This window comes from Rutidosis leptorrhynchoides, chromosome 2, assembly GCF_046630445.1.
Source record: "Rutidosis leptorrhynchoides isolate AG116_Rl617_1_P2 chromosome 2, CSIRO_AGI_Rlap_v1, whole genome shotgun sequence".
Lineage (NCBI taxonomy): Eukaryota > Viridiplantae > Streptophyta > Magnoliopsida > Asterales > Asteraceae > Rutidosis > Rutidosis leptorrhynchoides.
Genome location: NC_092334.1, coordinates 669,379,330 through 669,451,418, shown reverse-complemented (window position 1 = coordinate 669,451,418; position 72,089 = coordinate 669,379,330). Strand labels below are relative to the sequence as shown.

The window sequence follows — 72,089 nt, the reverse complement described above, 5'->3', positions numbered from 1 at the left end:
AAATATTGTATAAAAGTTTGAACGCGAAATATTATTATAATCAGTTTTTCATATAGAATTGTAGTAGTTGAATTGTATATTAGCTACTAAGTATGAACTTAACGGGTAGGTACTACCCGAATTTAAACTTATAAAACGCTAATATGAAGAAAAAGCTTTTATAAATGAGTTCATATTATGCTACGAAATACTATTAACTACTCTTAATATTCTGTATGATTAACTTGTTCCATTTGACTATTTTGAAGGAAATGGCACCGACTACTCGACACACCGTGAATATGAATGAAGAGGAATTTCGTACTTTTCTAGCTTCAAACATAGCCGCAGTACAGGCTGCGCTACATACCAACAATAACCTTGGATCTAGCAGTACAGGAAATCGTGTAGGATGCACCTACAAAGAATTCACTGCCTGCAAACCTTTGGAATTTGATGGAACCGAAGGACCGATCGGATTGAAACGGTGGACCGAGAAGGTCGAATCGGTGTTTGCCATAAGTAAGTGTACTGAAGAGGACAAAGTGAAGTACGCTACGCATACCTTCACAGGTTCTGCGTTAACATGGTGGAATACCTATCTAGAGCAAGTGGGACAAGACGATGCGTACGCACTACCGTGGTCAGCATTCAAGCACTTGATGAACGAGAAGTACCGTCCCAGAACCGAGGTCAATAAGCTCAAGTCAGAACTTAGAGGGTTACGAACCCAAGGATTTGATATTACCACGTACGAAAGACGATTCACAGAATTGTGCCTATTGTGTCCGGGAGCATTCGAAGATGAGGAAGAGAAGATCGACGCATTTGTGAAAGGATTACCAGAAAGAATCCAAGAAGATATAAGTTCACACGAGCCCGCCTCTATACAACAGGCATGTAGAATGGCTCACAAACTAGTGAACCAGATTGAAGAAAGAATTAAAGAACAGACTGCTGAAGAGGCCAATGTGAAGCAAGTCAAAAGAAAGTGGGAGGAAAACGGTGATAAGAATCACCAATACAACAACAACAGCAATTACAACAATAATCGCAACAATTATCCCAACAATCGCAACATCAATCGCAACTACAACAAACGGCCCAACAATAACAACAACAACAGCAACAGCAACTACAACAATCATCCCAACAACAATAATAACCGCAACAACAACAACAATCAGAAGCAGCTATGACAAAGGTATGAAAAGTATCACTCGGGGTTCTGCACCAAATTTTGCAACAAGTGTAAAAGAAATGGTCATAGCGCGGCGAAGTGTGAGGTCTACGGACCAGGGGTTAATAGAATGAAAGGAACAAATGGTGTTGGAACGAGTAATGGCAGAGCAAGTAGTGTCGGAGCAAGTTATGCCAATGTAGTTTGTTATAAATGTGGAAAACCGGGCCACATTATTGGAAATTGCCCGAACCAGGAGAACACGAATGGACAAGGCCGTGGAAGAGTTTTCAATATTAATGCGGCAGAGGCACAGGAAGACCCGGAGCTTGTTACGGGTACGTTTCTTATTGACAATAAATCTGCTTACATTTTATTTGATTCGGGTGCGGATAGAAGCTATATGAGTAGAGATTTTTGTGCTAAATTAAGTTGTCCATTGACGCCTTTGGATAGTAAATTTTTACTCGAATTAGCAAATGGTAAATTAATTTCAGCAGATAATATATGTCGGAATCGAGAAATTAAACTGGTTAGCGAAACATTTAAGATTGATTTGATACCAGTAGAGTTAGGGACTTTTGATGTGATAATCGGTATGGACTGGTTGAAAGAAGTGAAAGCGGAGATCGTTTGTTACAAAAATGCAATTCGCATTATACGAGAAAAAGGAAAACCCTTAATGGTGTACGGAGAAAAGGGCAACACGAAGCTACATCTTATTAGTAATTTGAAGGCACAAAAACTAATAAGAAAAGGTTGCTATGCTGTTCTAGCACACGTCAAGAAAGTACAAACTGAAGAAAAGAGCATCAATGATGTTCCCATTGCAAAAGAATTTCCCGATGTATTTCCGAAAGAATTACCGGGATTACCCCCACATCGATCCGTTGAATTTCAAATAGATCTTGTACCAGGAGCTGCACCAATAGCTCGTGCTCCTTACAGACTCGCACCCAGCGAGATGAAAGAACTGCAAAGCCAATTACAAGAACTTTTAGAGCGTGGTTTCATTCGACCAAGCACATCACCATGGGGAGCTCCTGTTTTGTTTGTCAAGAAGAAAGATGGTACATTCAGGTTGTGTATCGACTACCGAGAGTTGAACAAACTTACCATCAAGAACCGCTACCCACTACCGAGAATCGATGACTTATTTGATCAACTACAAGGCTCGTCTGTTTATTCAAAGATTGACTTACGTTCCGGGTATCATCAAATGCGGGTGAAAGAAGATGATATTCCAAAGACTGCTTTCAGAACACGTTACGGTCATTACGAGTTTATGGTCATGCCGTTTGGTTTAACTAATGCACCAGCTGTGTTCATGGACCTTATGAACCGAGTGTGTGGACCATACCTTGACAAGTTTGTCATTGTTTTCATTGATGACATACTTATTTACTCAAAGAATGACCAAGAACACGGTGAACATTTGAGAAAGGTGTTAGAAGTATTGAGGAAGGAAGAATTATACGCTAAGTTTTCAAAGTGTGCATTTTGGTTGGAAGAAGTTCAATTCCTCGGTCACGTAGTGAACAAAGAAGGTATTAAGGTGGATCCGGTAAAGATAGAAACTGTTGAAAAGTGGGAAACCCCGAAAACTCCGAAACACATACGCCAGTTTTTAGGACTAGCTGGTTACTACAGAAGGTTCATCCAAGACTTTTCCAGAATAGCAAAACCCTTGACTGCATTAACGCATAAAGGGAAGAAATTTGAATGGAATGATGAACAAGAGAAAGCGTTTCAGTTATTGAAGAAAAAGCTAACTACGGCACCTATATTGTCATTGCCTGAAGAGAATGATGATTTTGTGATTTATTGTGATGCATCAAAGCAAGGTCTCGGTTGTGTATTAATGCAACGAACGAAGGTGATTGCTTATGCGTCTAGACAATTGAAGATTCACGAACAAAATTATACGACGCATGATTTGGAATTAGGCGCGGTTGTTTTTGCATTAAAGACTTGGAGGCACTACTTATATGGGGTCAAAAGTATTATATATACCGACCACAAAAGTCTTCAACACATATTTAACCAGAAACAACTGAATATGAGGCAGCGTAGGTGGATTGAATTATTGAATGATTACGACTTTGAGATTCGTTACCACCCGGGGAAGGCAAATGTGGTAGCCGATGCCTTGAGCAGGAAGGACAGAGAACCCATTCGAGTAAAATCTATGAATATAATGATTCATAATAACCTTACTACTCAAATAAAGGAGGCGCAACAAGGAGTTTTAAAAGAGGGAAATTTAAAGGATGAAATACCCAAAGGATCGGAGAAGCATCTTAATATTCGGGAAGACGGAACCCGGTATAGGGCTGAAAGGATTTGGGTACCAAAATTTGGAGATATGAGAGAAATGGTACTTAGAGAAGCTCATAAAACCAGATACTCAATACATCCTGGAACGGGGAAGATGTACAAGGATCTCAAGAAACATTTTTGGTGGCCGGGTATGAAAGTCGATGTTGCTAAATATGTGGGAGAATGTTTGACGTGTTCTAAGGTCAAAGCTGAGCATCAGAAACCATCAGGTCTACTTCAACAACCCGAAATCCCGGAATGGAAATGGGAAAACATTACCATGGATTTCATCACTAAATTGCCAAGGACTGCAAGTGGTTTTGATACTTTTTGGGTAATAGTTGATCGTCTCACCAAATCAGCACACTTCCTGCCAATAAGAGAAGATGACAAGATGGAGAAGTTAGCACGACTGTATTTGAAGGAAGTCGTCTCCAGACATGGAATACCAATCTCTATTATCTCTGATAGGGATGGCAGATTTATTTCAAGATTCTGGCAGACATTACAGCAAGCATTAGGAACTCATCTAGACATGAGTACTGCCTATCATCCACAAACTGATGGGCAGAGCGAAAGGACGATACAAACGCTTGAAGACATGCTACGAGCATGTGTTATTGATTTCGGAAACAGTTGGGATCGACATCTACCGTTAGCAGAATTTTCCTACAACAACAGCTACCATTCAAGCATTGAGATGGCGCCGTTTGAAGCACTTTATGGTAGAAAGTGCAGGTCTCCGATTTGTTGGAGTGAAGTGGGGGATAGACAGATTACGGGTCCGGAGATTATACAAGAAACTACTGAGAAGATCATCCAAATTCAACAACGGTTGAAAACCGCCCAAAGTCGACAAAAGAGCTACGCTGACATTAAAAGAAAAGATATAGAATTTGAAATTGGAGATATGGTCATGCTTAAAGTTGCACCTTGGAAAGGCGTTGTTCGATTTGGTAAACGAGGGAAATTAAATCCAAGGTATATTGGACCATTCAAGATTATTGATCGTGTCGGACCAGTAGCTTACCGACTTGAGTTACCTCAACAACTCGCGGCTGTACATAACACTTTCCACGTCTCGAATTTGAAGAAATGTTTTGCTAAAGAAGATCTCACTATTCCGTTAGATGAAATCCAAATCAACGAAAAACTTCAATTCATCGAAGAACCCGTCGAAATAATGGATCGTGAGGTTAAAAGACTTAAGCAAAACAAGATACCAATTGTTAAGGTTCGATGGAATGCTCGTAGAGGACCCGAGTTCACCTGGGAGCGTGAAGATCAGATGAAGAAGAAATACCCGCATCTATTTCCAGAAGATTCGTCAACACCTTCAACAGCTTAAAATTTCGGGACGAAATTTATTTAACGGGTAGGTACTGTAGTGACCCGAACTTTTCCATGTTTATATATATTAATTGAGATTGATATTTACATGATTAAATGTTTCCAACATGTTAAGCAATCAAACTTGTTAAGACTTGATTAATTGAAATATGTTTCATATAGACAATTGACCACCCAAGTTGACCGGTGATTCACGAACGTTAAAACTTGTAAAAACTATATGATGACATATATATGGATATATATATAGTTAACATGATACTATGATAAGTAAACATATCATTAAGTATATTAACAATGAAATGCATATGTAAAAACAAGACTACTAACTTAATGATTTTTGAACGAGACATATATGTAACGATTATCGTTGTAAAGACATTTAATGTATATATATCATATTAAGAGATATTCATACATGATAATATCATGATAATATAATAATTTAAAATCTCATTTGATATTATAAACATTGGGTTAACAACATTTAACAAGATCGTTAACCTAAAGGTTTCAAAACAACACTTACATGTAACGACTAACGATGACTTAACGACTAAGTTAAAATGTATATACATGTAGTGTTTTAATATGTATTTATACACTTTTGAAAGACTTCAATACACTTATCAAAATACTTCTACTTAACAAAAATGCTTACAATTACATCCTCGTTCAGTTTCATCAACAATTCTACTCGTATGCACCCGTATTCGTACTCGTACAATACACAGCTTTTAGATGTATGTACTATTGGTATATACACTCCAATGATCAGCTCTTAGCAGCCCATGTGAGTCACCTAAAACATGTGGGAACCATCATTTGGCAACTAGCATGAAATATCTCATAAAATTACAAAAATATGAGTAATCATTCATGACTTATTTACATGAAAACAAAATTACATATCCTTTATATCTAATCCATACACCAACGACCAAAAAACACCTACAAACACTTTCATTCTTCAATTTTCTTCATCTAATTGATCTCTCTCAAGTTCTATCTTCAAGTTCTAAGTGTTCTTCATAAATTCCAAAAGTTCTAGTTTCATAAAATCAAGAATACTTTCAAGTTTGCTAGCTCACTTCCAATCTTGTAAGGTGATCATCCAACCTCAAGAAATCTTTGTTTCTTACAGTAGGTTATCATTCTAATACAAGGTAATAATCATATTCAAACTTTGGTTCAATTTCTATAACTATAACAATCTTATTTCAAGTGATGATCTTACTTGAACTTGTTTTCGTGTCATGATTCTGCTTCAAGAACTTCGAGCCATCCAAGGATCCATTGAAGCTAGATCCATTTTTCTCTTTTCCAGTAGGTTTATCCAAGGAACTTAAGGTAGTAATGATGTTCATAACATCATTCGATTCATACATATAAAGCTATCTTATTCGAAGGTTTAAACTTGTAATCACTAGAACATAGTTTAGTTAATTCTAAACTTGTTCGCAAACAAAAGTTAATCCTTCTAACTTGACTTTTAAAATCAACTAAACACATGTTATATATCTATATGATATGCTAACTTAATGATTTAAAACCTGGAAACACGAAAAACACCGTAAAACCGGATTTACGCCGTCGTAGTAACACCGCGGGCTGTTTTGGGTTAGTTAATTAAAAACTATGATAAACTTTGATTTAAAAGTTGTTATTCAGAGAAAATGATTTTTATTATGAACATGAAACTATATCCAAAAATTATGGTTAAACTCAAAGTGGAAGTATGTTTTCTAAAATGGTCATCTAGACGTCGTTCTTTCGACTGAAATGACTACCTTTACAAAAACGACTTGTAACTTATTTTTCCGACTATAAACCTATACTTTTCTGTTTAGATTCATAAAATAGAGTTCAATATGAAACCATAGCAATTTGATTCACTCAAAACGGATTTAAAATGAAGAAGTTATGGGTAAAACAAGATTGGATAATTTTTCTCATTTTAGCTACGTGAAAATTGGTAACAAATCTATTCCAACCATAACTTAATCAACTTGTATTGTATATTATGTAATCTTGAGATACCATAGACACGTATACAATGTTTCGACCTATCATGTCGACACATCTATATATATTTCGGAACAACCATAGACACTCTATATGTGAATGTTGGAGTTAACTATACAGGGTTGAGGTTGATTCCAAAATATATATAGTTTGAGTTGTGATCAATACTGAGATACGTATACACTGGGTCGTGGATTGATTCAAGATAATATTTATCGATTTATTTCTGTACATCTAACTGTGGACAACTAGTTGTAGGTTACTAACGAGGACAGCTGACTTAATAAACTTAAAACATCAAAATATATTAAAAGTGTTGTAAATATATTTTGAACATACTTTGATATATATGTATATATTGTTATAGGTTCGTGAATCAACCAGTGGCCAAGTCTTACTTCCCGACGAAGTAAAAATCTGTGAAAGTGAGTTATAGTCCCACTTTTAAAATCTAATATTTTTGGGATGAGAATACATGCAGGTTTTATAAATGATTTACAAAATAGACACAAGTACATGAAACTACATTCTATGGTTGAATTATCGAAATCAAATATGCCCCTTTTTATTAAGTCTGGTAATCTAAGAATTAGGGAACAGACACCCTAATTGACGCGAATCCTAAAGATAGATCTATCGGGCCCAACAAGCCCCATCCAAAGTACCGGATGCTTTAGTACTTCGAAATTTATATCATATCCGAAGGGTGCCCCGGAATGATGGGGATATTCTTATATATGCATCTTGTTAATGTCGGTTACCAGGTGTTCACCATATGAATGATTTTTATCTCTATGTATGGGATGTGTATTGAAATATGAAATCTTGTGGTCTATTATTATGATTTGATATATATAGGTTAAACCTATAACTCACCAACATTTTTGTTGACGTTTTAAGCATGTTTATTCTCAGGTGATTATTAAGAGCTTCCGCTGTCGCATAGTTAAATAAGGACGAGATTTGGAGTCCATGCTTGTATGATATTGTGTAAAAACTGCATTCAAGAAACTTATTTTGTTGTAACATATTTGTATTGTAAACCATTATGTAATGGTCGTGTGTAAACAGGATATTTTAGATTATCATTATTTGATAATCTACGTAAAGCTTTTTAAAACCTTTATCTATGAAATAAAGGTTATGGTTTGTTTTAAAAATGAATGCAGTCTTTGAAAAACGTCTCATATAGAGGTCAAAACCTCGCAACGAAATCAATTAATATGGAACGTTTTTAATCAATAAGAACGGGACATTTCAGGGCCTGGCCAATTGCATCCGAATGCGGTAGCTAAACTTATAGTGTTCGAGATGTACTGCAATGCCATAAACAGGCCACCTTCTGTAGATGTATTTCGCAAATTCTCCTCCATCCTAACACATGATGCTAGCTGGTTTAGATTCAAATGCCGCAATGGTGTCATGGATACACCAAAGGAAAATGTTGGCAAATGGCAACAATCTTACTTTTTCATAAAAAGAACCGCCCTCCGCGATTATAAAAAGATTAACACCTGGGTTAGCTCCTGCTCTGAAAATAGCAAGGATCGCGTTACACTTGACGAGTATGAAACCGAGACTTTCCAACAGCTCGTCAATGCGCGTTTGCAGATTCGCCCATATGGGATCGTGCCTCTTTATGTAGGCAGAATTTCCACATATTGGCCCTGGGCAAACCAGCTTGGCATCTTCAAGGATGCAGATGACAATGGTATACACTTGTTTTTTATTTCAATTTGCATTTTGTTACTGCGTATTTTAATATATACGACTATGCAATAATTATTATAACTTTCGCAGAGATCACCCTCGATCAAATTATGCGCCAGAAGAACATTCAAGGCTGCACCTCATACCGTCGTTCATTGGAGAACGACGAAGTTATTGATGTTGAGGAACCGTTGATTAAAGAGAACCAGATTGCGGAAATCCACGATAAGGGTAAACGCAAAAGTTCTACCATTAACCCTATCGCGTCAGGGAAGAAACGCGGAAAACAAGTCATTCAAGAAGATTCTGAAGAAGAAGAAGGTATGCAAAATATTTGTCGCAATTACTTTATACAAAATTCTTCATTCTCAATGCGATTGTAACGCATTCACACTGCGTTTTATGCGTAACATTCATTATTGTAATTTTTTCGCAGAAACCATCGACCTTACTAAAGGTTCACAAGAAGGTGTGCAGTTTAATATCTCTCAGGATATTCCACACAATGTTTTCAGCAAAGAGTTCACTCCAGCAAGCCCTATTATGTCAATAAAATTTGACAATTTTCATGAGCACGTAAACATCGACCGCACAACAGCCGCAAATCAATTAGTGCAGCTTGCATCTGCACTTCCTGCAGATGTTCGTGCAGAATTTCAGAAATATGATGATGAGACCGTAGAAAGTGCACGGGTGCAAAATTTATATACTGCGTTATGCCTTCTTGCGGATGATGTCCCCTCGCAGGGACAAGTTGGTGAAGGAGCTTATGGCTCAAGAAAAAGCTTTAAAGCAAGCTGATAAGAAGATTGCGCGTCTAGAGAAGGAAAACGCAACACTAAAGAAAGATCTTGGATCTTCTCAAACCGCACTTCAATCCGCGGAAGCTCAAGTGACCACACTCACTACCGCACTTGAGTCCCAGCCGCAAGCTGAAGCTACAGATGAGCAATTTAAACAACTCGTCGCATATCTTCCCACCCTTAGCCATAAGATAATGGATTCCAAACCTGTATCACAGAAATTCCAAGAGTACCTTAATGAGGCTAAACTCTTTGAACGTTGCGAATTTCTGTCGATAATTGAAAAAGCTTATGGGATTGGTCCACCGTATCCAGAGGTCATCGACAATGAAGTATGCGATATAGAGGTTGCGAAGCAGATTTATGATGAAACCAGTAAAGGCATCGAGTGTATTGACATTCCGGCGCTTTCTGCGCTTTGCCAAGAGGAAAATGTTACCATGCAAGATATTATGGAACTTAATTTATAATGATGTAGTTAATCCGCAATAATGATTGCGTGTATTTTTGTTTGTAACACTTGACCGCAGTCATATTCGGCTTTTTAATAGAAAATGTTCATATTAGTTGCAACTTTTAATTTTTATAGCGCTTTAAGTACTTTTTAATATTCATAACCACTAGCATTGTCCTTTGCATGTTCACTGTTTATTATTGTGCACATAATAAACAATTACTTTTTGCGAAACAACCTGTATGCGCGTGCTAATCTGCACATTATGAATCTTCTAAGTCCGTCGAAACGATCCTTAGGCATATAAATTTGTGTTTTTTGCGAAGCATCCAAGTACGGCTAAATCTAATACTTTGGGCAAAATTTCCAATATTTACCTTTTCGCATACACATTCCATATGTTTATTACCAAACACTAAGTGGGTTTTTCCATCACTTATTCAATTTTGAACTTTGTATCCTCATGTTGCTACGGATTTATAATTTTCGCACAAATGTTCATTTATGTGCATTATTTAATTTCGCATAACAGAATTAATGCGGCTTCGCAATGGCTAACATTATTTTGATACAATCAACTGTATTCTTAGTTTCAACAGAATACTGCATAAAGTGGGCTTTTCCATCACTTTTATGCCATACCTTAATAACTTTCTTGTTTTATGCATCATGATTAACTTTACGCACAACAACATCATAAGAAAAATCAACACACATTATTTATTTACATTTGATTGTTTTCAAACAATAATCAATAGGTGAAAACACTTGGCATTGTTACTTTTAAACAAGAATATGCAAATCACAATTCAGATGATCTATCATTCGCATTAAACCTTCTATGCGGAACTTCAGATATTCACATTTTTATATCACTCAATCACCATGACATTTGCGTTTGTTACCACCATATGGCCTTCTGTTCCCGCATTATCATTCAACATTACAAATGCACATAATGACTGCTGAACCGCAGATGTAACTGTCGCAATTTCATTGGTTGTTGCAAACTTTACCATCCCGTGAATTGGGGAGGAAACAATGCCCAGTCTGCAAACAGCTGTGCGCCCCAAAAGAATGTTATAGCGCGAAACAGTATTCATCACATACAACTCAATTGAGCTTTACGCGAAAGCCGTGCGTTTTGCTCATCAACAACCTCAATTTCCAACTCCAACTGCCCTATAGGCCACGCAGACTCACCAGAAAAGCCTGACAAAGACATTGCGGTTGGCCTCAACTTGGATTGAACATCTTTTGGCAATTTGCAAAAACACTGGTTATACATAACATCAACACTACCACCAATGTCTATGTGGACTTTCATCACTAGAATACCCAACTCCGCAATCATGCATGATATAACAATTGGTTCCTCCAAAAATGCGCAACCATTTTCTGCCGCAAAAGTTATAGGCACAAGCTGCCAATTTTCATAGCTTTCCAACGGCTTTTGCTGTTGTGTATCACCATTAACAGTCACCATGTTTATAACTTGAATTTGCTGCAAAGCATCCTTTTTCCCAACCACCTTCGCACCCAAGTTTTTAACCGCGGGTGCTTTGCGTTCTTGTTGCACCACTGTGTTAACATTTGGCATTTTTGGGGTAGCTGCCAATGTGGGCACAACTATCGCATCAGTGGAACTTGCTTCCTTGGTAATCAAAAGATGATTGAATTTTCCCTGTCCAACTGCATCTGCGATTAACTCAACAAGGTCGCGACAACGATTTGTATCATGCCCATAGTCGTCATGAAAAATACAAAACTTTGATTTATCAAGCCTATTATTATCACTCAACTGCGGTGGATCTGGAAATGCTTTAGCAACACGCTCCTGCAAAAGGATCTCTTTTGGTGATTTTGTCAAAGTTTGAATTACCGCAAAGGAATCATTATTCCATTTACGCGTATAATTCCTGTCGCGATTATCATAACCTTGATTACCACCATCTCCCCCATTACGCTGTCGGTCATTGCGCCAATTTCCACCATTATTGTTCCTTCTTTGCTGACCAGATCCGCGGTTATAATCGCGATAACCATCCCCGTTACCATCACGGTATGTGTCATTATCATCACACCAACTCCTGTCCTTGCCCCAGCTGCAGTTTTGCATTATGTTACTGTCTTGGGTGTTTCTGCGGATTTATTGCATGTACAAAACCAGAGATTTTTTTATCCTCATGGAGATTTGGAATTTTTTGACACTCATAAATGTATCTTGTCAGCAAACTTCCTAATGTCTCTTTAAAGCCCTGTTTGATGTCGTGGCACTTTATGTGGGTCTTTTTCTGCGGTAACAAGTTTTAAAATTGCAAGAGAAAATTTTCTCTTAAATCAACAAAACCCTCAATGCTTCTTGCGTTTAGACTATGAAACCACTCACGCGCTAATTCCTGCACCACCATTGGGAAAATGCGGCACGCAATTGCTTCATCCCAGTTATACGTGCTAACCACACCTTCAAATCTTTGCAAAAAATCAAGTGGATCTGTTAACCCTGAATATACACCCAAAGTTGCTGGCACAATGGGTGGTGTAGTGATTGGGTAATCAGATATGTGCTCCACAAACTTATCTATCGCGAATGTTATTTCAGTTGCCTTTTTCGGCCGCACTTCCTTATTTTTCACGCAATACTTCTCAATCATTTGCTGTATAACATCTGGATGCTCAAATTTGTGTTGCATATCCCTTGGTGCTAATTTTTTGAACATATCCGCCAAAAATGTTTGCGCATTCTCCATTTTTACAGCCTGAGATGTTTCTCCTTCTTCATAATAACGCGGAACAGGCGTGGAAGGCCTTTTACGTTTCAATTTCGCAATTTCTACCACTTCAGGATCACTTTCAGAATTTTCAGAATTATCTGAATTTGGCATTATAACTTTTGCGGTTTTTGCTTTCTTTAAAAGCAACACTGGCGAACCAAAAGCTCTTTGATCTTGCTCTTCATCACGCACTCTTTCATCATGTTGGATGATTAACCTTTGCGTATTCGATGATGATTCATTAAGTGGCCATTCAAAATTGTTTGGAATATGGAGGTCAAAACCTCTTTCTTTTAATAATTGCTTTGCCTCTAAGGGCGTGAGCACTTTTTTCGCAGTCTTTTTTAACGCTCCTTTTTCTGCGGTTTCAGTGCCACTATGCGCATTACCTTCATTGATCAAGGTTTTATCTAATTTTGTCTGCGCACTTGCAGAAGTTACTTTTGACCTCATTTCATCTGTTTTCTACTCTTCCCGATTCTGCGGCACATTTTGCCTTGCCGCATTCACCTTTTCAGTTGCAACATTCATTTGTGTTTCTTCCATTGCTTTAGCATTTACAGATGCTTTCACAAGCAACTCTTTAGTTTGCTGGCTAACGTCAGGACTTGATTGAAAATCAAAATTCGAAGCATTTTTTGGATCCAATGCACCTATAGTGCTTGCATTCTTCTTTTTATTGCACGTAGACATGTTTATCCAAGAATATCTTGAAATTTTCACTTCTTGTGAATTAAAAATACTTTCCTGCAATACAAAACAGAGAACAACAGGATTAGAATTAGGAAATGATTTTAATAGCTCGATTAAAACGAACGCGAATTTCTCATTTCAATTCTATTCGTGTCCCACGGATGACACCAATTGATCAATCCTAGATTATCCAATTATGGTTAATCAAGGATTGAGTGCAATGAGGGGGTATAATGGATGTCGATTATGGTTTTGGGACCTTATTGTCATATTTCGTTAAGTGCTAAACGATCAACAACCATGTCCCGGTCTTCGTAAATTACCTTAACCAAATAATGATTTAGTCTCGGGCAAAGTCACGAGAGAAATCAATATGGCTAGGGCAATCCTTCCAGAATTAACAACCTTAAATGAGAGGCCAAGCTCCCTATTTATAGGTCCAGGAGTTACGCGGAAGTAAGAATATGCGGGCACTTAGGCATTCCGCACAAATACTGCGAGAAGCCTTCGCACTCTTTAATGTTCTGCGCAATCCTACCGCACTCACACCGCGGTTTATCTGTCTTGCGCATGCACCTCTAAAAGGCCTTCCGCACTAAAAATATACATATACATAAGTATGTATATGATCACCTAGGTTTAACCTTTAAGTAAACCTACAATGCATTAATCATGCTTGCTGCATTATATCACTTATCAGATGTTTGTCTTGTTTTCTTTTGATTTTGCAACACAATTCAGATTATTATAACTTACTAGTTAAAGACCCGCGAATTCGCGGGATTCTTTAATGAATTTTTATTATAGTAAAGTAGAAACGGGACTTTTATAAATTAATTTTTCGATAACGGCAGTATTGATGAACTGTATAATACAATTACAATGAAAAATGGTAATAGCCTGACCTGATTTTCACCTATGGCGCGCGTCGTGTGGGGTTTTGCACGTCGCGCTGGGGGACCTTTTTGTAATTAAAATAAAATTAGATGGGGGACTAAAGGGCAATTTTGCATGAACGTCCATTGGGTCTATTGAGCAGATTTTAACTCACTCTTACCACTTCCATCATCAAATTAAACACACACATTAGTGAGAGAAAGATTTAGAGTGAGAAAGCTCAAGTTTTTGCAAGAAAAAGCTTGTTTAATCCCCAAATTCGAGCCCATCTCTTGTTGTTGCAGCTCCTAACTCGTTTTTGCTTCAAAGGTAAAGCTTTAATCTGAATTTTACCCTTTAAATTCGAGTTGGGGTTAAGGTTTGGGTTGGTGTTGAGACTAAGACCTAATTTCTTGTGAAATTAGAGTTCTTGGTGTGTAAACTCAAAATTTGTAAATTGGGGTTTAGGTGACGAATTTGTAAGTTTAAGACTTATAGATGAGAGTGTAATCACTAGAAACTTGTAAAATTAGTGATTATAGTGTTGAACCAAGTAGTTGTAAACTTGATATTGAATCTTGACCTTGAAAATGGGTCAAAGTGGGTTTTGTGTAAATTGGTACCTTAAGTACTTGGATTTGTATTAAATGGTGAGGTTGACGCTTAATCCCTAACAATTAGTGATTAAGTGTGTATGGATCATGGGTTTGACCTAGTATTGATGTTCAAGTGCAATTTGGGTCAAAATTGCACTTGTGTGTTTTGAAGTACAAGCTGGTATTGATTCTAGCTTGATATGTGAATTGTGATAGGTGAATTGCATTTTGACAAAGATTGAAGCTTGTGTATTTTGAGGACCTAAAGTGAGTACAAATGTTATATGTACATGGCCATCAGTCGGGTGGGTGTGGACTATGCGTTGGACCACACCGTATGTAAACTATGAGTTGGACCACACCGTATGTAAACTATGCGTTGGACCACATCGCATGTGTGGTGGACTATGCGTTGGACCACCGTTGTGTGAACTATGAGTTGGATCACACGTTTCGTGGACTATGAGTTGGACACGAGTGTAGTCGAAAATGAGTTGGACCACTTGAGTAGACTATGCGTTGGACCAATCGTTAGTAGCTACTAATTGTCGTAGGGGTATCCGTTGATGATGTTGACATTCATAATTGTTATGAATGTGTGTGTGTGTGTGTGTGTGATATTATGCGAGATGTTTGCCATGCGGTGCTAACTAAATACTTGCTATATTGGTTGTAAAGATTCATGTTTGTGTATATGTAGCCTTTGTATTCACTAAGATTTGCTTACCCTCGTGGTTTATTAGTATCTTTTTATAGATTCAAGTGTGGACAATGGGAAGGGTAAGATTTGAGGCATGCTTAGTCAGAGGATTTATGCTTGTAGCACTTTTGGATATGATGAATTGGTTGGGTAGTGAAATCCTAACACCATGCTCGGTTCTCTATTTTGTACTAAACTTTATTGGGTCGAAATTACAACTTTGACATTGTAACGGGTCATCATGTTCTGAAGGTTGATTTGGTACAATTGGTCATTAAACATTTTGTAAACATGTTTAGATTGTTTATGGCAGGTTCTATGAGTTGGATAATGCAAAATTTGGTTTGGGTAAAAGGTGTGTTGGTGTGAAAATTTGTTGCAGGGCCTGATCTGGGGACTAGCAATAAAATGCGACACGCAAGGTTTTTGGGTGCCGCGCAATTGCGCGTGAGCTGGTATCCAAGTCTGGCAAACCTACCGTTTTGGAAACCCGTTATAAATCGTGACGCGCAGGATATTTGCGCATCGCGCAAATTGATATGTAAAAAAATGTGTCAATTTGTAAACATAAACAGGTTTGAGTCGTTTTAAGTGGTATCGGAGCATGGTCTAAGGGATCTAGGTGACTTTGGAATAGGTTCCTAGACTTAGACTAAATTGTGTGAATTTGTATGCGGGACTTGTAGGAATACGGGTCGGACCGGGGCTGGTTAGTGCCTTGTGAATGGGTAGACTAACTAGGACGTTGTGTACATGTAACATCGAGCAAGATAGTTGTTGTATCAACGAGTTTGATACGGTGTGCAAGGGTAATGGTGATTGGCCACCACTATTACGGTTGTACACCGCGTCAAACAAGTGAAGTACAACGAGTATTGAGCAAGATGAGGCTATGGGGTGCGTACCATTTAATTAAGTGTTGTGTAGCTAACCTAGTTAAAATTCTCAGAATGAAGGTTGGTAGCGGTGCAAGTCAAGGAAATCCTAGCGATGATGACAACTTGACTAAGTTGATTGAAAACGCATTCGAGGATTACTCGGGAGTTTTATCCAACAAGGTGAAAGATGCATTTAATGAAGCGATTCAGGATCAGATTGCAGATATAATCAAAGACCAAATATCTAAAGTTGTCCAGGACGAGTTTGAGAAGAGGTTTCCCAAACCTCAAGGTGAAGACGGTACGAGGCATCAAAAGGATAATGTCGGTCCTGAAGCCCAAGTTAATGCTAAGAAGAGAGAGTTTAGTTACAAGAACTTCATGATAACTAAACCTCCCTCTTATGAAGGAAACTTGGATTCGTTAAAGAGCACAAGATGGGTGTCGGAAATTGAGGGGTACGTCCGAACAAGTGAGTGCCCACTTGATAAAAGGACCCATTTTGGTACAAGCATGTTGAAAGGAGCCGCTAAAACTTTGTGGGATGATAGAATTGATATGCTAGGCGAAGAGTAAATAATTGGGTTATCTTGGGAGGATTTAAAGAAGGAACTTTTCAAGGAATTCCGAACTCAAGCCGATCTTACAAGGTTGCGAAATGAATTGCGTAATTTGCAACAAGGGTCTATGGACCTAAATACTCTCAAAACAACTTTATTGGCAAAGGCACGGTTTTGCCCCGAATATGCCGGGATGACCGATTATTGATGGAAAGCTTTCATGGAGCTTTAAATGACAACTTATGAGAGAAAATTAGTCTTGGCCATGTGGACTCTTTTGCCTAACTATTTCAAGTGGCTAAGGGTTATGAATCTCATGCTCCTAAGATGGTTGATTATGTCGCGGGTGAAATGTCCCGTTCTTATTGATTAAAAACGTTCCATATTAATTGATTTCGTTGCGAGGTTTTGACCTCTATATGAGACGTTTTTCAAAGACTGCATTCATTTTTAAAACAAACCATAACCTTTATTTCATAAATAAAGGTTTAAAAAGCTTTACGTAGATTATCAAATAATGATAATCTAAAATATCCTGTTTACACACGACCATTACATAATGGTTTACAATACAAATATGTTACATCGAAATCAGTTTCTTGAATGCAGTTTTTACACAATATCATACAAACATGGACTCCAAATCTTGTCCTTATTTTAGTATGCAACAGCGGAAGCTCTTAGTATTCACCTGAGCATAAACATGCTTTAAACGTCAACAAAAATGTTGGTGAGTTATAGGTTTAACCTATATATATCAAATAGTAACAATAGACCACAAGATTTCATATTTCAATACACATCCCATACATAGAGATAAAAATCATTCATATGGTGAACACCTGGTAACTGACATTAACAAGATGCATATATAAGAATATCCCCATCATTTCGGGACACCCTTCGGATATGATATAAATTTCGAAGTACTAAAGCATCCGGTACTTTGGATGGGGTTTGTTAGGCCCAATAGATCTATCTTTAGGATTCGCGTCAATTAGGGTGTCTGTTCCCTAATTCTTAGATTACCAGACTTACTAAAAAGGGGCATATTCGATTTCGATAATTCAACCATAGAATGTAGTTTCACGTACTTGTGTCTATTTTGTAAATCATTTATAAACCCTGCATGTATTCTCATCCCAAAAATATTAGATTTTAAAAGTGGGACTATAACTCACTTTCACAGATTTTTACTTCGTCGGGAAGTAAGACTTGGCCACTGGTTGATTCACGAACCTATAACAGTATATACATATATATCAAAGTATCTTCAAAATATATTTACAACACTTTTAATATATTTTGATGTTTTAAGTTTATTAAGTCAGCTGTCCTCGTTAGTAACCTACAACTAGTTGTCCACAGTTAGATGTAAAGAAATAAATCGATAAATATTATCTTGAATCAATCCATGACCCAGTGTATACGTATCTCAGTATTGATCACAACTCAAACTATATATATTTTGGAATCAACCTCAACCCTGTATAGCTAACTCCAACATTCACATATAGAGTGTCTATGGTTGTTCCGAAATATATATAGATGTGTCGACATGATAGGTCAAAACATTGTATACGTGTCTATGGTATCTCAAGATTACATAATATATAATACAAGTTGATTAAGTTATGGTTGGAATAGATTTGTTACCAATTTTCACGTAGCTAAAATGAGAAAAATTATCCAATCTTGTTTTACCCATAACTTCTTCATTTTAAATCCGTTTTGAGTGAATCAAATTGCTATGGTTTCATATTGAACTCTATTTTATGAATCTAAACAGAAAAAGTATAGGTTTATAGTCAGAAAAATAAGTTACAAGTCATTTTTGTAAAGGTAGTCATTTCAGTCGAAAGAACGACGTCTAGATGACCATTTTAGAAAACATACTTTCACTTTGAGTTTAACCATAATTTTTGGATATAGTTTCATGTTCATAATAAAAATCATTTTCTCAGAATAACAACTTTTAAATCAAATTTTATCATAGTTTTTAATTAACTAACCCAAAACAGCCCGCGGTGTTACTACGACGGCGTAAATCCGGTTTTACGGTGTTTTTCGTGTTTCCAGGTTTTAAATCATTAAGTTAGCATATCATATAGATATAGAACATGTGTTTAGTTGATTTTAAAAGTCAAATTAGAAGGATTAACTTTTATTTGCGAACAAGTTTAGAATTAACTAAACTATGTTCTAGTGATTACAAGTTTAAACCTTCGAATAAGATAGCTTTATATGTATGAATCGAATGATGTTATGAACATCATTACTACCTCAAATTCCTTGGATAAACCTACTGGAAATGAGAAAAATAGATCTAGCTTTAAAGGATCCTTGGATGGCTTGAAAGTTCTTGAAGCAGAATCATGACACGAAAACAGTTCAAGTAAGATTTTTATTCGAAATAAGATTGTTATAGTTATAGAAATTGAATCAAAGTTTGAATATTAGTATTACCTTGTATTAGAAGGATATCTTACTGTAAATAAGAAAGATTTATTGAGGTTGGATGATCACTCTACAAGATTGGAAGTAAGCTAGCAAACTTGGAAGTATTCTTGATTTTATGAAACTAGAACTTTTGGAATTTATGAAGAACACTTAGAACTTGAAGATAGAACTTGAGAGAGATCAATTAGATGAAGAAAATTAAAGAATGGGAGTGTTTGTAGGTGTTTTTGGTCGTTGGTGTATGGATTAGATATAAAGGATATGTAATTTTGTTTTCATGTAAATAAGTCATGAATGATTACTCATATTTTTGTAATTTTATGAGATATTTCATGCTAGTTGCCAAATGATGGTTCCCACATGTGTTAGGTGACTCACATGGGCAGCTAAGAGCTGATCATTGGAGTGTATATACCAATAGTACATACATCTAAAAGCTATGTATTGTACGAGTACAAATACGGGTGCATACGAGTAGAATTGTTGATGAAACTGAAAGAGGATGTAATTGTAAGCATTTTTGTTAAGTAGAAGTATTTTGATAAGTGTCTTGAAGTCTTTCAAAAGTGTATGAATACATATTAAAACACTACATGTATATACATTTTAACTGAGTCGTTAAGTCATCGTTAGTCGTTACATGTAAATGTTGTTTTAAAACCTTTAGGTTAACGATCTTGTTGAATGTTGTTAACCCATTGTTTATTATAACAAATGAGATGTTAAATTGTTATATTATCATGATATTATGATATATAATATATCTTAGTATGATATATATACAGTTAAATGTCGTTACAACGATAATCGTTACATATATGTCTCGTTTCGAAATCATTAAGTTAGTAGTCTTATTTTTACATATGTATTTCATTGTTAATACACTTAATAATATATTTACTTATCATTTAACATAATTAACCAAGTGTATCAATAACTTAATATGATTCATATGTACCTAGTAAGACGTTGTTATAACGATAATCGTTATATATATCGTTTTCGAGTTTCATAAATTAATAGTCTCATTTTTATGTATATAACTCATTGTTAAAATACCTAATGAGATACATACTTATAATAAAATCATGTTAACTATATATATAACCATATATATGTCATCATATAGTTTTTACAAGTTTTAACGTTCGTGAATCACCGGTCAACTTGGGTGGTCAATTATCTATATGAAACCTATTTCAATTAATCAAGTCTTAACAAGTTTGATTGCTTAACATGTTGGGAACACTTAATCATGTAAATAACAATTTCATTTAATATATATATAAACATGGAAAAGTTCGGGTCACTACAGTACCTACCCGTTAAATAAATTTCGTCCCGAAATTTTAAGCAGTTGGAGGTGTTGACGTATCTTCTGGAAATAAATGCGGGTATTTCTTCTTCATCTAATCTTCACGCTCCCAGGTGAACTCGGGTCCTCTACGAGCATTCCATTGAACCTTAACAATCGGTATCTTGTTTTGTTTAAGTCTCTTAACCTCACGATCCATTATTTCGACGGGTTCTTCAATGAATTGAAGTTTTTCATTGATTTGGATTTCGTCCAACGGAATAGTGAGATCTTCTTTAGCAAAACATTTCTTCAAATTTGAGACGTGGAAAGTGTTATGTACAGCCGCGAGTTGTTGAGGTAACTCAAGTCGGTAAGCTACTGGTCCGACACGATCAATAATCTTGATTGGTCCAATATACCTTGGATTTAATTTCCCTCGTTTACCAAATCGAACAACGCCTTTCCAAGGTGCAACTTTAAGCATGACCATCTCTCCAATTTCAAATTCTATATCTTTTCTTTTAATGTCAGCGTAGCTCTTTTGTCGACTTTGGGCAGTTTTCAACCGTTGTTGAATTTGGATGATCTTCTCGGTAGTTTCTTGTATTATCTCCGGACCCGTAATCTGTCTATCCCCCACTTCACTCCAACAAATCGGAGACCTGCACTTTCTACCATAAAGTGCTTCAAACGGCGCCATCTCAATGCTTGAATGGTAGCTGTTGTTGTAGAAAAATTATGCTAACGGTAGATGTCGATCCCAACTGTTTCCGAAATCAATAACACAAGCTCGTAGCATGTCTTTAAGCGTTTGTATTGTCCTTTTGCTCTGCCCATCAGTTTGTGGATGATAGGCAGTACTCATGTCTAGATGAGTTCCCAATGCTTGCTGTAATGTCTGCCAGAATCTTGAAATAAATCTGCCATCCCTATCAGAGATAATAGAGATTGGTATTCCATGTCTGGAGACGACTTCCTTCAAATACAGTCGTGCTAACTTCTCCATCTTGTCATCTTCTTTTATTGGCAGGAAGTGTGCTGACTTGGTGAGACGATCAACTATTACCCAAATAGTATCATAACCACTTGCAGTCCTTGGCAATTTAGTAATGAAATCCATGGTAATGTTTTCCCATTTCCATTCCGGGATTTCAGGTTGTTGTAGTAGACCTGATGGTTTCTGATGTTCAGCTTTGACCTTAGAACACGTCAAACATTCTCCTACGTATTTAGCAACATCGGCTTTCATACCCGGCCACCAAAAATGTTTCTTGAGATCCTTGTACATCTTCCCCGTTCCAGGATGTATTGAGTATCTGATTTTATGAGCTTATCTAAGTACCATTTCTCTCATATCTCCAAATTTTGGTACCCAAATCCTTTCAGCCCTATACCGGGTTCCGTCTTCCCGAATATTAAGATGCTTCTCCGATCCTTTGGGTATTTCATCCTTTAAATTTCCCTCTTTTAAAACTCCTTGTTGTGCCTCCTTTATTTGAGTAGTAAGGTTATTGTGAATCATTATATTCATAGATTTTACTCGAATGGGTTCTCTGTCTTTCCTGCTCAAGGCGTCGGCTACCACATTTGCCTTCCCCGGGTGGTAACGAATCTCAAAGTCGTAATCATTCAACAATTCAATCCACCTACGCTGCCTCATATTCAGTTGTTTCTGATTAAATATGTGTTGAAGACTTTTGTGGTCGGTATATATAATACTTTTGACCCCATATAAGTAGTGCCTCCAAGTCTTTAATGCAAAAACAACCGCGCCTAATTCCAAATCATACGTCGTATAATTTTGCTCGTGAATCTTCAATTGTCTAGACGCATAAGCAATTACCTTCGTTCGTTGCATTAATACACAACCGAGACCTTGCTTTGATGCGTCACAATAAATCACAAAATCATCATTCCCTTCAGGCAATGACAATATAGGTGCCGTAGTTAGCTTTTTCTTCAATAACTGAAACGCCTTCTCTTGTTCATCCTTCCATTCAAATTTCTTCCCTTTATGCGTTAATGCAGTCAAGGGTTTTGCTATTTTGGAGAAATCTTGGATGAATCTTCTGTAGTAACCAGCCAATCCTAAAAATTGATGTATATGCTTCGGAGTTTTTGGGGTTTCCCACTTTTCAACGGTTTCGATCTTTGCCGGGTCCACCTGGATACCTTCTTTGTTCACTATGTGACCGAGGAATTGAACTTCTTCCAACCAAAATGCACACTTTGAAAACTTAGCGTACAGTTTTTCTTTCCTCAATACTTCTAGCACTTTTCTCAAATGTTCTTCGTGCTCTTGATCATTATTTGAGTAAATAAGTATGTCATCGATGAAAACAATAATAAACTTGTCAAGATATGGTCCACACACTCGGTTCATAAGGTCCATGAACACAGCTGGTGCGTTAGTCAATCCAAACGGCATAACCATAAACTCGTAATGACCATAACGTGTCCTAAAAGCAGTTTTTGGAATGTCATCCTCCTTTACTCGCATTTGATGATATTCAGAACGTAAATCGATCTTCGAATAAACTGACGAGCCTTGTAGTTGATCAAATAAGTCGTCAATTCTCGGCAGTGGATAACGGTTTTTGATGGTAAGTTTGTTCAACTCTCTGTAGTCAATACACAACCTAAATGTACCATCCTTCTTCTTGAAAAACAAAACAGGAGCTCCCCACGGTGATGTGCTTGGTCGAATGAAACCACGCTCTAAAAGTTCTTGTAATTGGCTTTGCAGTTCTTTCATCTCGCTGGGTGAGAGTCTATAAGGAGCACGAGCTATTGGTGCAGCTCCTGGTACAAGATCTATTTGAAATTCAACAGATCGATGTGGAGGTAGTCCCGGTAATTCTTTCAGAAATACATCGAGAAATTCTTTTGCGACGGAAACATCATTGATGCTCTTTTCTTCAGTTTGTACTTTCTCGACGTGTACTAGAACAGCATAGCAACCTTTTCTTATTAGTTTTTGTGCCTTCAAATTACTAATAAGATGTAGCTTCATGTTGCCCTTTTCTCCGTACACCATTAAGGGTTCTCCTTCTTCTCGTACAATGCGAATTGCATTTTTATAACATACGATCTCTGCTTTCACCTTCTTCAGCCAGTCCATGCCAACTATTACATCAAAACTCCCTAACTCTACTGGTATCAAATCAATCTTAAATATTTCGCTACCCAGTTTAATTTCTCGATTCCGGCATATATTATCTGCTGAAATTAATTTACCGTTTGCTAATTCGAGTAAAAATTTACTATCCAACGGCGTCAATGGACAACTTAATTTAGCACAAAAATCTCTACTCATAAAGCTTCTATCCGCACCCAAATCAAATAAAACGTAAGCAGATTTATTGTCAATAAGAAACGTACCCGTAACAAGCTCCGAGTCTTCCTGTGCCTCTGCCGCATTAATATTGAAAACTCTTCCGCGGCCTTGTCCATTCGTGTTCTCCTGGTTCGGGCAATTTCTAATAATGTGGCCCGGTTTTCCACATTTATAACAAACTACATTGGCATAACTTGCTCCGACACTACTTGCTCCGCCATTACTCGTTTCGACACCATTTGTTCCTTTCGTTCTGTTAACCCCTGGTCCGTAGACCTCACAGTTCGCCGCGTTATGACCATTTCTTTTACACTTGTTGCAAAATTTGGTGCAGAACCCCGAGTGATACTTTTCACACCTTTGGCATAGCTGCTTCTGATTGTTGTTGTTGTTGTTGCGGCTGTTATTGTTGTTGGGATGATTGTTGTAGTTGCTGTTGTTGTTGTTGTTGTTGTTGTTGTTGTTGTTGTTGTTGTTGGGCCATTTGTTGTAATTGCGATTGATGTTGCGATTGTTGGGATAATTGTTGCAATTATTATTGTAATTGCTGTTGTTGTTATATTGGTGATTCTTATCACCGTTTTCCTCCCACTTTCTTTTGACTTGCTTCACATTGGCCTCTTCAGCCGTCTGTTCTTTAATTCTTTCCTCAATATGGTTCACTAGTTTGTGAGCCATTCTACATGCCTGTTGTATGGAGGCGGGCTCGTGTAAACTTATATCTTCTTGGATTCTTTCCGGTAATCCTTTCACAAACGCGTCGATCTTCTCTTCCTCATCTTCGAACGCTCCCGGACACAATAGACACAATTTTGTGAATCGTCTTTCGTACGTGGTAATATCAAATCCTTGGGTTCGTAACCCTCTAAGTTCTGTCTTGAGCTTATTGACCTCGGTTCTGGGACGGTACTTCTCGTTCATCAAGTGCTTGAATGCAGACCACGGTAGTGCGTAAGCATCATCTTGTCCCACTTGCTCTAGATAGGTATTCCACCATGTTAACGCAGAACCTGTGAAGGTATGCGTAGCCTACTTCACTTTGTCCTCTTCAGTACACTTACTTATGGCAAACACCGATTCGACCTTCTCGGTCCACCGTTTCAATCCGATCAGTCCTTCGGTTCCATCAAATTCCAAAGGTTTGCAGGCAGTGAATTCTTTGTAGGTGCATCCTACATGATTTCCTGTACTGCTAGATCCAAGGTTATTGTTGGTATGTAGCGCAGCCTGTACTGCGGCTATGTTTGAAGCTAGAAAAGTACGGAATTCCTCTTCATTCATATTCACGGTGTGTCGAGTAGTCGGTGCCATTTCCTTCAAAATAGTCAAATGGAACAAGTTAATCATACAGAATATTAAGAGTAGTTAATAGTATTTCGTAGCATAATATGAACTCATTTATAAAAGCTTTTTCTTCATATTAGCATTTTATAAGTTTAAATTCAGGTAGTACCTACCCATTAAGTTCATACTTAGTAGCTAATATACAATTCAACTACTACAATTCTATATGAAAAACTGATTATAATAATATTTCGCGTTCAAACTTTTATACAATATTTTACAAACTTACAATTCCGCTTATTTTACATAAAGCATGAAATATAGCACATAATCACTTTGATACAAGATAGTTGTGAAGATAATTCTAGCTAGTACACAAGTCGTTCAGCAAAGGCAATAAAGACACGTAATTCATACGTCCAGAAACAAGTCATGCATTCTGGTTTTACTAGGACTACTTCTCATCCTTGGTCTTGTGGAACATAACCGTTATGGCCGTTGATAAGACAGCGTGTTGTAACGTCGTCAAAGGGACGAGGGTTACGTAATGACCAACAGTCTCGTAATAACATAAAAACCTCATTTCTTACCCCAATTACCGACTCCGTCACTTGTGGGAACGTTTTGTTTAATAGTTGTAGCCCGATGTTCTTTTTCTCACTTTGGTGAGAAGCGAACATTACTAACCCGTAAGCATAGCATGCTTCTTTATGTGTCATGTTAGCCGCTTTTTCTAAATCATGAAGTCCTATATTCGGATACATTGAGTCAAAATAATTTCTTAACCCGTTGCGTAAAATAGCATTTGGGTTCCCCGCAATATATGCGTCAAAGTAAACACATCGTAACTTATGGGTTTCCCAATGTGATATCCCCCATCTTTCAAACGAAAGTCTCTTATAAACCAAGACATTCTTGGAACGTTCTTCGAATGTCTTACAAACTGATCTCGCCTTAAATAGTTGTGCCGAGGAATTCTGACCGACTCTAGACAAGATTTCATCAATCATGTCTTCGGGTAGGACTCTTAAAATATTGGGTTGTCTATCCATTTTGTGTTTTTAAACTGTAAAATAGACAAGAGTTAGATTCATAAAAAAATACTTATTAATACAAGCAATTTTTACATATATCATAAAGCATAAGCACACTATATTACATATATTACACCACACGAATACAACTATCTTATTCCGACTCGCTCGTTTCTTCTTCTTCGGTTTTGGTTCGTTTTGCCAAATTTCTAGGGATATATGATGTTCCCCTAATACGAGCTGTCGTTTTCCACAACGGTTTAGAAAAACCTGGTGGTTTAGAGGTTCCTGGGTCATTGTTACAACTTAAGGGCTTCGGGGGTTGACGATACATATAAAGTTCATCGGGGTTGGAATTAGATTTCTCTATTTTTATGCCCTTTCCCTTATTATTTTCTTTTGCCTTTTTAAATTCAGTTGGGGTAATTTCTATAACATCATCGAAATTCTCGTCGGAATCCGATTCATCGGAGAATTGGTAATCCTCCCAATATTTTGCTTCCTTGGCTGAAACATCATTGACCATAATTAACCTTGGTCGGTTGGTTGAGGATTTTCTTTTACTTAACCGTTTTATTATTTCCCCCACCGGTTCTATTTCCTCCTCCGGTTCCTCCTCTTCCGGTTCTGATTCTTCTTCCGGTTCTGATTCTTCTTCCGGTTCTTCTTCGGGAACTTGTGAATCAGTCCAATATATATTCGACTCTTCGTTATTATTAGGTGAGTCAATGGGATTTGTGCTAGAGGTAGACATCTATCACACAATATCAAACATGTTAAGAGATTAATATATCACATAATATATACATGTTAATAATATATAGTTTCCAACAAAAAATGTTAAGCAATCATTTTTAAAGAAAACATGGTCGAAGTCCAGACTCACTAATGCATCCTAACAAACTCGATAAGACACACTAATGCAAATTTTCTGGTTCTCTAAGACCAACGCTCGGATACCAACTGAAATGTCCCGTTCTTATTGATTAAAAACGTTCCATATTAATTGATTTCGTTGCGAGGTTTTGACCTCTATATGAGACGTTTTTCAAAGACTGCATTCATTTTTAAAACAAACCATAACCTTTATTTCATAAATAAAGGTTTAAAAAGCTTTACGTAGATTATCAAATAATGATAATCTAAAATATCCTGTTTACACACGACCATTACATAATGGTTTACAATACAAATATGTTACATCGAAATCAGTTTCTTGAATGCAATTTTTACACAATATCATACAAACATGGACTCCAAATCTTGTCCTTATTTTAGTATGCAACAGCGGAAGTTCTTAGTATTCACCTGAGAATAAACATGCTTTAAACGTCAACAAAAATGTTGGTGAGTTATAGGTTTAACCTATATATATATATCAAATCGTAACAATAGACCACAAGATTTCATATTTCAATACACATCCCATACATAGAGATAAAAATCATTCATATGGTGAACACCTGGTAACCGACATTAACAAGATGCATATATAAGAATATCCCCATCATTCCGGGACACCCTTCGGATATGATATAAATTTCGAAGTACTAAAGCATCCGGTACTTTGGATGGGGTTTGTTAGGCCCAATAGATCTATCTTTAGGATTCGCGTCAATTAGGGTGTCTGTTCCCTAATTCTTATATTACCAGACTTACTAAAAAGGGGCATATTCGATTTCGATAATTCAACCATAGAATGTAGTTTCACGTACTTGTGTCTATTTTGTAAATCATTTATAAAACCTGCATGTATTCTCATCCCAAAAATATTAGATTTTAAAAGTGGGACTATAACTCACTTTCACAGATTTTTACTTCGTCGGGAAGTAAGACTTGGCCACTGGTTGATTCACGAACCTATAACAATATATACATATATATCAAAGTATCTTCAAAATATATTTACAACACTTTTAATATATTTTGATGTTTTAAGTTTATTAAGTCAGCTGTCCTCGTTAGTAACCTACAACTAGTTGTCCACAGTTAGATGTACAGAAATAAATCGATAAATATTATCTTGAATCAATCCACGACCTAGTGTATACGTATCTCAGTATTGATCACAACTCAAACTATATATATTTTGGAATCAACCTCAACCCTGTATAGCTAACTCCAACATTCACATATAGAGTGTCTATGGTTGTTCCGAAATATATATAGATGTGTCGACATGATAGGTCGAAACATTGTATACGTTTCTATGGTATCTCAAGATTACATAATATACAATACAAGTTGATTAAGTTATGGTTGGAATAGATTTGTTACCAATTTTTACGTAGCTAAAATGAGAAAAATTATCCAATCTTGTTTTACCCATAACTTCTTCATTTTAAATCCGTTTTGAGTGAATCAAATTGCTATGGTTTCATATTGAACTCTATTTTATGAATCTAAACAGAAAAAGTATAGGTTTATAGTCGGAAAAATAAGTTACAAGTCATTTTTGTAAAGGTAGTCATTTCAGTCGAAAGAACGACGTCTAGATGACCATTTTAGAAAACATACTTTCACTTTGAGTTTAACCATAATTTTTGGATATAGTTTCATGTTCATAATAAAAATCATTTTCTCAGAATAACAACTTTTAAATCAAAGTTTATCATAGTTTTTAATTAACTAACCCAAAACAGCCCGCGGTGTTACTACGACGGCGTAAATCCGGTTTTACGGTGTTTTTCGTGTTTCCAGGTTTTAAATCATTAAGTTAGCATATCATATAGATATAGAACATGTGTTTAGTTGATTTTAAAAGTCAAGTTAGAAGGATTAACTTTTATTTGCGAACAAGTTTAAAATTAACTAAACTATGTTCTAGTGATTACAAGTTTAAACCTTCGAATAAGATAGCTTTATATGTATGAATCGAATGATGTTATGAACATCATTACTACCTCAAGTTCCTTGGATAAACCTACTGGAAATGAGAAAAATAGATCTAGCTTCAAAGGATCCTTGGATGGCTTGAAAGTTCTTGAAGCAGAATCATGACACGAAAACAGTTCAAGTAAGATTTTCATTCGAAATAAGATTGTTATAGTTATAGAAATTGAATCAAAGTTTGAATATTAGTATTACCTTGTATTAGAAGGATATCTTACTGTAAATAAGAAAGATTTCTTGAGGTTGGATGATCACTCTACAAGATTGGAAGTAAGCTAGCAAACTTGGAAGTATTCTTGATTTTATGAAACTAGAACTTTTGGAATTTATGAAGAACACTTAGAACTTGAAGATAGAACTTGAGAGAGATCAATTAGATGAAGAAAATTAAAGAATGAAAGTGTTTGTAGGTGTTTTTGGTCGTTGGTGTATGGATTAGATATAAAGGATATGTAATTTTGTTTTCATGTAAATAAGTCATGAATGATTACTCATATTTTTGTAATTTTATGAGATATTTCATGCTAGTTGCCAAATGATAGTTCCCACATGTGTTAGGTGACTCACATGGGCTGCTAAGAGCTGATCATTGGAGTGTATATACTAATAGTACATACATCTAAAAGCTGTGTATTGTACGAGTACAAATACGGGTGCATACGAGTAGAATTGTTGATGAAACTGAACGAGGATGTAATTGTAAGCATTTTTGTTAAGTAGAAGTATTTTGATAAGTGTCTTGAAGTCTTTCAAAAGTGTATGAATACATATTAAAACACTACATGTATATACATTTTAACTGAGTCGTTAAGTCATCGTTAGTCGTTACATGTAAATGTTGTTTTGAAACCTTTAGGTTAACGATCTTGTTGAATGTTGTTAACCCATTGTTTATTATAACAAATGAGATGTTAAATTGTTATATTATCATGATATTATGATATATAATATATCTTAGTATGATATATATACAGTTAAATGTCGTTACAACGATAATCGTTACATATATGTCTCGTTTCGAAATCATTAAGTTAGTAGTCTTATTTTTACATATGTATTTCATTGTTAATACACTTAATAATATATTTACTTATCATTTAACATAATTAACCAAGTGTATCAATATCTTAATATGATTCATATGTACCTAGTAAGACGTTGTTATAACGATAATCGTTATATATATCGTTTTCGAGTTTCTTAAATTAATAGTATCATTTTTATGTATATAACTCATTGTTAAAATACCTAATGAGATACATACTTATAATAAAATCATGTTAACTATATATATAACCATATATATGTCATCATATAGTTTTTACAAGTTTTAATGTTCGTGAATCACCGGTCAACTTGGGTGGTCAATTGTCTATATGAAACCTATTTCAATTAATCAAGTCTTAACAAGTTTGATTGCTTAACATGTTGGAAACACTTAATCATGTAAATAACAATTTCATTTAATATATATATAAACATGGAAATGTTCGGGTCACTACAGCGGGTAAAAGAACATTTGATGATACGAGCTCCCAAAGCAAGAAGTCCAAGAGCGGAGCCGAAAGTGTGGGTAGTGTGAAAAGGGGTGGTCAAGGTAGTACGGGACCGCATGTTGTGAAATGTTACAATTGCGGTCAGAAGGGGCACATATCTAGAGATTGTACGAATCCACCTTCTAGCAAAATAACTTATTTCAATTGTCAAAAAGATGGGCACCGGAAGTCCGAGTGTCCCGAGTTATCGGGTGAAGAAAGAAGGAAAGAACAAGCCAAGAAGTTGGAAAGAGTGGCGGGTGTTGCGAGGGGTCGAAACTACATGATGACTAGCGAGGAAGCAAAGAAGTTTAATGAAGTTGTGTCAGGTACTTTTATGGTTAATATACGAAGGTACTTTTTGATTGTGGTGCAAGTGTGCCTTTTGTTTCTTTAAAATATGCGGCTAAGTTGAATAGACCATTAGCTAATTTAGACTCTCCGTTGGAGGTAGAAATAGCGGATGGCAGATTTTCGATTGCGGTTGGTGTGTATGAAAATTGTGATATTGTGTTTGGAAATTTAATTTTCAAAAATTAATTTAACACCCATTACCTTGGGTGAATTTGATGTTGTAATTGGCATGGATTGGCTTGATCGTTATAAATCTGATATTGCATGTCATGAGAAGTCAGTACGAGTAAAAACTCCAAGTGGGGGTGAATTAATTATCCACGGTGAGAAACAAAGATGACTTGGACCTACATGTACTTATTCTCAGGTACGTCAACTTCTTAGTAGTGGATGTATGGCTTTTCTAGCACATGTGGTTGATACATGGGAAGAGCCTTTAACCCTTCAAAGTATGTCGGTGGTAAATGAATTCAAATATGTATTTCCGGATGAATTGTCGGGTGTTCCGTCGGAAAGGAAAGTTGAGTTCCGCATTAAGTTGATTCCGGGGGCTACGCACATCGCTAGGACACCATACCGTCTAGCACCAACCGAAATGCGGGAATTGTTGAATCAAACCCAAGAGTTGTTAGAGAAGGGTTTTATCCGATCGAGTAGCTCGCCTTGGGGTGCTCTGGTCTTATTCGTAAATAAGAAAGATTGTAGTATGCGTATGTGCATTGATTACCGTCAATTGAATAAGTGACGATCAAAAATCGTTATCCTTATCCTCGGATTGATGATTTATTTGATCAATTCCAAGGAGCCTGTTATTTCTCTAAAATTGACTTACGATCCGGCTATCATCAAGTTCGGATCCGTGATGAAGATATTGAGGAAACGGCGTTTCGAACTCATTACGGGCATTTTGGTCTTACGAATGTGCCCGTGACATTCATGGACCTTATGAACCGAGTGTGCCAACCTATGTTGGACACGTCGGTAATTGTGTTCATTGATGACATACTTATTTATTCTAGGAGCATGAAGGAACATTAACACCATTTGTGTGAAGTATTGAAGATGTTGCATAAAGAGAAGTTGTATGCTAAGTTCTCTAAATGCGAATTTTGGCTAAGGAAGTGCAATTCCTTGGTTATATCGTTACTAAATAAGGGATTCAAGTGGATCCGGGGAAGATAGAGGCGATAGAGAATTTAGGACGACCGACTACACCTACAGAAATTCGAAGTTTTCTCGGATTGGACTGTTATTATCATCGGTTTATCCAAGATTTTTCAAAAATCGCTTCTCCGTTGACCAAAATAACAAGGAAGAATGTGAAGTTTAATTGGAAAAATGAGCAAGAAATTGTCTTCCAATTGTTGAAGCAAAAGTTGACTCAAGCTCTAGTGTTGGTGTTACCGGAAGGAGTTGATGATATGACGGTGTATTGTGATGCTTTGATAAATGGGCTCGGTGGTGTTCTAATGCAAAGAGGTAAATTCATTGTTTATTCCTCGAGACAATTAAAATAACATGATAAGACCTACCCGACTCACGATCTTGAGTTAGCGGCGGTGGTTCATGCCTTGAAAATTTGGCGCCACTACTTATATGGTGTCAAGTGTACGATTTATACGGATCATAAGAGCTTGAAATATCTCTTTGATCAACGTGATTTGAACAACCGTCATCGTAGATGGTTGGATCTTTTGAAAGATTATGATTGTGAAATACTTTACCACCCGGTAAGGCTAATATTGTGGCGGATGCGTTGAGCTGAAAGAACCAATATCCGGGAATACGAGTAGAGTCATTACGTGTAACCATTACAAATTTTTTTCTCGTGAAACTAGGTGAAGTTCAAATTGAAGCTTTTGTTCATAATAAACATGAAGAGCGAATCAAGGGACAAACGGAGTCCATTAAATTGGGACCGCACGGGTTTTTGTCCTTTAACGGTAGAGTTTGGGTGCCAAAGATGGGGGAATATCGGAAAGTGCTACTTGATAAGGCACATAAATTAAGGTATTCCATTCATCCGGGTGCAATATCTTGATTTGAAGAAAGAGTATTGGTGGCCCGGTATGAAACGTGACATTGTCAAGTATGTGGAAAAATGTATTACTTGCCTTCAAGTTAAGGCCGAGCACCAAAAGCCTTATGGTAATTTGCAACCGTTAGATATTCCAAAATGGAAATGGGAGCATCTTACAGTGGATTTTTCCACAAAGTTGCCAAAAACGACGAGAACCCAATTTTGCCTATGACGGGTTCGAATTCATGACTCTGAAAAAATTTAATCCTCCCCGTAACCATGTAGATTCACCCACGATGACTCTGGACTGCCTGCTAAATGAGTAGTTGCTATGGGAATAGTCGGCTCGCAAAGCGAGCCAGAAACTCAAGTATACCAAAAAAATGGAGATTCATGATTTTCAGAATTAAAATGATGATTGAAGAATTAAAATTTTGTATTGTTAGTTTATCATTACATTAATACTTCTTCAGAAAGGCTAAATGCTATCATTTTATGATTGAACAATCGAACTTTTTTGAACTCGCACTTATCAATGATAAATATTTTTGTAACAATAATGTGGCCCACCTTTTGTTCATATCCAGTAGGGCGGAGAAGTGGAAGACGTTAAAAAGAAGCGTTGGTGTTATTTTTGTCTTCCAAAGACGTTAGTATGACATGTTTATGTTTAAGTGCCACCAATAAAACTGTACTACATCATTCAGTTTATCCAAAAAAATGTCATCTCATGAGTATTTGTTAGAACAGTGATCCATCTTGATGATTGATATCAAAGAGCTTCTGGCTTAGCGGTATTAAAAGAACTCATCAACTTTGAGGTTGTGAGTTCGAGTTACGTCCTGAACAAAAAAGGTGTGTGTGTTTGTTATTATAAAAAAATATTAATGATTGATAATTCTATCAAAATTGTGCATCGTGTATATTACAATACAATGTTTAAATATATGACTTTATCAAAAAAATATAGTTTATATGTTATGATCAATATATTCAAACATAAGTATTTGTGAATGATTCATATGAACGTTTTGTTGTTGTTGGACATCTTTATCTCGTGGGCCACCTCTTGGAGCATTGTGGTTGTAGCTGGAAACAACAGTTTGGTATCGTCGTGTCTATCAGTGTGGTCGTTTAGACTAAATACTTGGATGTAACCTTTGAAGCAGATAGTACGACAATAACCACCATTCTCACTTCCTATGAACCAAGAAAAATACCACTTACAAATAAAGTCTATGATGCCATTAAAGTCTATTATGCCTCCGAAAACAGAATAAGCTAGCATTATGACCTTATAAATCAAACTGCTATCAAAATCTTCACCACACACACTATGAATCTTCATTGTCTTCACATCTTGCAGCTTATATAAGCTGCCATCAAGCTGCCATTTCTACTTAAATTAAACCTTTGTATCGATATTTAAGCTGGTCATGGACCATCCATAACTTCCATAGCAACATTGGCTTCATTTCGTACCAAATGATTGTGATTTGAATAAACAAACAGCATTAGAACCAGCAGCCGATCATTAAACTTTCAATCATGACTGTCCCATGACTTTCAATTGCCTTTTTATTATCATTTCCACTATGTTTAAAACCCACTATTCCTGGTCATACCACTTTTGAACAATCTAACCAATATGAAAACTGCACCAACCACTTAAATCATTACCCATATTGACCCTTAACAGCTTGAAATCGAACCAATACCAAAATAACATAGTATTTACCATATAAAACATACACAACCAACACCTACGGTTCGAATTGTGTATAAATGAACTAAAACATCAAAACATAAAGTAAAACGTGCTTACAGTTCAGTGGCCCACAGGTTCGACTTGTGGGACGTGCCCAAGGGTTTCTCCATAACTTGGAAGCACGGTTGTTGCTCCATGTGTATAAATTTTAGACTCTTGTCCTTAGCAATCTCAAAAAATAGAGTCCAACATCAGTAATTTTGAAAACACGAGTAACTAAGTAGAGCACTAACCTGGTTAATAAAGTTTTCAACACTACCCTCTTATTAACAGTAAAAATAAAACAAAAGTATTATATTTGCTTCCAGATTCATGAACACCCATATGAAAAATCGAAAACATAATAACATAACAACAAAACCCTATGCTAAAAAAGGTTGTAATAAAGATTCAACTTATAGCAAATGATAAGAACCCTTAATATCTGTCTAAATCAGAATCAAATCGTAACGTTATCTGCAAATTCATAACCCCAAATTTTTAGTATCGACTATTACAACAATTGAAACGAAACCTATACCAAAGATATTATATTATGATTCCCAAAATTGAATCCTTGAGAATTATACACAACACAAACAAATCTAGGGTTTCTTCTTCAACACGATAAATGACGGTAAAGTATTAAACTTGTGATTTGAGGATGGATTTCTTCGTGATTTTCCAACGAACACCATTTTTGTAATTTAATGGTTTCATCGCCAACGTTTCAGGGTTTTTTCATCAAGGATTCAGTGACTAATGATCAATCAATTTTTTAACAAAAAATCGTAGTGAAATAAACAAACAAATCAAACTGAAATAGATTTTTACAAAATACAACTACTTTTGCATACCTGATTTAAGATACTGTGGATATGAGAAGACTTGATTTGTTATGAAGAAATGGAAGAAAATTACATAGGAGAAGGAAACCTCGTATGGTTACGGCAAATTTTTAGCGATCCACCTTTGACTTATTAATCAGTTAAAACCTTTGATTCAAAAACCGACGTGGACACCATTGTAATTAGGAAGTGTAACTATCTATTAGAAAGCTTAATGATGCCATCATTAATTTAAATGGATGTGATTAAAATGTAGAAAACTCATCTAATGGATGAGATTTTGCCAGGTGAATTTTTAACAAAAAAAATGACACCATAAAATTTTTTTTATTATAAAAAGAGAGATTATAGATCAAGATTATAAATATAATGTTTAATATATTTATAATACTTAAGTGAACTTTATATACAAATTTGACCAAGTCTAACCTGGCATGAGTGGTTAAATATAATACTTAAGTTTATATAGAAAGGACGTATTGAAACATAACCAACTTTTAAGTAATTTTCACATTTACGATAACATGACCATTTTAAAACCCAATTGTGATTACTTTATTTCATACGTGGACTAAAGTAGACCGACTAAATTATATGTTGCCCGGAACATATCCAATTTTCTAACAAAAAACATAACTGCATAATCAATTGGATGCACTTAAGTAACTACTACAAAAATAAGTGTACTACATTGAGTTCTGATCTCATTTTAAAAAAAAAAATTATCTTATAAATTGAATCCAACTTGACTATATTGCACATGTCAAAGTCAAACAACTTGACTGGGATATTTGTAAAAGCTCTTTTAAAAAGAGCTTTTATTAGATTTTTAACATTTTAAAAGTAAAATCATCATACACTTTTGACCCAAAGCAAAAGAATAAAGACTCAGAAACATGGACTTTTACAATGCCATTTGTAAGCTTACAACACCTATAAACATATCAATCGGTCTTGTTACTATTATTTACTACACAATCAAATAGCCACGTCGGCCTGTTAACTTATAATTTTGAATGGACTCGATCGTATGCATACAACACCTTTATGAATAAGATGAAATGAAGCTAACTGCTAATGTTATTCATTCCAAATACAACCAAATGGCTTGATAGGTTTGTTCAAACATTGCATATCAAAAAGTAAATAGTGTAAAGGGAAACTTACATTGAGTTCAGGATCACCCAAGCTAGAAATTGACCGAGCCACTTTGTATTAGTTACTGAACCTCCCAATAGGTTACAATCTGCAACTGCAATGCGCGCTTCTAATAGAAATTAATAAATGAAAAAAAGAGACTCATGCTGTAAAGAAGTTCTTCGAGTAAACCTAAACTGACCCGATCCACTTTGACATGTAACAAAAAAAGCACTCATTTTCTATGCAACTCGTTCTAACCCATTGACTGACCCATTTTAAAATAGTCCAATACATATAGATAAAGAATTACACGCGAAGTTGAGATAGATGTGTCATTTGAGAAATATATACATGATATAAATGGAAACATAAAACCTGAGTTCTTTTGGGTCAGTATATGGTGCTCCGAGTCTCCGAAAGCTGTCCTTTTAACCTGTGCAAATCTCCTGGGTAGCACAAACCACAAACTATGAATCAATTGATGAAATTACTTTGACGTTTTCTTTGCAAAATTTCATCATAAATATACCATTAACACCATAAAAGTAAAGAAATAAACATAGGTATATTGTAGTAAACAATAGATTTGTTTACTGCTAAGATTCCAAATAAGAACATTTTTATTGTGTTAGATTTGTTTGTCCTTCTTGAACACCGTTCCTATACACATGAAGCCAAAAAATTCAAAGCTAAATGTTTACATCACATCTATCTTCAACAATACATATGGATATGGAATTAAAGTATACCAGTCACTTTTCCAAACGTACATATCGAGCTCATCCATTTTGCTTAATGAAAAAAATTCTTCTAATGCGAAACCATACCAGATCACCTTCAAGCTTGAGTAAACTGTTTCACAATCAAAACGAATGGATTAAGAAACACATATCCATTTCAATCGATTATGTTGATTCAACAAACTGGATTAATAAAGATGTTAAAGTGTGATATGTATTAGATTCTGTTATTCCCCTTTGGAGGGATGATCCGATCGGTTCTTGTAGTGTTTATGGGTTTAGGAAGACTAGAAAGAATATAGAGAGAGAAGTGGGTTTAGGAAGACTAGAAAGAATATAGAGAGAGAATAAGAGTGTGTGGAATGATACTTGCAATATTATGATAACTCAACCTATACAACAAAGAGTGAGGAGGTGGCTTTATATAGAGCAACCTCCTAAATGTTACATGAGATGGTTATAAGTAAAACTTAGCTTAATACAATAAGACACACGTAAAATACAGTAAAACCTAACGCCACTAAATATGACAATAAAGTTTTTCGTTCTCCATGTTTATCATTGATACTATACTAAAGTTTTTAGGGTTTAGAGATTAGGTTTAGGGTATAGATTTAGGGTTTACGGTTTAGAGTTTAGGGTTAAGGTTTAGATATAGGGTTTAGGGTTTAGATTTAGGGTTTAGGTTTTAGGGTTTAGGGTTTAGATTCTAGGGTTTAGGTTTTAGGGTTAAGGTTAGGTTTTTGGGTTTAGATTCCAGGGTATAGATTTTAGGGATTAGAGTTTAGGTTTAGCTTTAGGGTTTAGGTTTAGGTTTAGCTTTGGAGTTTCGGGTTTAGGATTATTTTTACTGTTTAGGGTTTAGGGTTTAGGGTTAGCATTAGGGTTTAGGATTAGCTTTAAGGTTAGCCTTAGGGTTTAGGTTTAGCTTTAGGGTTAAGGTTTAGCTTTAGGTTTAGCTTTAGGGTTTAGAGTTTGGGGTTTAGCTTTAGCTTTAGGGTTTCACCTTTAGGGTTTAGGGGTTAGACTTTAGAGCTTAAGGTTTAGGGTTGGGTTTAGCATTAAGGAGTATAAAATGCGTAAATATGAGAGTTTTGTTACTTATATTCGGTGTATTTGATATTATGTAATTTAGTTGGGTATATTTGTAATTTTAAATATATGATGCTGCCCCTTTGTGTTATTATGGTTGGAGATTGTCTTAAAATTTCATCATTTCATAAAACTCGCGAAATCGCGGGTCTTTAACTAGTTATTATTATTATTTTATTATCATCTATGATGAATTGTGCCTATATCTACTTTGTCTGTAACATACGTGTTACATCCGTCCCACATCGGTTGGAGAGGGGAACGAAGCATGCCTTATAAGGGTGTGGAGACCTTTCCTAGCATGACGCGTTTTGGGGCCACAAGCGCAGCAGATCTCATGAGAACTCTGCAGTTAAGCGTGCTCAGGCGAGAGCACTACCAGGATGAGTGACCTCCTGGGAAAGTGCTCGTCGTGTGTGGTTGCCAAGAAAAATCCGTGCGCCTACGGGCAAAGCGGACAATATCATGCTACGGGGAACGTTTACCTGGGATGTTACAGATGGTATCAGAGCCACTCATGTGCCGCTGGGGGTGGTGGGGCAAACCTCATCGAGGACGATGAGTCCCTAAGGGGGGGTGAATGTAACACCCTAGGCAAATCCCACATCGCCCACGAACATGAGTGATCATGGGATTATAAGGTAATACTCACGCTTAAATGACACAACGCGTTTTGGGATCACAAGCTGAGTAGAAGTGCGAGTACGTTGTAGTTAAGCGTGCTCGGGCGAGAGCACTACCAGGATGGGTGACCTCCTGGGAAAGTGCTTCTCGTGTGTGGTCGCCAAGAAAAAGCCGTGCGCCTGCGGGCAAAGCGGACAATATTGTGGTCATGTTAAGCTGGGGTGTTACAGATGGTACCATAGCCAGACCCCCGACCAAACGTGCACAGCGAGGACGCTGTGTCCCATTAGGGGGAGGATTGTAACATCCGTGTTACATCCGTCCCACATCGGTTGTAGAGGGGAACGAAGCATGCCTTATAAGGGTGTGGAGACCTTTCCTAGCATGACGCGTTTTATTGTAACATCCGTGTTACATCCGTCCCACATCGGTTGGAGAGGGGAACGAAGCATGCCTTATAAGGGTGTGGAGACCTTTCCTAGCATGACGCGTTTTGGGACCACAAGCGCAGCAGATCTCATGAGAACTCTGCAGTTAAGCGTGCTCAGGCGAGAGCACTACCAGGATGGGTGACCTCCTGGGAAAGTGCTCGTCGTGTGTGGTTGCCAAGAAAAATCCGTGCGCCTACGGGCAAAGCGGACAATATCATGCTACGGGGAACGTTTACCTGGGATGTTACAGATGGTATCAGAGCCAGGTCCCGGATCAAACGTGCACAGCGAGGACGCTGTGTCCCATTAGGGGGGAGGATTGTAACATCCGTGTTACATCCGTCCCACATCGGTTGGAGAGGGGAACGAAGCATGCCTTATAAGGGTGTGGAGACCTTTCCTAGCATGACGCGTTTTGGGACCACAAGCGCAGCAGATCTCATGAGAACTCTGCAGTTAAGCGTGCTTAGGCGAGAGCACTACCAGGATGGGTGACCTCCTGGGAAAGTGCTCGTCGTGTGTGGTTGCCAATAAAAATCCGTGCGCGTACGGGCAAAGCGGACAATATCATGCTACGGGGAACGTTTACCTGTGATGTTACATTGTCCATATTTACGAGTATGATGGATCATATTTTCATTATACACACTTACATTATCCATCATATTCTCATCCAAACTAATGATGCAAACAGATTTTTTTTACCGGGAGTGATTTTTTTTTTAAAAAAAAATATAGCAACTTTTTTGGTTAAAATATGGAGGTTTTGGGTCAAATATTGAGGTTTTGAGCAAAATACAAAAGTTTTCCGGCAAAATTTGAGGCTTTTGGAGCAACATATGAAGATTTTTGAACAAAAAAAATTCATCGGAAGCAAAATGAAAAAACTCAAATTTTTAATACTAAAAAATGAAAATCCACTTGAGACCCACTGTTCCCGCCTGTCTCCGCCACTGATACAAACTAATTCATTAATTTTTTTTATTTTTTTGGAACATTTCAATATTATTAAAAGCAACAACCCCCCTAGCAAGAAGCTAAGGAAAGGCCACACATTACAATGGCTTCATAAGCCACAAGTTTCAATTTACATCACATTTTCCTCTACTACTAAACCAATCAAAAGATAAATAACAAATAGAATCAAAAAGTGAACTTATCTTCAACCGGGGCCGGAAAATCACACTATTACAATATCTCCAAATATACCAAAACAATGTCGCCACTATAGTATATAACTTGTTCTTCACTTTTTCGTTCTCGCCCCAATCTTCGAACCAAGAAATCCATGATGACCAACAGTCGAAAACCAAAATCGGGATATCCACCCATCTTCCAATTTTGCTCCAAAGATCTTCCGCAATATGGCATTCGAACAATACATGCTGTATGGATTCGACAACATACCTGCAAGAAACACAACCAATATGATCGAACTCGATACCCTTCCTAGATAAGTTGAGCCGAGTAGGCAACCTATCCAAAGCCACTCTCTAAACGTTTGATACTTTATATTAGTATTAGAGTATTTAATTGTATTATTTTCTATTAACCATATTTTCAATATGTGCTCATTCTACTTTTTCCCATACATACATTAGAGACTTTACCATATCATATTTTCTTTCTAACTTATTTATATTTATATTTATATTTATATTTATATTCATACTATAAACTCTAGAATTTTTTATTTTATTTTATTTTTTTTTTTTGAAATGATCAAAGGTTTTCGGACAGCAGGTTTTCGTGCAGGAGGTTTTCGAACAACAAGTTTTCGAACAAGAACAGTATGATTTCGTACAATAAGTTTTCGAGCACTGTTGCTGTAAAGTTTTAGAGCAAAGTTTTCGTGCACTTTTTAACGAAGTTTTCGAAACCCAAAATAAGGTAAAGTAATGTTGAAAACACTTTTCGAGCACACTGTCAAAGATTGTATTAAAATATTGAAGCCTTTGTCATATTTCAATAATCATGGACCCTTTTAATTATTAAATAATTAAAATCCTTTTCTTTCTGTTAACCACTCATGTTAGTGCCAACTTTCAATTAAGTGCATATGCCTTTCGGCTAAATTTTATAATTGAAAATTACCCACTACTTACCCACTCCTAATACTTTATTCGAAAGCCAAAAATCAAGGAAGATCCCGTGATTTATTAATCGAATGCATGCGTGACTAGTGGAGTTCTATTTTAAAAAAATAAGGAAATAATCAAGTTGAGCCATGAATCATCATCTCTTTTTTCTTTTTGACTATAATTATTATCAATTGATTATTTGCTTGTAATCTATCGGCCAACAGACAAAAGAAAAGAAAATGTCCCTATCTTCTTTTTAATTATCATTTCCATGATCTATGATCACAAGCATGTTGTAGGCCATAAATTCCAATAAGTTCCACTAGCAACTTGATAAAGTGCAAGTTGATAAAGTCTCCAATCAATTATGTGATACAACTTGTCATATGGGTCAAGAAGCAAAACCATATAATTAAAATATTGGGAACCAAAATAACAGCAATTTCGATGGGATTGTTGGTTTGTGGTTTCACGAAGTAAAACAGAAATGAAACAGGAATGATGCAGCTGTACATGGAAGAAACTGCTCGATCAGTGGAAGAAACTGCATCAGGTTCTCCGTAGTACCATCATCAAATCGTTTATACAAAGATAGAAGTAGTAAATAATTACGGCAGTAACAAGTTGTAGGTTGTCGTGGTGTGGTTGTTTAGTGGTGATGGTTTGGTCCTCGTTTAACAACACTCATATAGCAGCAACAACAATTTAGTGTAGTATTTGAGTGGGTTTGTGGTGTTGTGTTGATTCTCAACGAAACAGGAACAATAACAAGTAGCATGTGGTGGTTCATGTAACAATAGCGATAAGATGAGGTTGATTATCGAAGGTAGTTTGATTGGTGGTGATTTCGTGGAGAAGGAGATGGTGATCGATTAAAGTGGGTTTGAGGTGGTGAATGTGGATGTCGACATGGTGAGGGTGAAGATGGTTAAATTGATCCTTTTAGTGTTCTAAGGTTTGTTTGTTCACAAATTTAACCAATCTAACAAGTTTAAACATATATATATATATATATATATATATATATATATATATATATATATATATATATATGAAGTTTTTAAGTTTCACAGAGAGTTTTAACTTGTATATGTATGAGATGAACACAAGATTGAAATGTTTTAACAAGTTCAAGTTTGAAACCACATGTACATGAGGTTTCAACAGACTGGTTCAAATTGAGCATAATTTCTAGTGTTTTTTTTTTTTTAAGCATATATATGTTATGAAATATGTAACAAAAACACTGAGTATATGTATATGTATTCAGTTCGAGTTCAAGATCAAGTGGTTTTTAAGATAATTATGTTATGATATGCATACAAAAACCAACTAGAACAAGATGAGTTGAGTTATGCAAGTTACCTAAACCGAAGTAGAACACAAACACGTCTATGAACACGATGGAAAGCTTCGAGCCTTGGATCTTTTAAACACGATGTCTAGTCAAGCTCTGATACCAATTGTTATTCCCCTTTGGAGGGATGATCCGATCGGTTCTTGTAGTGTTTATGGGTTTAGGAAGACTAGAAAGAATATAGAGAGAATAAGAGTGTGTGGAATGATACTTGCAATATTATGATAACTCAACCTATACAACAAAGAGTGAGGAGGTGGCTTTATATAGAGCAACCTCCTAAATGTTACATGAGATGGTTATAAGTAAAACTTAGCTTAATACAATAAGACACATGTAAAATACAGTAAAACCTAACGCCACTAAATACGACAATAAAGATGGTCAACAGATTCAATCGATTAAACACATATCAGATTGAATGATAAAATATAAATAAAAAGTTAGAAACTATTTAAAAATTAAAAAATCCCTAATTAAAACATATTGAATTTGAATAACAATCATACCTTTATTGATAAATCAAACTTGTCGGAATTGATTTTAAGTACAAGGACACAAAAGATTGTTAAAGATCGACCACGAAGAACCTTAATTTTGTTTTGATACGGGAATGCGGCTTCGTGGTTTCTTTCTGATTTTAATCACCAGAAACATATGTTTTATTCAATAGGGCTGATCGATTTGCATCTGACATCTTTGAACCCTAGTTTTGTTCATGATTGAATCGATTTGCTTGAATTGTTCAATCCCGAATAAGTTTTGGAACCCTATCTGCTTGAATGCTTCGTTCCGTATAAATTTTTGAGAGCATCAGTTAACCGTATTTTCTTTTGGAGTGTGTTTAGGGCAATTTTGACAATAAACAATTGAAAAGGAGGAGAGAGACAAATGTTGGGTGATCAAGTGAATCAATGGTTGTTATTAAAAGATGAGAGTTCATCCAATGGTTCATTTTTTTCCATTTAAATTTTTTGAATGTTGATTAGCTAAATTTGACTTTGTTATTATATAAAATATAGAATAGAATATAGAATATAGATAGATTCATCTTTTGTGAGTTAATGTGCCTATTATACCCTTATAAAGACGGGGTCATAGAACAAAATTAGGGGTCTTTGCATAATCAACTATGTAGATGCGCCTATCAGCGGCCTTATAGTGCAATAACACAATTTTACTATATTATTTACTCAGTATTTTATTTTATTGTTTTTTATTACCAATATCTATCTACTTATATTTTAAGAGGTTTTTTATTAGATAATAAATATTTTAAAATACCCTTTAATCACCATTAGATCAACTAATTACTTTACCATACCCCTTATCCAAACAAAATATATTAGCTAATAATTCATCTTTTGTGAGTTAATGTGGCTATTATACCCTTATAAAAACGCGGTCATAGAACAAAATTAGGGGTCTTTCCATGCAGCTAGTGATATTTCCAAATCTATTTTTGATAGATCCACATGAATGTACCAATATACTCTTAAATAATAGTTTAGACAATTTTAATGCTAGTATTTATATAAGGGTATTTTGAGAACATTACACCAATTTTAGTTGAATCTGTCAAAATTAATTTTGGAAATATCCCTATGCATAATCACTTCAAATCCCAAATCGTCGTCTCCTTACTACCGCCACCCACCCTCGCAGTAGATTTACGGAATTATTTCTTTGTCAATGAAACCATGTCGATTTCATATATACAAAGCAACAATTCTTGATTCTATCGCGGGTCTTTGAAGTACTACAAAGAGGGGTTCACCAAATCATGTTTATTTCACGCCACCACCCACAGCGACCATCGACACCGGCACCATCATCGCCACCGGTGCCACGATCGCCACCACCACCACCACTGCTCCCACAAACCAGCAACAACGCTTGCACTCAGCCGTTTGCCCCAAAATCCGTGTCGGTACGAACAATCGAAAACACAAGGAGTATTTGAAGAAGAAATCGACTTTTCCGTTTGAAATCGTAATCAGGTTAGTTTAATTTGATATCTTTGTTGTTGTAGTTAAGACGCCACTTTATTTTGTATTGTCCTGGTATGCGATGTCTTTGTTTTAATTTGTTGGATGGATGGGAAAAATACATGATTGGCCAGCTGGGAGAATGGATGCTAACCTTCAGACGATTGTAAAGGTAATGCATTGTGTCTTCTTAAGTCTACTCAAATCTGTTCAATCGGAATTTATATGAAATAATAGAATCTGTTGGAATATTGATTAAGCTGTTAATTTTAGGGTGCTGTTGAAAACTTGTTGGAAAGGAGTTCATACTTGATGGTTCTGTTGTGGAACTCGATAGCCGAGCTAAATCAGCTATTTTAGATAGCCTTAACGAACTGTCCTCGTCAGCATTACGTGTTTTGGGCTTTGCATACAAACAAGATCCTCCAGAGTTTTACAACATACAATGTCGATGAAGACCATCCTGCTCACGATCTGTTATTGAATCCTGCTAATTACTCCAAAATTGAAAGTAACTTCATTTTTTCTGGCTTAGCTGGACTTAGGGTAAACACAATATCTATACACACACGCACACACACAAATACACACCAAACATCATGTGATTTCTAGCTGAGTTTTAGTGTTGATTTTATTTTTAAAGGATCCTCCACGTAAAGAAGTTCCTCAAGCCATTGAAGACTGCAGAATAGCTGGAATTCAAGTTATTGTGATAACAGGAGATAACAAGAACACATCAGAAGCAATTTGTCGCGAGATAGGTGTATTTTGACAACATGAGGATATCAGTTTAAAGAGCTTAACAAGAAGGGAATTTATGGAACATCATGATCAAAAAGGCCACTTGTCATACAAAGGAGGACTTTTGTTTTCTAGGGCTGAACCACGTCACAAACAAGAGATAGTCAGGCTGCTTAAAGAAGCAGGTGAGGTGGTTGCCATGACTGGTGATGGTGTGAACGATGCACCTGCATTGAAATAGGCTGATATTGGAATTGCAATGGGTATTTGCTGGAACTGAGGTATTTTTTTTTTATTTTTTTTCTTGCTTATGAGATACGTATATGTGTTTTGCAGTTGCTATTTCAACCCATAGACTGGGGCATTGGGGCATGTTACTTGAATACTTACCCATGTCTGAACTAAAATCCAAATGCATGCATGAATGCTTATTGGTAGCATGTTGTCAATATAGCTTTTCAGTCTCTTTAAAATCGAAATCATTACCCCTCACAGATTATAATGTACCTTATTTAATGGTACTTTGTCTTTTTTTTGTTATATTACAAAACTGATTGATATATCTGAAAATAAACTATTGTGTTTAATTTGTGCAGGTTGCCAAGGAAGCTTCTGACATGGTATTAGCAGATGATAATTTTAGCACAGTAGTTGCTGTTGGAGAAGGCAGGTCCATTTACAACAATATGAAGGCCTTTATCCGGTAGATTCCTCCTTCCATTATTGTAAAAACCTATAAGATAATTTTTTGGGAGGTGTTAAGGGCACAAACATCATAATTAGTTTATTAAATTGACTTGTTCGACCCGTATCTAACATATGACCCGTTTGGACACGAATAATGAGTTGACCTACCTACTTTAACCCGGCTCAAAACGACCCAATTGACACATACAAGTTGTGGATGGGAGATGCACGCCTATATTGTAATAAAAAAAGGCGCATTTTTTCTCTCTAATATGAATATAGACTATAGCTTATAACGTTATAAAGTTATAATTAAACTTTTTAGTTTTCAAGGATTATTTTCATCATTACTAAAAACTGCACATTTTAATTTAAATAACATGGACAACTTCAACTGTGTAATTTTTAATTGTCATGCGTTTCATTATCATTAAATAGTAGTACTTTTGTTCCTTTTGTTTTGTGCTTCGTTTTGTTTAATGGTTGTGAGTGTATGTGGGTTTTGCCCTTTTTTATTTATTTGTGGAGTCCTTTTTTTAGACCAGTTAGTTTTCAATATTATTGTGTCTTGAAAATTCATACTGGGTTGTAAGTAGTAACTAATAATAATAATTTCACCTTTATTTTTTTCTGTGTGAACATGAATGGTTCAAGGGTGTGCAAGTTTTTAATAGTTTATAGGAGTTTAAGTATTTTTTTTGTTTATAAACTCAATCTAGCGACAATTTCAATTTCAGTTTATTAGAAAATTTATCATCGTTATTATGTATAGGAGTAAATTTATCAGGAGGATATGGTTGTTTGTTATTCACAATCCATAAGAATATACAAACTATTATGGATTGTGAATAATAGTTTGTACAACAACTAGCAACTAGAGGGAAGAAAATGACATAATCTTTGGTTTTGAGCTCAGAATACGGTTGGTAAACATAACAGACCGCGAGTTGCAAGAGGAGGTTCCATTTTCAGGTCCTTTACAAGTCTCAGGTTCAAGTGGGTTTGCATGGGCAAGAAGGAGATTCGACGATTTCTCTTCGATAAAATCACGTAGTAGGTCGAGTTTAAAACGCCTTGTATCTGGGCCTTAGGTTACATTACATTCAAGAGAGCCAAAATGTATTAAAAATATTGAGAAAACATGTTTTAGAAATCGGGATTCTAAAGTAAATAGCTGGAAAGAGTAAGAGCGACTCGATACGTTTCATCATGGATGATATCATCATTGATACTATACTAAAGTTTTTCGTTCTCCATGTTTATCATTGATACTATACTAAAGTTTTTAGAGGTCGAGTTTAAAACGCCTTGTATCTGGGCCTTAGGTTACATTACATTCAAGAGAGCCAAAATGTATTAAAAATATTGAGAAAACATGTTTTAGAAATCGGGATTCTAAAGTAAATAGCTGGAAAGAGTAAGAGCGACTCGATACGTTTCATCATGGATGATATCATCATTGATACTATACTAAAGTTTTTCGTTCTCCATGTTTATCATTGATACTATACTAAAGTTTTTAGGGTTTAGAGATTATGTTTAGGGTTTAGATTTAGAGTTTAGGGTTAGGGTTTAGGGTTTAGATTTAAGGTTTAGGTTTTAGGGTTAAGGTTAGGGTTTAGGGTTTAGATTCTAGGTTTTAGGGTTAAGGTTAGGTTTTAGGGTTTAGATTCCAGGGTATAGATTTTAGGGATTAAAGTTTGGGGTTAAGAGTTTAGGTTTAGCTTTAGGGTTTAGGTTTAGGTTTAGGTTTAGCTTTGGAGTTTCGGGTTTAGGATTAGTTTTACTGTTTAGGGTTTAGGGTTAGCATTAGGGTTTAGGTTTAGCTTTAAGGTTAGCTTTAGGGTTTATGTTTAGCTTTAGGGTTTAGAGTTTTGGTTAACATTAGGGTTTAGAGTTTGGGGTTTAGCTTTAGCTTTAGGGTTTCACCTTTAGGGTTTAGGAGTTAGACTTTAGAGCTTAAGGTTTAGGGTTGGGTTTAGTATTAAGGAGTATAAAATGCGTAAATATGAGAGTTTTGTTACTTATATTCGGTGTATGTGATATTATGTAATTTAGTTGGGTATATTTGTAATTTTAAATATTAATAGGGTGTTATAATTCAGTAGGCTTATAACTACCTTTAGTGGTTTGATTCTTGATGTTATAATTCAGTAGGCTTATAACTACCTTTAGTGGTTTGATTCTTGATTAAGAATGCTAATAATGAAGTATAAGAACAAAGATGATAATGGAGAGAAAGAAAGAAACACTTTGTAAGTGTGAGAAAATAGTGCAAGTTTAATGCTTGCATTCATGGCTATTTATAGCAAAAATATCACAAGTTTAGGTAATACAATAATATTACTTTTGTGTATCAATAATTGAATATATATATATATATATATATATATATATATATATATATATATATATATATATATATATATATATATATATATATATATATATATATATATATATATATTTATATATTATAACACTCCCCCTTGGATAGCAATTTTGTTTGTTGAAGATCAACTGTAAGTTACTGCCTCGTTAAAAACCTTGCTAAAGAAAACCCATTGGGAAAAAAAAACTTTAGCTAAGGAAAAAAGAGTGCAGCATGGAGTTGACTTCCCCTCAAGTAGACATCGCTTCAGTTGTTACATCTTTTGAACATGTCTCATACCAATGTTATGAACGTGTGTTCTGAAAATAGCAGTTGGAAGTGCTTTCGTGAAAAGATCAACATAGTTTTTGCTGGATTGAACATATCTCATTTCAATCTCGTTGTCCTTAATGAGATTTTGAGTGTATGAGAAGAATCTAGGAGGTATGTGTTTGGTTCGGTCACTTTTGATATACCCTTCTTTCATCTGTGCTATGCAAGCTGCATTATCTTCATAGATAATTGTTGGACTTTTATCGCGTTATAGTCCACAAGAATCAGTAATGATTTGTGTCATTGATCTCAACCAAAAACATTCCCGAGTAGCTTCATGTAATGCAATCACTTCGGCATGATTTGATGATGTAGCAACAAGTGTTTGTTTTTGAGAACGCCATGATATTACAGTACCTCCATTTAGGAATACATATCCAGTTTGAGATTTAGCTTTATGTGGATCAGATAAATAACCTGCATCAGCATAACCAACCAAATCTTGTTTTGATTCGTTAGAATAAAATAATCCTAAATCCGTAGTTCCTCGAAGGTATCGAAATACGTGTTTGATCCCATTCCAGTGTCTTTTGGTAGGAGCAGAGCCGAACCTTGCCAACAAATTAACTGCAAAAGAAATGTCAGGTCTTATACAATTTGTAAGATACATAAGAGCTCCAATTGCACTAAGATATGGTACTTCTGGTCCAAGAATATCTTCATGATCTTCACATGGACGAAATGGATCAGTTTCAACATTGAGTGATCTAACAACCATAGGAGTACTTAATGGTTTTGCCTTGTCCATATTGAAACGTTTCAGAATCTTTTCAGTATATGTTATTTGATGTACAAGTAAACCATTAGGCATATGCTCAATTTGTAAACCAAGGCAATACTTGGTTTTTCCGAGATCTTTCATTTCAAATTCTTTCTTTAGAAGTTGAATGGCTTCATGGATCTCTTTATTTGTACCTATGATGTTAAGATCATCAACATAAACAGCTATGATCACATATCCGGATGTTGTTTTCTTAATGAAAACACAAGGACAAGTAAGGTTATTTGTATACCCTTTGCTTATCAAGTAATCACTTAATCGGTTATACCACATACGTCCCGATTGTTTTAACCCATATAAAGATCTTTGTAATTTAATCGAATACATTTCTTTGGGTTTTGCATTTGATGCTTCTGGTACCTTAAATCCTTCAGGTATCTTCATATATATATCACTATCAAGTGATCCATATAGATAAGCAGTCACAACATCCATGAGATGCATTTCTAAATTTTTAGAAACTGCCAGGCTGATTAAGTATCTAAAAGTAATTGCATCCATAATAGGGGAATAAGTTTCTTCATAATCAATTCCCGGTCTTTGAGAAAAACCTTGAGCTACAAGTCTAGCTTTATACCTTGTAACTTCATTTTTCTCATTTCTTTTTCGGACAAAAATCCATCTGTATCCTACAGGTTTCACATCTTTAGGAGTGAGAATGATGGATCCGAAAACTTTTCTTTTATTGAGTGATTCTAATTCAGCTCGTATTGCTTCTTTCCATTGAGCCCAATCATGTCTATTTTGACATTCAACCATAGATGTTGGTTCTGGATCATCATCATTATTCATGATGTCATATGCAACATTAAATGAAAATTTCTCATCAAGATTTTTCATTTCATTTCGGTTCCATAATATTTTTGAATGTGCATAATTGATTGCAATTTCTGTATTGACATCATCAATCTCCTCTGCAGTAGGAGTACTGATTTGTGGTTCTTTTTGAACACTTTCTTTTACCTTATTATCAGCTGATTTTCTTTTTCGAGGATTTTTATCTTTGGAACCAACTGGTCTCCCACGTTTCAGACGTGGCATAGATTCTTGAGTGACTACATTATCAGTTTTCCGATTTGGAATCTCAACTCGAGCTGGAGTATTAACTGCTGGTATATATGATTTAGTCACCCTTTTTGTATCTGTGAATGCATCAGGCAATTGATTTGCAAGTTCTTGTATATGGATTATCTTTTGAACTTCTATCTCGCATTCTTTTGTGCGAGGATCAAGATACTTTAATTGAGGTTTACACCATGAAACATCATTTTCTTTATTTTTTATTTCTCCCCCTAATCTAGGAAACAATGTTTCATTAAAATGACAATCAGCAAAACGTGCTGTAAAAACATCACCTGTCATAGGTTCAATATACCTTATGATTGAAGATGTTTCATATCCAACATATATTCCCAACCTCCTTTGAGGACCCATTTTTGTACGTTGTGGTGGCGCAATTGGAACATATACTGCACAACCAAATGTTCTAAGGTGGGAAATATTTGGCTCTTGACCAAAAGCAAGTTGTAGGGGGGAATATTTATGACTTGCACTTGGTCTGATGCGAATCAATGCAGCAGCATGTAAAATTGCATGACCCCATATAGATACAGGGAGTTTTGTTCTCATTATCAATGGTCTAGCGATTAACTGTAAACGTTTAATCAGTGACTCGGCTAAACCATTTTGTGTATGCACATGAGCAACAGAATGTTCAACAACAATTCCTATAGACATGCAATAGTCATTAAATGCTTGAGATGTAAACTCACCAGCATTATCAAGTCTCACCTTTTTAATGATGTAATCAGGAAAATGTGCTCTCAATTTAATAATTTCGGCAAGAAATTTTGCAAATGCCACATTACGGCTTGATAACAGATAAACATGAGACCATCTACCAGATGCGTCTATTAGGACCATGAAATATCTAAATGGTCCACATGGTGGATGAATTGGTCCACAAATATCACCTTGAATTCTTTCAAGAAACATTGGTGATTCTTTCTCAACCTTAAGTGGTGAGGGTCTAGTTATCAATTTTCCAAGAGAGCAAGATATACATGGAACCATTGTATCATGAAGGATTTTTTTTATCCTTCAGTGGATGTCCATGTGTACATTCAATAATTCTTTTCATCATTGTTGATCCTGGATGACCCAATCTGTTATGCCATAAATTAAATACACCAGGATCAATATACTTTTCTTTAATCACCATATGTGCTTCTGGTACATTTATATGTGTATAATGTAATCCAGAATTAAGTCTTGGCAGTTTTTCAATCACGTGATTCTTGTTAGTGATACTTAAATATTTCTCATTTTCTGCCGTTACTGACTGATAATCATATCCATTAAGGTATATGTCAGAAAAACTCAATAAATTTCTGCTTGACTTAGGAGAGAATAAGGCATCATTAATTAAAAATGTTGTACCGTTTGGTAATATGAATTTTGCCTTTCCTATCCCTTCTATCAAGTTAGCAGCACCTGATATTGTATGTATAGTTCGTTCCGTTGGTTTCAAATCAATGAATTATTTTTCAGATTTAAGTATAGTGTGTGTAGTACCACTATCTACTATACAGAGATCTCCACTACTTGATTGATGTTGTGTTCCAGCAGAATTCATATTAAACTTCATATATAAGAAACAAACAAACAGTAAGTATATAAATGTTACACAAAATGTTTATTACACACAAATAGATAAAACTGAAACATTTGACATACATAGAATTGAAACATCAAACATAGAACTGGAACATTTGATAAAACATATAGAACTGAAACATTTGAGAAAAAAATGATGACAAAGGTTAAATCGTTTTATTTATAAAAGAAACATATTAATTTAATTCAAGAAATCTTCATATAAATCAGATGGTTGCTCAGTGACTGTTGGATCAATATTATCCACAAAATTTACTTCTTTTTCTTTACCTTTCAGCGAATCCTGATACATCTTAACAAGATGTTTAGATGTTCGGCAAGTATTAGCCCAGTGGCCCATTCTACCACATCTGTAACAAGATTCTTCAGAATTTTTAGAAGAATTTTCTTCAACATCTTGTTTAGTGGGCTTGTTTTGTGGTTGATATTTATATTTTCGTGGATTATTATTTCTTTGACCACCACGGCCACGACCACGGCCACGTCCACGCCCATTCCCATTACCATAAGGATGGTTTCTACCATAGTTATGGCTTTTGGCATGATGATGGCGATGGTTATTATAACCACGACCTTGCCCGCGTCCTTGTCCCTGTTTATAATTATTTGCAGTATTTGCTTCAGGGATTGCAAGTGTACCAGTAGGACGGGATTGCTGATTTTTCATTAATAGCTCATCATTTTGCTCTGTAACCAAGAGATATGAATTAAGTTCAGGATATGTGTTGAACTTTAGCATTCTCAAATTTCTTTGCACTGTGATGTTGGCAGCATTCATTGTGGAGAAAGTTTTCTCCAACATGTCTGCATCACTTATTTCATGTCCACAGAATTTAAGTTGTGAGACTGTATTATACAGAGCTGAGCTGTATTCATTTACTTTCTTAAAGTCTTGGAACCTTAATGTTCTCCATTGATCCATAGCAGCTGGAAGTAAAATTTCTCTTTGATTATTGAATCTGCTTTTGAGACCTTCCCATAAAACATGGGGATCTTCTACAGTCACATAATTATTTTGTAAGCATTCATCAATATGTTGATGAATAAAGCAACATGCCGTTGCTTGTTCTTTTTCAGAACAAGTGTTGTTTTCATTTATGGTTTCAAGAATGCCCATTGATTTAAGATGCATTTTTACTTTTATAATCCATGGCATGTAGTTGTTTCCCGTTGATTCTAAAGGAGTAAATTTAAGCTTTTCCAGATTCGACATTTTCTATTATCAAAAATTAAAACAAACAACATGATAAATTAGAGTCAATTTATATTCATAAATATATAAACATTAAACATAAATTTAATATAACATAAATGATAAGTAGGCGACATTGTCGACCATATGTAAACAATCATAAATAAATGTTATATAACATAAATGATAATTAGGTGACAGTGTCGACCATATAAATGTTAGATAATAGAAATATAAATGTTAGTAACATAAATGATAATTAGGCGACAGTGTCGACCATATATTATTCAGGTGGTATAACCGACCATATATCATTTAGGTGACAGAGCCAACCATAATTAGTATTAAGATTATTGTGCTGATAACGTGTTATAATTCAGTAGGCTTATAACTACCTTTAGTGGTTTGATTCTTGATGTTATAATTCAGTAGGCTTATAACTACCTTTAGTGGTTTGATTCTTGATTAAGAATGCTAATAATGAAGTGTAAGAACAAAGATGATAATGGAGAGAAAGAAAGAAACACTTTGTAAGTGTGAGAAAATGATGAAAGTTTAATGCTTGCATTCATGGCTATTTATAGCAAAAATATCACAAGTTTAGGTAATACAATAATATTACTTTTGTGTATCAATAATTGACTATCCATTTATATATATATATATATTTATATATTATAACATAGGGGTATATATGATAATGCTCCTTTGTGTTATTATGGTTGGAGATTGTCTTAAAATTTCATCATTTCATAAATTTAACTAGTAATTATTATTATTTTATTATCATCTATGATGAATTGTGCCTATATCTACTTTGTCCATATTTACGAGTATGATGGATCATATTTTCATTATACACATACTTACATTATCGATCATATTCTCATCCAAACCAATGACGCAACATTATCGATCATATTCTCATCCAAACCAATGACGCAAATAGATTTTTTTTTTTTTTTAAAAACATAGCAACTTTTTTGGTTAAAATATGGAGGTTTTGGGCAAAATATAGAGATTTTGAGCAAAATACAAAAGTTTCCGAGCAAAATTTGAGGCTTTTGGAGCAACATATGAAGATTTTTGAACAAAAAAATTTCATCGAAAGCAAAATGAAAAAACTCAAATTTTTAACACTAAAAAATGAAAATCCACTTGAGACCCACTGGTCCCGCCTGTCTCCGCCACTGATACAAACTAATTCATTAATTTTTTTTTATTTTTTTTGAAACATTTCAATATTATTAAAAGCAACAACCCCCTAGCAAGTAGCTAGGGAAAGGCCACACATTACAATGGCTTCATAAGCCACAAGTTCCAATTTACATCACATTTTCCTCTACTACTAAACCAATCAAAAGATAAATAACAAATAGAATCAAAAAGTGAACTTATCTTCAACGGGGGCCGGAAAATCACACTATTACAATATCTCCAAATATACCAAAACATTGTCGCCACTATAGTATATAACTTGTTCTTCACTTTTTCGTTCTCGCCCCAATCTTCGAACCAAGAAATCCATGATGACCAACAGTCGAAAACCAAAATCGGGATATCCACCCATCTTCCAATTTTGCTCCAAAGATCTTCCGCAATATGGCATTCGAACAATACATGCTGTATGGATTCGACAACATACCTGCAAGAAACACAACCAATATGATCGAACTCGATACCCTTCCTAGATAAGTTGAGCCGAGTAGGCAACCTATCCAAAGCCACTCTCTAAACGTTTGATACCTTATATTAGTATTAGAGTATTTAATTGTATTATTTTTTATTAACCATATTTTCAATATGTGCTCATTCTACTTTTTCCCATACATACATTAGAGACTTTACCATATCATATTTTCTTTCTAACTTATTTATATTTATATTTATACATTAGAGAATTTATTGTATGTAACTAAAAAGTAAAAAAAATTACTAGAAAGTAATGCTCGTGCGTTGCACGACTTGCACAAATTTCACTATTTTTAAATTCGTGTTTCGAATGGCTAGAGCCATGGCGAAAGTTAGATGAAAACATATTAACCGTGAATTGAAACTTGATGTTGGTCCTATTATGCAAGTGTGCAAGTAGAATTTTATGCATATATTTTGTTTGTCACTATGAAAATCTGCACATTAGAGTCATATGCACTAATGTATGATGAAACTATATATAAACAAAAGTTTACTAAAGGTGATCAAATGAGTTAACAATTGATGTCAAAATACATTATAATACTTACATACTATAAAACTTGTTCTCACAATTAGTGTGTAATGTATATATTATTTATGATATAATATATTATTTAAATTTAATATATTAAATAATATATATTATTTAAATTTAATATATTATTTAATATAGTTAATATAGTTAACATATTAATTTCATTAATTTAATATATGTATAATTCATTAATTAGAAGTAATAACTGAAATACCTCATGACTATCTTAATTATTGTATGTAAATGTAAAATAAGTTTCTCATTTAATAAAAGAATACTAAAAATATCCGAAGAAACATACATAATTAATTTAACAATGTATTACATACTTTTTTAAAGTAGATAAATTAGAAGTTAAATAATCTTACAACTAATACATTGTAATTAATACTAATATTCAAATGTGATGATTTTTCTAAGATAAAATAGATCGATCTTAACCAAATAGGTTTTCATGGTTCAATATTAGTGATGATTAATTGAATAAGATGCTACAAAGTGGAATTGGTATGATTATTTTATCTGCAAATAAGATTCATTATTTTGTTTCTGTTATGTAGTCCATCACAATATATTTTAGTGCAACACTAACAATAAAATGAACCTACTAACTCCATATCATTAGATGACAAATACCAATAATATTAAAGATAATCATAATACTAACATTATAAATAATAAAATTGTGAGGCGAAACAAAAATAAAAGGATAAAAAATCACATGTTACATGTAAAAAATAAACAAATCACTTAATAATAAGATACATGATATATAAGAAATTAAAAATAACTTAAATATACAAATAAAAATATATAGAAGATAATAATCAAAATATTAACATTAAATATAGAATCTTTGGACGAATATAATCAATCCAACATAAAGCCAACTATGTTTCTTCTTGGCTTGTTCACACTTTACATTTTTTTTTTTTTTTTGAAATCTGTGTTTTTTCGATAACTACAAAAACAAATAAACAAAAATTATATTTAATAATATATATATATATATATATATATATATATATATATATATATTATATTTTAGGATATATTTATATAATCCATAATAAAGATAAAGATGGAGTTATAAAAAAACTCATGATACATAACTTGAATATATATAAATACAATAATCATAATATTAACATTAAAAATAGTATAATTATATATATATATATATATATATATATATATATATATATATATATATATATATATATATATATATATATATATATATATATATATATATATATATATATATATATATATATAATATTATTAGATATATTTATATTATCTATAATGTAACGACCCTGGATTTTTCAACGTTTATTTATTAGTAATTATTATTATTAATACGTGTGATTTAAACGAATGTATGTTATTACATTTACTTGTTGCCATGATTGCCCGTACTTGATTCTTTAATGCCCGAAACGTCTTTGTGACACCCGGAACTTACACGAATAATATTTTCACATATTATTTACATTCATGATTAGTTTTAGTAATCATTTTGACTAACTATGGTGATTAGTTAGTTACTTGGGCTTTAATTGGATTTATTTGTTAAATACTTGAACTTGGGCATGACAAAGCTAATGGACTCATGAATAAGGCTTATAAGCCCACCCTACATATTAAATGGACTTAATTTAGCCCATCACACTTGTAAGTAATACTTTCAAACATAAAATAGTTAGTTTAAGACACTTGGAATAATTAACTAGGTGGAAGACAAGTTACTTACAAGCATGCTAGTCATCTTTCCCCCATATATTCCCCTTTTCCCATTCCACACAAACACCACACCCCATGTAAGAATCTAGCATGTTGACCACCCCATTGGAGGGCCATATGGCCGTGACCTTGGTGGGTATGGGGGGGGGGGGAGAATTCAAAGTTTTTTTTTTTTGACTACATATTACTAGCATTCACTCCACTCTTACACACACTCTTACTTGCTCTCATTTTTCTCACATTCTTCTCTCTACTTGGTAAGTAACAAGATTTATTTTCTCTTCTTTCTCTTCATCTAAAACCGCCACCATCATCATTCTTTTACTTGGTTGTATTGTTGTTTAATTACTTGTTCTTGTTGTTGATTACCTTCTTGAAGTTGTTTGTTGTTTTAAAGAATCAAACTCCCTAGTTTGTTCTTCATATTATCTTGTTATTCAAGAACAAGCAAGAACCTAAACTCTCTAGTTTATGGTTCTACAATTGATGTTTTAAAGATTTAAAGTTCATAAGTTCTAAAAATCATACATGCATTCATGTTGGTAAACTTGAGGTTTACTTTCTTAAGAATCAAAGCCTTGGCTTGAATCTTTAAAGTATGAATAACCATGAACTTATTACTTGTAAATTTAGTTTACTACTTCGTTTCATACACTTTTAATTTCATGATTCTTGTTATAATGGTCAAAGTGTTACTAGTTAACCTTGACCTCATTTATCTTGAACTAAAGTTAAAAGTTCAAGAACATGCAAATGAAACTTTTAATTATAACTTTGTACACATATGTTTGACCTAACTTTTGGGTATTGAATCTTCAAGATCAAACTAACCACTTATTATTTTCAAGTTTGTGGTACAATATCACCTTTCTAATTCATGCATGTGTTGAATCTATGATCTTGATGCAACTTTGGTTCATCAAACTTCATACAACTCTTAAGTGAGTTGTGCTTCGTATCATAGACTTACACTAGTGTTATGATGGCCAAATCTTGGTAAGACGATGCAAACACATCAATGAGTTGTACACTTGAAGCTATATGCATCAAGGATGAGAACCATGGTGAACATCAAGCACCAAGACCACCGGAACTCACTTAAACTTACTGTTCTGTCTAAACCCTACTGACCTGCTGTTTCTGTAATATACCAGTACACCTGGGCTACTGTAACCTTTACTTTCAGATAGCTCAGTTCGTGTAGATAACTTTTCATATAAGACTTGTCTTCATCCGAGTTACGGTTTAGGATTTATGGCCCTCCGATCGTCACTAGGTCCTTTTAACGTTGTGCGGAAATTTCAGACCTACTCGCACTTAAACCGTCACCACGGTCAAACGAAGACGAGTTTGCTTCTGGAACTTTTACCACACTTAAGGGACTCATATACGGAGCCATGGCCACTGGTCTCACCTTAATTCAGTGAGGGTAGAGGCCGTGGTGACTGACTGAAGTCAGCCTTTGTTTAACGCCTTGATTCGAGTAAAATTTTTTTTTTTTTTGAAAAGTTAAGTTACTGGCCGGACAAGGCATTTGCCGCGGCGCGGCCTGCCTTGTCGCGGCGCGACACAACACATAAAATTTTTATCTCCTTAACCCAACTTCTGTTTTGAACCTTAGTTCATTGCCGCGGCGCGGAGCCCTTGGCCGCGGCGCGACATAACACTGGTCCGGGTGCCTGACCTGCAACATTTTACTTAAACCAACTTTTGCACATTTCATCATTCTCAAACACATTTAAAACAGCATAATTCATCCACCAACATAAAGATTCAGTTTCTAATATCTTAGACCATCCATAAACAACATTTAGACTTCAAAACATGTTTTCATACTCCAACCATCATTAGGTCCCAAGTTTGACAACAACAAACATGACTCATACCAAAACACTAGGCGTTGATAAGCGGTAACCATGGAGCGTGTTTACAATAAGGGACTTGCAATACCACTTACTCTAATGCCAATGCTCCTCAAGTGCTTCACACGGGTTCCTTACCTTCACGATGGACTTTAGTACCTAAAACATAAAACATCATGGGGTAAGTTTTTACACTTAGTGAGTTATAGGAAAGTAATAAAACACAAAACACAAAACATTTGGGCACAAATCATAACACTTATCCTTCAACCCATTGGTTGCTTGCATACATTCGGATCCAATTCATTCATACCATAGACATGACTTACTAGGCCGAACCTAGTAATCATGCCTAAGCTAACCATAGACATACTAAATATGCCTAAGCTATCATCATCTCATACATAGACACTTAATGTGTCTAAGCTAACACAAACCATAGGCAAGATTACTAGCAATGTAATAACCTTGCCTAAGCTAAACATCAACCATAGATACAACTATTAGGTTAACCCAATAGTTCTATCTAAGCTACATAACTAGTGCACTTAGTCGTTTCTCTCTTGCACGGATGCAATCCGAGAACACTAAGCCACTCTTGACCCGCCCATATTACCCCCTATGAACTCACCTTGCTTAATTGAATTTCCTTGATCACTTGAAATCTCTTTTCCTTGATTAGCACCTATACATGAGCTAATCCCATTAATCACATAACTCAATCAAAAACACAACTTTCTTGAATCATTACATCTTTTCATACTTACACACACATTTAACCCCCTAATCACAACAAGCATACAAGTAGCCTTAAAATCTCATTTTTCCTAAGATGACAATGTTACCAATTCAACATCACATTTTAATCATGTACATTACTAACTCATCCCTTTTAGCTCTATCATGCAACTTTTTCTTTAATCCTTTCATTAATCATCAAATGTGCATAGTAATCCAATTTCATTACTAACACCATTAAATTATCAAATTATCAATTTCTATAACTTACAACTATAACAAAAGTTCATACATGAACATCCTTCATCACAATTTCTAGCTAGAACACATAATCATCTCTTTGAGACATTTTAACAAACACTTGATGTGCATGACTAGAAACTTAACTAGAACATCACCAAATTCACCATATTCATAACAAAAAATCCATCATGCAAGTCTATACATAATTCCTCTTCCAAAATCAATAACAATTACATTCTAACTCAAACAATTGTGCACAATTCAACAACTAGCAACTATTTAAGCATAAAACTCATCATAAACACACCATATAAGCAATACTTGGACACAAAATCCATACCTTGACTTTTAGAGTTTAAGAACCCTAATTGTGCACAAAGAGAGTGAAATTGGAAGATTAGAGCTTGCTAAAGTGATTAGGGTGTCTTAGATTTCACTAATTCAAGATTGCATGAGTTTAATTTTAACAATTGATGGATCCTCCTCTTCCCTTTGCAAATGTCGACACTCACAAGAACTCCAGGAAGGTTTTCTGTATTTTGCACTTAATAATTTATTTTTCCAGCATTTTAATCCCTTTTATATAAAATAACTTTGGCTTATTAGCAATTTCTACCCTCCCCACCACAACTATGGTTAGAGAAGTCCTTATTCTTAACTTTTCACCCTTAGTCCTTCCTAACTTAACCAATAAACTTAACTTTTATCCATTTAACATAAAATAACCTTTACCATTTAATTTCTTAGCAATAAAAAATTTACATAAAATAATACCTTAAATATTTGGGATGTTACAACTCTCCCCCTCTTGGATCGTTCGCGTCCTCGCGAACCATTCTTGATGCAACGACGGATAATACTTCAAGAGCCATTCTTCGGGTTCCCATGTACACTCGGAACCTTTTCTAAATTGCCATAATACCTTCAATAATATTACCGACTTATTCCTCAAGTGCTTAACCTTTTGATCCATAATTTTTATCGGCTTTTCCGCATACCTTAACTTATTATCGACCTCAATTTCATTCAAAGGAACATAGGTTGATTCATCCGCCAAACATTTCCTCAATTGTGACACGTGAAACGTGTCATGTATATTACTCAATTCATCGGGTAGAGCCAAACGGTAGGCTACCTTCCCAACTTTCGCCACTATCTCAAATGGTCCCACGAACCTTGGACCCAATTTTCCCCTCTTTCTAAAACGAATGATGCCTTTCCATGGAGAAACTTTTAGCATCACTTTATCACCTACTTGAAATTCTATCGGTTTTCTCCTTTTATCTACATAAGACTTTTGTCGATCTTGTGCCGCCTTTATTCTTTCACGAATTTGGTCAATCATCTCGGTGGTTTGTTGTACTATTTCCGTGCTTCCTAATTCCCGTTGACCTACTTCGCCCCAACAAATCGGGGTTCTACACCTCCTTCCATACAACATCTCATATGGTGCCATTCCAATTGTAGAGTGATAACTATTGTTGTATGAAAATTCAACTAATGGTAAATGAGCATCCCAACTACCACCAAAATCGATAACACATGCTCTTAACATATCCTCGAGAGTTTGTATAGTCCGCTCACTTTGACCATCCGTTTGCGGGTGAAACGCGGTACTTACATGTAACTTAGTACCCATTTCCTCTTGAAACTTTCTCCAATATCGCGATGTAAATCGGGTGTCTCGATCCGAAACAATAGAAACCGGCACTCCATGCCTTGCAACAACTTCTTTCATATATAACTTTGACATTGCTTCCGACGACGAAGCTTCTCTTATTGCCAAAAATAATGCACTCTTAGTCAATCTATCAACAATAACCCAAATTGCATCGTGTTGTCTAGGGGTCTTAGGCAACTTAGTCACTAAATCCATCGTAATATGCTCCCATTTCCACACCGGTACCTCTAAAGGTTGCATTTTACCGTAGGGCATTTGATGATCGGCTTTCACTTGAAGACAAGTAAGACACTTGTGCACATACTTAACTATATCCCTCTTCATTCCCGGCCACCAATAGTCTTTCCTTAAATCTCTATACATTTTCGTAGCACCGGGGTGAATCGAATACTTAGACTTGTGAGCTAAGTCAAGGAGCTCACTTCTAACATCACTTTGCAAAGGTACCCAAATTCTCCCATATCTAAGCCTTAAACCACGAGAATCTACCACAAAATCGTCAACTTGCCCCTTGATTCTTTCTTTTCTCACATTTTCGGGCGATAATGCTTCACCTTGTGCAACACGAATATCATCAAATATTTGAGGTGATATTACCATAGCCAAGCTTGTTATCTTAATCGGTTGATGACTTGACTTCCTACTAAGAGCATCCGCTACTACATTCGCTTTTCCGGGGTGATATAAGATCTCACAATCATAATCTTTCACCAAATCGAGACCTCTCCTTTGCCTATCGTTCAAATCCCTTTGATCAAACAAATACTTTAAGTTCTTATGATCGGTATAAATGGAAAACTTAACACCATAAAGATAATGACGCCAAATCTTTAGAGCAAAAACCACGGCCGTCAATTCTAAATCATGCGTAGGATAGCGTTTCTCGTGTTCCTTCAATTGTCGGGAAGCATAAGCTATGACCTTCCCATTTTGCATCAATACACACCCTAAGCCTTTCTTAGAAGCATCACAATAAACCGTCATGTTCTCATTCCCTTCCGGTAAAACCAATATGGGAGCTTGAACGAGCTTCTCCTTAAGGAGTTGAAACGCTTGTTCTTGCTTTTCTTCCCATCTCCATGGCACACTTTTACGAGTCAACTTGGTGAGTGGGGTGGCTATTCTAGAAAAATCTTGTATAAATCGCCGATAATACCCCGCTAAACCTAGAAAACTCCTAACCTCGGTAGGATTCGTAGGTGGTTCCCATCTCATAATTGCCTCTATCTTCACCGGATCAACACAAATACCCTTCTTGTTAATGACATGGCCCAAAAATTGAACTTCACGAAGCCAAAACTCGCACTTAGAGAACTTAGCAAACAATCTTTCTCTTCTTAAAGTCTCTAATACTTGTCTTAAATGTACCGTATGTTCCTCTTCACTCTTAGAATATACCAAAATGTCATCAATGAACACAATTACAAACCTATCAAGCATCGGTCGACAAACTCTATTCATCAAATCCATAAACGCGGCCGGAGCATTTGTTAATCCAAACGGCATAACCACAAACTCATAATGACCATACCTTGTTCGAAAAGCCGTTTTAGGGACATCTTCTTCCCTCACCTTCAATTGATGGTAACCCGACCTTAAATCTATCTTTGAAAAGAAACTAGCACCTTGTAGTTGATCAAACAAATCGTCTATCCTTGGCAACGGGTACTTGTTCTTAATAGTGACTTTATTCAATTCTCGATAATCAATACACATTCTCATAGTTCCATCCTTCTTTTTCACAAATAAAACCGGAGCTCCCCAAGGTGAACTACTAGGACGTATAAAACCTTTATCTATCAAATCTTGTAATTGAGTCATCATTTCTCTCATTTCCGACGGGGCTAATCGATAGGGAGCTTTGGCAATTGGCGTGGCCCCGGGTATCAAATCTATTCTAAACTCTACCTCTCGCTCGGGAGGTACACCGGGCAATTCACTTGGAAACACATCCGGAAACTCGTTAACTATTGGTACATCATCTAATTCAACAACCTTTTTCGAATCATCAACAACATGTGCCAAAAACGCACAACACCCATGAGACAAAAATCTTTTAGCCTTAGCATATGTGCATATAGGAATTGCACGCCTAGCTCGTTCCCCATAAATCCATATAACTTTTCCACTTGGTGATTGAACTAACACTATTTTCTTACGACACAAAATTATCCCCTCATTGTCATCTAGCCAATCCATGCCCACAATTACTTGAAATTCCCCCATTTGCATGGGTATTAAATCAATGACAAACTTTTCATCATCCAAAATAATTTCACACCCCTTAATGATACTATACACCATCACGGTCTTATTATCCGCTATTTCAACCTCTAATGGGTGTTCTAACATACTTGGGGTCATATTAAAATGCTTACAAAAAGAATATGATACAAACGACCGCGTAGCACCGGAATCAAACAAAACATGCGCAGGTAAAGAGTTTACAATAAAGGTACCTGACACCACATTTTGGGACTCCTTCGCTTCGAGTGCGGTAATCTGATGAGCTCGGGCCCTTGGTCGGCTATCACTAGTCTTCGGTTCCGTCTTAACCTCTTTCTTAACACTACCACTAGCTAAATCCTTCTTGTATTCCGGACATTCGGCTTGAAAGTGACCTTTCTCAAAACAATAATAACATTGCTTACCTTTCTTAGGACATTCGGCGGCCCTATGTCCCGGCTTTCCACAAGAGTAACAATCGGAGGTACCCGCTTTACATTCACCCGTATGATTTTTACCACATCTAGTACACAACTTGGCTTCTTTCCCACCGCTCTTACCCGACACAAAACCCCCTTTTGACTTGTGCGGGGATTCGGAACCAAACTTACCCTTCTTCGGACTAACATTATGCATCGCCTTAGAGTCTTGATCTAACTTCCGTTTAAACGCCGCCTTCTTCCTAAGTTCATGCTCTCTAACAAGTGCTCTATTCATCATCTCGGCTAAGGTCTTATAAGTGCTCTTGTCGATAAATTCACTTATCTCGGGATTTAACTTTTCATGATAATGATCCATCATCAACTTGGGACTTGACACGAAGTCCGGACAAAAACGAGACTTGTCATTGAACTCAGCATTAAACTCGGTCACCGACTTACTTCCATGCTCTATATTCATAAACTCGGATTTCAACCTACTAACCTCGGCGGGCGGAGCAAATTGAGTCATAAACATTTCACGGAATTTGTCCCATGAGAAACTTGTAGCCACGTCTCGCCCATGAGACTTAACTATAAAATTCCACCACTCATAACCACTACCCTTCATTTGATGTGCCGCGTAAATTACCTTTAAATGCTCGGGGCATTCACATAACATAAAAGTTTCTTCAATTTCGTCTATCCACCTTTGACTAACGATTGGGTCAACCTTACCATGAAACTCGGGGGGATGGCAATTTGCAAAGTTCTTGTATTCAAAACGATCATCCTTCTTCTTTGGGGCTTCTACCTCTTCTTGTCTTACCCCACTACCGCCTTCACCTCTTAAGGTAGGGTTATTAGCAATAAGAGTCTTTAACTTCTCATCTAATTGATCATTGATCAATGTCTTGATCTTTTCTAACAAGGTTGGGGTATAACGTATCAAGGCTTGCCCTATTTGCCCCGAAATGTCATTTGGCATGTTAACTTCTTCCGATTCGTTTTGAGAGTCTTCTATAGACTCCGTGGATGGGGTGCGGACGTACTCATCATCCTCATCTTGACCTCGGTTTGGTGATACAATAGCCATTCTGAAAATTACATTCAACCCATTAGTTCAAATACCGGTAACACCATTATTCATCAAAACCAAACAATCTGAAAGAATTCCTAACTCGATTCACCATGACCATAGTAGACGTCCATGTGTACTAGAATGAAGTAATAGCAATGGCCTGTTGTTATTACACCATTTCATTACACATCTAGTCTACCACGACATCATGGCTAGCGAGTATCAAACTCCTTACATAAACCAATTCGTAATCTTATTCATTATTCTATGGGTCTTGTCAATGACTCTACCCTATGGAGCATGGCACAACTATACGACTTAAACACTTATGCAAGTCCTAAACCGCTTATCCTTTCACAACAATGGTTTAAGCCTAGATAATCCCTATCGTGGGTTATCCAAGTCCCTTAAACCTCAGCTCTGATACCAACTTTTAACGCCTTGATTCGAGTAAAATTTTTTTTTTTTTTTTTTTGAAAAGTTAAGTTACTGGCCGGACAAGGCATTTGCCGCGGCGCGGCCTGCCTTGTCGCGGCGCGACACAACACATAAAATTTTTATCTCCTTAACCCAACTTCTGTTTTGAACCTTAGTTCATTGCCGCGGCGCGGAGCCCTTGGCCGCGGCGCGACATAACACTGGTCCGGGTGCCTGACCTGCAACATTTTACTTAAACCAACTTTTGCACATTTCATCATTCTCAAACACATTTAAAACAGCATAATTCATCCACCAACATAAAGATTCAGTTTCTAATATCTTAGACCATCCATAAACAACATTTAGACTTCAAAACATGTTTTCATACTCCAACCATCATTAGGTCCCAAGTTTGACAACAACAAACATGACTCATACCAAAACACTAGGCGTTGATAAGCGGTAACCATGGAGCGTGTTTACAATAAGGGACTTGCAATACCACTTACTCTAATGCCAATGCTCCTCAAGTGCTTCACACGGGTTCCTTACCTTCACGATGGACTTTAGTACCTAAAACATAAAACATCATGGGGTAAGTTTTTACACTTAGTGAGTTATAGGAAAGTAATAAAACACAAAACACAAAACATTTGGGCACAAATCATAACACTTATCCTTCAACCCATTGGTTGCTTGCATACATTCGGATCCAATTCATTCATACCATAGACATGACTTACTAGGCCGAACCTAGTAATCATGCCTAAGCTAACCATAGACATACTAAATATGCCTAAGCTATCATCATCTCATACATAGACACTTAATGTGTCTAAGCTAACACAAACCATAGGCAAGATTACTAGCAATGTAATAACCTTGCCTAAGCTAAACATCAACCATAGATACAACTATTAGGTTAACCCAATAGTTCTATCTAAGCTACATAACTAGTGCACTTAGTCGTTTCTCTCTTGCACGGATGCAATCCGAGAACACTAAGCCACTCTTGACCCGCCCATATTACCCCCTATGAACTCACCTTGCTTAATTGAATTTCCTTGATCACTTGAAATCTCTTTTCCTTGATTAGCACCTATACATGAGCTAATCCCATTAATCACATAACTCAATCAAAAACACAACTTTCTTGAATCATTACATCTTTTCATACTTACACACACATTTAACCCCCTAATCACAACAAGCATACAAGTAGCCTTAAAATCTCATTTTTCCTAAGATGACAATGTTACCAATTCAACATCACATTTTAATCATGTACATTACTAACTCATCCCTTTTAGCTCTATCATGCAACTTTTTCTTTAATCCTTTCATTAATCATCAAATGTGCATAGTAATCCAATTTCATTACTAACACCATTAAATTATCAAATTATCAATTTCTATAACTTACAACTATAACAAAAGTTCATACATGAACATCCTTCATCACAATTTCTAGCTAGAACACATAATCATCTCTTTGAGACATTTTAACAAACACTTGGTGTGCATGACTAGAAACTTAACTAGAACATCACCAAATTCACCATATTCATAACAAAAAATCCATCATGCAAGTCTATACATAATTCCTCTTCCAAAATCAATAACAATTACATTCTAACTCAAACAATTGTGCACAATTCAACAACTAGCAACTATTTAAGCATAAAACTCATCATAAACACACCATATAAGCAATACTTGGACACAAAATCCATACCTTGACTTTTAGAGTTTAAGAACCCTAATTGTGCACAAAGAGAGTGAAATTGGAAGATTAGAGCTTGCTAAAGTGATTAGGGTGTCTTAGATTTCACTAATTCAAGATTGCATGAGTTTAATTTTAACAATTGATGGATCCTCCTCTTCCCTTTGCAAATGTCGACACTCACAAGAACTCCAGGAAGGTTTTCTGTATTTTGCACTTAATAATTTATTTTTCCAGCATTTTAATCCCTTTTATATAAAATAACTTTAGCTTATTAGCAATTTCTACCCTCCCCACCACAACTATGGTTAGAGAAGTCCTTATTCTTAACTTTTCACCCTTAGTCCTTCCTAACTTAACCAATAAACTTAACTTTTATCCATTTAACATAAAATAACCTTTACCATTTAATTTCTTAGCAATAAAAAATTTACATAAAATAATACCTTAAATATTTGGGATGTTACACTTTGTTTTAAAATACATTCATAAACGAAACTCACTTTACGCCTTTTGTTAAATGATGAATGATGATGACCCTTAAGACCTTAATTACATACTTTTAAAACTATTCGGACGATTTACTGACTTAGTACTATTTGACTTAGGTTGAGGACCTTCGGACCGATTACTTGCACACCTTTTCCGAACCGACTTTACGACTACATTATCATTGTGAGTTATAGCATCCCTTTTTACTTTAACTATTTTTGGACTGAGAATACATGCACGTTTTATGTTTTACATACTAGGCACGTGTACTTAAAACTTATATATGTGTGGGTTATACAACGGCATAAACATTCCCTTTAGCTCGGTAACGTTTAATCATTGGTTTTTGAACCGTGAACGCGAATCTTAGATATGGATCCATAGGGTTTGACATCCCCACTCGGGCTAGTCGCGCTAGCATTTAACGAGTGATTAATACTTCGTAATCATACGCACTTGCCAAGTGTACTTTCAGGGGGTATAAACGTTAAGTTAGTTACCAAGTGCCCACGGTTAAGCATATACTTTTACATACTTTTGAAACGCTCGTTGTAGCACTGAAATCTCGTGGCTTACTTACATTACTGTTATACTTAAACTATAGCTCACCAACCGTTGTGTTAACATTTTAAGCATGTTGTTCTCAGGTGCGTAAGGTTTACTTCCGCTGTGTACTTGTTGTGCTGTAGACACCCGCTGCTTAGAGTTGACAACGCATGAACTACTTTATTTTGCATTCAAACTTTCGTACTTTTGAACTATGACTTGTAACGACCGTTGTGGTCACATACACTTATTATTTGCTTCTACTTAGTGAAGACTGCTTTTGGATTGTAAAACATTCGATGTTGGTTTAGACATCACTTTATTATTGAATGCAAGCTCTTTTTGAAAACGCATGTAGTACTTGACCTTGTAATGATCCTGTTGTTGATGATTCGTATACGATGGTTTTGTACGGGGCATCACATTTGGTATCAGAGCCAGGTTGTAGGGAATTAGGATGCATTAGTGAGTCTAAGACCGACCCGAGTAGGATTCACTAAAAGGACTAATCTACAACTTGCTAGTTTACTTGTTTCCGCTGAACTTACTGCATGCTGCTGCTTACTTTTTCTGCTATATGCCGTATGCTACTACATGATATCACTACTGCATGATGCTACTTGCTTTTGATTGCATGCTACTTTCATACGAATTGCTGTTATTGCCATGCTAGTTACTGTTATACATGATTTAAACTGTTGGCCTAATACGTGCTTGCTTTATGACTTACTGACATGAAAAATTTATTTTTCCTTGTTTCAGATGTCGGATGTACCACCTGCTAGCGTTTTGGGCAGTACAGACTCAGACCCCGTCGCCCTACCTACTGCTACACCTGCTGCTGCTACTGCCGATACACCGGCCCCGACACCCACTAGTGATCCCGGCGCTTCTACTTCCAGAGCTGGTACTAGTGCACCCGCTCCAGTGTCTACTCCCGGACCCTCGAGGTCACAGCCCCGCATTGGTGGTATTGAGATCCCCGCGGAGTTCGGGGAAGGGCCGTTTCGTAACCACATGCGCACGCCTTGCCGACGCACTCCCGACTCGAATTTGAAGAAATGTTTTGCTAAAGAAGATCTCACTATTCCGTTAGATGAAATCCAAATCAACGAAAAACTTCAATTCATCGAAGAACCCGTCGAAATAATGGATCGTGAGGTTAAAAGACTTAAGCAAAACAAGATACCAATTGTTAAGGTTCGATGGAACGCTCGTAGAGGACCCGAGTTCACCTGGGAGCGTGAAGATCAGATGAAGAAGAAATACCCGCATCTATTTCCAGAAGATTCGTCAACACCTTCAACAACTTAAAATTTCGGGACGAAATTTATTTAACGGGTAGGTACTGTAGTGACCCGAACTTTTCCATGTTTATATATATTAATTGAGATTGATATTTACATGATTAAATGTTTCCAACATGTTAAGCAATCAAACTTGTTAAGACTTGATTAATTAAAATATGTTTCATATAGACAATTGACCACCCAAGTTGACCGGTGATTTACGAACGTTAAAACTTGTAAAAACTATATGATGACATATATATGGATATATATATAGTTAACATGATACTATGATAAGTAAACATATCATTAAGTATATTAACAATGAACTACATATGTAAAAACAAGACTACTAACTTAATGATTTTTAAACGAGACATATATGTAACGATTATCGTTGTAAAGACATTTAATGTATATATATCATATTAAGAGATATTCATACATGATAATATAATAATTTAAAATCTCATTTGATATTATAAACATTGGGTTAACAACATTTAACAAGATCGTTAACCTAAAGGTTTCAAAACAACACTTACATGTAACGACTAACGATGACTTAACGACTCAGTTAAAATGTATATACATGTAGTGTTTTAATATGTATTTATACACTTTTGAAAGACTTCAATACACTTATCAAAATACTTCTACTTAACAAAAATGCTTACAATTACATCCTCGTTCAGTTTCATCAACAATTCTACTCGTATGCACCCGTATTCGTACTCGTACAATACACAGCTTTTAGATGTATGTACTATTGATATATAGACTCCAATGATCAGCTCTTAGAAGCCCATGTGAGTCACCTAACACATGTGGGAACCATCATTTGGCAACTAGCATGAAATATCTCATAAAATTACAAAAATATGAGTAATCATTCATGACTTATTTACATGAAAACAAAATTACATATCCTTTATATCTAATCCATAAACCAACGACCAAAAACACCTACAAACACTTTCATTCTTCAATTTTCTTCATCTAATTAATCTCTCTCAAGTTCTATCTTCAAGTTCTAAGTGTTCTTCATAAATTCTACAAGTTCTAGTTACATAAAATCAAGAATACTTTCAAGTTTGCTAGCTCACTTCCAATCTTGTAAGGTGATCATCCAACCTCAAGAAATCTTTGTTTATTATAGTAGGTTATCATTCTAATATAAGGTAATAATAATATTCAAACTTTGGTTCAATTTCTATAACTATAACAATCTTATTTCAAGTGATGATCTTACTTGAACTTGTTTTCGTGTCATGATTCTGCTTCAAGAACTTCGAGCCATCCAAGGATCCGTTGAAGCTAGATCCATTTTTCTATTTTCCAGTAGGTTTATCCAAGGAACTTAAGGTAGTAATGATGTTCATAAAATCATTCGATTCATACATATAAAGCTATCTTATTCGAAGGTTTAAACTTGTAATCACTAGAACATAGTT

At 35.5% G+C, this 72,089-nt stretch overlaps 1 long non-coding RNA gene and 1 pseudogene across 4 annotated transcripts; one reads left to right on the top strand and one right to left on the bottom strand.

The window, feature by feature from the left end:
- Positions 1–33,974: 33,974 nt before the first annotated feature.
- LOC139893910 (uncharacterized) lies at positions 33,975–44,034 on the bottom strand. Of its 4 annotated transcripts, XR_011774747.1 has the most exons (6): positions 43,680–44,034; positions 37,595–37,697; positions 37,440–37,505; positions 36,873–37,291; positions 34,936–35,094; positions 33,975–34,765 (listed from the first exon to the last, which is right to left on the bottom strand). It is a non-coding gene; the product is annotated as an uncharacterized lncRNA (long non-coding RNA). The 4 variants fall into 4 exon arrangements; XR_011774746.1 differs by having other exon boundaries at positions 36,873–37,505; XR_011774748.1 differs by having other exon boundaries at positions 36,873–37,505; positions 37,616–37,697.
- A 1,266-nt stretch (positions 44,035–45,300) lies between these two features.
- Positions 45,301–46,606, top strand: LOC139890251 (calcium-transporting ATPase 4, endoplasmic reticulum-type-like; annotated as a pseudogene).
- The last annotated feature ends 25,483 nt before the right edge of the window (positions 46,607–72,089 follow it).